The sequence below is a fragment of the Nelumbo nucifera genome, chromosome 1 (assembly GCF_055504915.1).
Source record: "Nelumbo nucifera cultivar China Antique chromosome 1, China Antique-T2T, whole genome shotgun sequence".
In the NCBI taxonomy this organism is placed as follows: domain Eukaryota; kingdom Viridiplantae; phylum Streptophyta; class Magnoliopsida; order Proteales; family Nelumbonaceae; genus Nelumbo; species Nelumbo nucifera.
Window position 1 is genome coordinate 185245929 of NC_142649.1, and position 72089 is coordinate 185318017.

General features: G+C 39.0%; 1 protein-coding gene across 11 annotated transcripts; it reads right to left on the reverse strand.

Annotated features, from left to right (window-relative positions):
• Nucleotides 1-10453: 10453 nt before the first annotated feature.
• Nucleotides 10454-53058, reverse strand: LOC104596066 (signal peptide peptidase-like 1). Of its 11 annotated transcripts, none has more exons than XR_016080774.1 (5): nt 52472-52948; nt 51441-52393; nt 43408-43608; nt 12514-12591; nt 10454-10855 (listed from the first exon to the last, which is right to left on the reverse strand). XR_016080774.1 is itself a non-coding variant. In XM_010257081.2 (5 exons), the coding sequence occupies exons 3-5, from the start codon at nt 52236-52238 to the stop codon at nt 10739-10741; spliced, it is 1116 nt and encodes a 371-aa protein (XP_010255383.1). In that variant the 5' UTR covers nt 52239-52393; nt 52472-52552; nt 52955-53045; the 3' UTR covers nt 10454-10738. The 11 variants fall into 11 exon arrangements, 10 of the variants coding, with proteins under 10 accessions (XP_010255383.1, XP_010255381.1, XP_010255384.1 ...); XM_010257081.2 differs by lacking the exon at nt 12514-12591 and adding an exon at nt 52955-53045 and having other exon boundaries at nt 52472-52552; XM_010257079.3 differs by lacking the exon at nt 12514-12591 and adding an exon at nt 52955-53039 and having other exon boundaries at nt 52472-52564.
• Nucleotides 53059-72089: the final 19031 nt, after the last annotated feature.

Below are 72089 nucleotides of genomic sequence, written 5' to 3' on the forward strand. Positions count from 1 at the left end.
ATTATTTAAATGTAATTTTCTGATAATTTTAAAACAATCATATGTTGATTTTTAGTTAATTATAGAAATAATTATTGTTAATTAATAAATACTGTAATTATTTGAATGTAATTAAATGTAATTTTCTGATAATTACGGTTAAGCATACAAAATAATTACTCTGCTCAATACTGTTAATTAATAGATACTGTATTTATAAATAAAGCTAATTATTAAAAATTATGAAAAATACTGTTAATTATAAAAAAATAATTACTGTACTCAATACTGTTAATTAATAATTACATTTATTAATTTTATGGTAATTACTATTAATTTCCAGTAATTATTAAAAAACTAATTTTTAAATATTTACTATTCATTCTTTCAGAATTAAAAATTAATTTTTGTACTATTAATTAAATTCCAACAACAAATTTAAAATAGCAAAAGAAAATTGAAATACACATCAATTACAAAAATAACATAAATAATCCAAACATCAACAAAAATTCCAACGACAAATTACAAACACATCAATCACGTAAATGTCATAGATAAACCAAAAACTTTGAAATGAATTAACTAAATACTGTATTTATTGAAAATACTGTTAAATAATAACAGTATTTTTTAATTAATATTATTAAAAATACTGTTAATTAGGAAAATGTTGTTTTTTAATAAATGCTGTTGATTTTATTTTTTTTATTATTTTCAGTATTTAAGTTAACTTTTTGGTTTTTCATAATTTTCCGTATTTTTATATAAGTTTTGGTATTTTTTCAATATAATTCAGTAACTTTTCTTTATTATTAATTAATTCTTAGTTATTTACTATTCAATCTTCCAGAATTAAAAATAAATAAAAATTAAATTTTTACTATTAATTATTCAGTATTTTCAGTAATTTTTTTCATATGAGTATTTAATAATATTTAAAAAAAAAACTGTATTTATTAAAAAAATTAATAAATACTGTAATTATTAATTAATAAATACTGTATTTTTTACATATTGTATTTTTTAAAAAAAACTGTAATTGTTAAAAATATACTGTAATTAATACTGTTAATTAATAAATACAGTATTTTGTAAAATACTCTTAATTATTAAAAATTATGTAAATTACTGCAATTTAAATACTTCTAATTTATAATGTTAATTAATTAATGATTACTATGTTTTTTAATAAATACAGTATTTTTTAATACTATTAATTAATAAATCGTGTAATTAATACTGTTAATTACAGTACTTTTTTCAATATAATTCAGTAATTTTTCTATATTATTCAGTATTTTTGAACTTTTTTTTGCATATTAGTATTTTTTCATTAATTTTCAGTATTAATTATTCATTAAAAATTAATATTATTTAATATTAATAATTAAAGATTAATAATTTTTAGAATTAAAAATTAATTTACTCTTTAATCTTTCAGAATTAAAAAATTATTTTTTACTATTAATTATTCAGTATTTTCAGTAATTTTTTTCATATTAGTATTTAATAATATTTTTTAAAAACTGTATTTATTAAAAATGCTGTAATTAGAACTACTGTATTTTTTAAAATACTGTTTATTAATAAATACTGTATTTTTAATACATATATTGTTTTAATAAATACTGTTACTGTTTTTAAGAAATACAATATTTGAATAATACTATAATTATGAAAATACTGTATTTTAATAAGATACTCTTTCATAAATATGAATATTGGATATTGGTACTTTATTAATTACGCTATTTATAATTAATAAAGTAATTATTAATACTCTTTCGTAAATATTAATACTCTTTCATAATTAATAATTTCGCTATTAATTACATTATTAATAATTACTCTATTAATTAATAAAATACATTAGTTAATAATTAATAGTAGTTAATTACGCTATTAATTAATAAAAAACAGTATTTTTTATTAATTATAATTATGGCTAACCCATAATTAATTACAATATTTAAATACGGATTCTACACGGTTAATCCGTGATCTACATGGTTCGGGTTCATATGATCCCAACTATGTTTTTGTAAATGGGTAGAATAGACCCGCTTACTTCATCTTCTCCGCCTGTGTGGTTAAACGGGTACTGCGACGACCCGGATCATTTTTTATGACTTTCTTTCGTTTTTTTCGGTTTTCTTTCACTTGTAATGGGTTGGTGTGGATTATATTTTGTAATTTTGATATATTTTTTACCACAAAACGTTAATGGTTGAAGAAATCGCACCTGTTTTTTTGTTGTTGTAACTTTAACTCTAGAGCCAACTGGAAACCTTCAATTTTTCACCAGAGAACCAACTTGAACCAACCTCTATTCTTCACCAGAAAACACACTTGAAGCAATATATGAGAACCATTAACAAAAACGAAAAATGAATCTGAAAAAAAAAAAAAACCCAGTAAAGAAAACGTACCTGTAAATGAAAAACGAACTCCAAATTAACCCAAGGAAGAAACCCTGCAAATGACCAACTATGCAACCAATAAACGAACTCCAAACTTCTTAGAAAAGGCACGTTGAAAAAAGTAGAAAATACGAACCTGAAATGTTTCTACAATATTCTCAGTTACTTGCCAACACTAAAACGTCTATGCAATTTTAAAGAGAAATTTGGAGGAAAACACTAAAACGTCTCTGCTACTTGCCAATACTTTGAAGGAGGGAAAACATTTGGGATACCTAGGTTTCAGACATCTCATTCGAGAGATACTTGGGAAGTCTAAATGTCCAGATATCTCTTGATATTACGTGGAATAAAAAAATTAAGAAAAATAAAAAAACAGAAAAATAGAATGGGGGGTTTCGTTGCGAGAGGCATGCTGAATTGAAACCAGATTTGAATATATATATATATATATATCAACAGACCAGATTTGAATTGAAACCAATCTAAATTAAAACGAATTTGAATAGATGGTCCAGACATTGAATTGGACTGGTCCAAAATGATCCAATATTCATTGAATTGAATTGGATCTAGTCCATTTATAATGGATTCATATTGGACTCTGAATCAGATTGGACCAAATTCAGTCCAATTGACACCCTTACCTACAATTCCGGATACACCATAGTTTTTTCCTGCATCTTAATTTGTCCCAAGTCTTCCTGGAAGATTCTAGAAAACTGGCCAGAGAATTGACCTTTCTAGTAGTTGTTAAAACTTAAAACAGCTTGTTCTTCTCAGGCTAGTATTTTTAATATTACCATCATCTTGCCTCAGATCAAGAAGAAGATTAATTTAATAGGGACATCCTACTCTGTTGTATTATTTTATTTCAAATTAACAAAATTTTACTTTACCTTCTTCAAATAAAAAAAAGTTTTTGCCCCCCCCCCCCCACCTATCAGCTTCCTTGAATCTAATACCTTTAAAACCATATATACCTTGGCTTAACCCATGTATACTTAGGGTGTGAAATTATCAGTGAGGGCTCCAACTTCATGGTGTTGATAAAGAAATCCATAGCTCTATTGAGCTTCATCTCTAAACATGCCAAACAAAATGTATTTTTCTTAAAAGCCAAAAGGATCTTTTCTTCAAACCACCCAAAGCTCTTAAAAACCTCCAGTTTGCCACGATGAAAAGCAACATAGCATATGGAAAAGTTGTCATTTTCATCTTGGACATGCACAAGAAGTAAACTTGCCTTATCAGGATTTAAATGGTCATCCTTAAGATATCAATAACTGGACAAACGCATCTCATATAATGAAAGTGAAACCTTTAATTTTCAACTCCTAGCATGCAGATAATGAGAATCACATAATGAAATCATATTCCAAAATATACAGTAATAAGACATCAATTATTGCTAGACAATTGGTTAGAGATCTAGGCTGATCCAAGTAGAATTTAGTCCTAAATATGAGTGCATTAGTTTCCAAGTACCAAATTCCCTCATGCAGGAAAAACTTCTCCATATAATGTGAGTTGCCATTCTCTGTCACTTCTGGTTTGTTTAGTTTTAGGTTAGGTTAGAAAAAGGATTCTCATTTTATAGAGTTTTAGGTTTAGTTAAGTTGTATTTCTGTACCTTTATCATACACTGTTCTAAGATTTTGTGAATTTGTTTCTTGATTTGCAATTGGAGAGTATGTTGATCTAACTTTCAGGTTGCTACTTGTGGGGAAAAGTGTGTAATTGCTATAATTTTAGTTCCTTAAACTTTACCCTAGATGCATTTCTTTGTATTCTTCAATTCTGTCTACTAATTCCATTTTCCCGCAAGTGATGATAAAGGAAACTCCTTTATTAAGAATCGTTATACCAGTCCACTTACTAAAGTATTATTTATCTAAGGCTATGTTTGATTTGAAGGAAAATGTAAGAAAAGGAAAAGAAAGATAGGAAAATCTTTACAAACCTTGTATTGGTTTCTCTATCTCTCTTTCTTTCCCCACCTTTTCCTTCAAACCAAATATAGACTAAGAGAATACAATCTGAACTCCTTTCCAATACCCTTGTGGATTCCAAGAGAGCTGGATGCCGTTTGGTAACTTAGATAAAGCAGTTATAGCAAGCCTGTCTGATGTGAGGTAGCTGTGACTTAACACTGATCTGACCATCCAATTCTTTTTACATGTTATAGCACATTTTTGTCAAATAGTATATTCATGCAAGTATGTAATATCAAAAGGAACATAATTATAATAACTCAATGGCCGCACAAAAATGAAACAAATATAATGGCTGGAAGCATGATATATATTATAAATTTTGTGTAGCTAGTAGTGCTGGCATATGTGTTATTTTGTAAGGTTCAAAGTATCGATCTGTATTGGCCAATAAGTATTATATTGGTAGAAGTGATTACAATTTGGTTAAAATCGAAAAACCAAACCGAAATTTTAGTTTCGGTTGATCGATTCAGTCCATTCAATTTTTCGGTCGGGTTCGGTTTTGCTATTCGATTTTTGTATATTTTGGGTTTTAGCTTCGGTTACCATATTTGTTAAATTGGTTAACCGAAAAAATCGATTTAGTTTTATAATTATATATTTTTAATATTATTTATATTATAATTTAATTAATAAATATCGTATTACTATTACACACGTAAAGTCGAAATTCGAAAACAGCAAAAGTGGAAATTGGAAAACTCTTCGTCTTCCACAATCCACAGTCCGCTAGACCGCTAATCCGCTTCGGCCGTTCGCCGCTTCCAGTTCCAGTTTCCAGACTCCAGAACGGAAACAGAAACCAAACTCCAGAGTCGAGACTCGAGAGTCCTCCCAAGTCCCAGCCCCGGGCACTCTGCAGTCTGCACTCAGGCAGACTTCCGACTGCCGTAGACTCAGACTCAGTTCCGCTGCGCTCTAAGCTCTTCGCCTCTTCCAGTCTTCCTTCCTGGCTTACTCAATGGCTCAATCTCTTCTCTGACTCTGAGTTCTCTCGACTGCACTCAGGCAGACTTCCGACTGCCGTAGACTCAGACCTAGCTCACAGCCCACTTAATTTTCTTTTGGTTTTTGACATTGTTGCCAAATTTCACAGTGGTTCTGTACCTTCACAATGGACTGCCATGAGCTTGCTCGACCTGTAAGCACCCATGAAGCTTCCAGCTTTCATTACTTCATTGTTTTTGACTGATTGAAAAATGGTTGATTAATCGGAACAGTGCTAATCCTCGGTAACAATGCAGCTCTCTTATGGGAAACCGCCTGTCAGGTTCATTCCCAATAGCACTAACAAACATCACAACCCTCCGAAACCTGGATGATGTGATTTCTCATTGGAGTTTCTTTTTTATAGATTGATTTTGATTTTTTTTTCGGTTTTAACCGAAATAATCGGAAAAATTTTTTGGTTCGATTTATTCCGTTTTTAAATATTTCGGTTTTGGTTCGATTTATAATAATGCTAAATTGGTTTTTTTGGTTTGGTTTTGAACCGAAAAACCAAATGCTCACCCCTATACATTGGAGCCTTCCCGATACATCCCTACAGGGGGTGTTTCAGGTCGGCAAGTGGTTCAGGGGTAGATCGGCCTTAAATCGGCTTCTCTGAACCAGATTAAAAAAAAAAAACAAAAAAAAAGGATCGATACAGGCCAATACGCCCTACCGGTATCGATACTTTGAACCTTTGTTACTCAAAAATGTATTTCATCAAAACAATAAAAAAAGAAAGAAAGAAAATAAAAAGAAGACATGAATATAACATGCAGTCCCACATGTGCTTGTTACAAACTTGTGTTGTACAGAAAAATATTTTTCTAATATACCCTAGTTTATGTACCTGTTCAATGTTCAAAACTATAAAGAACCTGAAGGTCCCTCTGCTGAGCATGAAGCTTTATCTCAATTAATTTTGTATTGCTGATATTTGTAAAAGATCGGTACAAATTAGGCAACAATTAAGGATCTCGGCTCTCTAATGACCAGACTAAGCATGCAAGGCCCCTGAAATGAGCCATTTACCCAACAAAAAGCATACAAGGTATGATTTGAATCCGCCCCCACCCATTAGGTCGGGGAAGTTGAGTATCCATCCAGATGGGAAAATTGCTATCCCCAGGCCTCACTACCTAACCTAATCCAGGGGTCATTTATATTGAGGGGTAAATTGCTAAAATCTCCCTTGAAATTTATGATCATTACTGAAACCTCCTCTTTGAGTTTAGTAATTGCAATCACCTCCCTGAACTTTCTAAAACAGTTGCAAGTAGATCCCCTCTATTAGAATCATCTTAAAATTGTCCAAAATACCTATACAGACACTTTTCACCAAAATGTTTATTTTTCAAATTTTCTCTTCATATCAATCTTCTTCCCCAAAGTCCAAGCCCTTTCTATCTCTATTTTGAAATTGTTTTATTTCCTAAATTTGCCTTTTATATCAATCACTTTTTTTGTTATTCATAAAGTTTGTATTGTTTTTTCTATAAGAACCAGCCTCATATTAACTGTATGGGTATTTTGGACATTTTCTGTACCTCTTGTTAGAGGGAATCTGCTCTCAACTATAACAAAAAGTTCGAGAGAGGTGATTGCAATTACCAAACTTTAAGGGAGGTTTCAACAACTATTAGAAACTTCAAGGGAAGTGATTGCAATTACCAAACTTAGGGGGAGGTGTAAACAATGAGCAGAACCTTCGGAGGAGGTTTCAGAAATTTAGTGGAAAAGCTAGTCGAACTATTGGAGTCCTGTGTCGAAAATGAATTCAAAATGGAAAATGAAATTCAGTTCACTTACACACAGAATAGGAAACTTCCTAACGAGAAACTCTTAGTTTTCCTTATTTTACTTGAACAGGGAAGTCTCTAAAATGGAAACTTCGTAGGATTATTTCACTTCTCAGTTTTGCTCCTGTCCGCCTATTGTTTACTCATTCGGTGATTTTCTAATAATAGAAAGACATGTTCACTCATATATGAAATTAACTGTCGTACGTTTCTATTTCTGGGCGTGTTTGATTGCAGTACAATTTTATTTGTACTAGTACAAACGTATAAGAATGCAAATTTTGGTTTAATTTTGTTTTAGATTTTATACTGCAACTAAACAATGTAAGTTAAAATTTGAAACAAAAATAAATCAAAATTTACACCTAAAACGTTTTCACCGCCATAGTTTTACATCAGTGCAAATAAAATTGCACTGCAACCAAAAACATCATTACGTCAATATCGGATTCTACTTCCAACAATATCTCACTCCTACTTCTACTTAGTTTAGAAGTTTCTATATATTTCCAACTCCTTTAATTAATCTGTATAAATAAGACTCTCATCTACTCTGCTCTTCATTACTCCACAACAACAATTCCGATCCCTTCCTTCTTCTTGGCCTAACATTTCACCTACTCCCTTTCTTTCTTCTGTAATGGAGAATGTGCTTGATCTCCAACTCAAACTGGGTAAGAGACCACTTAAACCAGAGGGCGATTTCAATTTCTTGGATGCTCCCCAACTAATCAAACCCATACCAGTTAAGAAACCCCATCTTTCTCTCCTCGGTGGTGCAAACCAATGCAAAGGAAAACAACCCATGATAGGGGAATCTAGCTCTTCTGCTTCTCATTCTATCAGTAGACCCATGGAGACCCTTGCTGAAACGAATAAAAACACAGTGGAGCTGGAGCCAGTCTTTTACAACGTACCTGGTTTGGAGAGAATTAATGATCGACCAGTGGACATGAACCGAAACAACCTCCTCCATTTACAAGAGAACGAACCTCCTGGTATATCCACAGCACTTACGTTGCATGAGGATCGCTACGTCATAAGGAAGAAGCTAAAAGTAAGTGACGTCAACGGACTCTCTCGATTGCTTCTGGGGACAAACCTAGTTCAGAGGTTCATTCTACCATTCTTGGGAGCAGGGGAAGTAGAAAGGGCGGAGAACGGAGAAGGTACACGAGTGGTGATAAAGGATGTGGAGACGAATACGAACCATGAACTGACCTTCAAGAAATGGTCTACCAGCAATAGCTACGTTCTCGTCGACAACTGGAATGCTCAGTTTGTGAAGAGAAGGGATTTGCAGGCACGAGACGAGATTGGGATGTATTGGGATCCTTACTACGACTGCTTTCTTTTTGCTGTCATCAAAAGAGCCCCTCATGGCGGATAGATATGTTTGGCATCTTCTGTGTTTATTCTATTATTTCACATTTTGTAGTCAGACAAACTGTGGATAGTCGTGTAAGCGTTCTTCTTTATTCTTGGGATTTTTGGACTGCAATTCCCGTCAGAAATCTGATTTTCAAATCTTGTGTTTTTTTTGGATTCTTTGATTTCTTTAATCACGTAGGGAAATGTGTACATCTCTGAGATAATGTGTTTAATCAAAGAAAAAAAAGGGAAATGTGTTTTAGTTGTTATCAGAATCCCTTGAAATATATTATTAAATTTGATTCTCTGACATAGAGGAAGTCTGGGTGGTGTAGTTGGCTATCATGCTAATCTCACACACTAAAGTCCATGGTTCAAATCCTGTCTCATAAAACATATTTTGTTTTCATTCATCAATCAAAATTTATATCGTGTGTGTAACCCTTATACCTCAATGTTCGGCATTTTTAAAGAAAGTTCCCTAATTCAGATAACCTGTTTTTTTGGTACTAAAATAGCCAGCAATCATCTAATTACGCTGAATTCAAGTACAGCCATTAGTTTAGCAGGAATGATTTGATTCGACCGAGTTTCCTGATTATTCAAACACGAGACAGGTGGCAAGTCGCGGAGACCCAAACCGGCATATGTTTCCTCTCTTCTAAGATCGGCGATGTATGTGTTTGGTATAACCTTCATTTATTCATTAAATATTTATATTTGATTTGTTTGCAAAAGTATAAAAAATAATAATAAAATCTTTTATTGATAATTAGGCACCATTAGGCACCACATCAGCATAACAATAAATAAACGCCTAACTATCGGGGGAAGCTTCATTCCCGTGTGCACATAAAAGTCCACGATTCAAATCCTGTCTCACAAAACATATTTTGTTTTCATTCATCAATCAAAATTTATATCGTGTGTGTAACACTTATACCTCAATGTTCGATATTTTTAAAGAAAGTTCCCTAATTCAGATAACCTGTTTTTCTGGTACTAAAATAGCCAGCAATCATCTAATTACGCTGAATTCAAGTACAGCCATTAGTTTAGCAGGGATTTTTTTCACTGAAAACCATTTGATTCGACCGAGTTTCCTGATTACTCAAACATGAGACAGGTGGCAAGTCGTGGGGACCCAGACCGGCATATGGGTCATCTCTTCTAAGATCGGCGATGTATGTGTTTGGTATAGCTTCCATTTATTCACTAAATGTTTATACTTGATTTGTTTGCAAAACCACAAAAAGTAATAATAAAACCCTTTATTGACAACTAGGAACCATTAGGCACCACAACAGCATAACAGTAAATAGACGCCTACCTATGGGGGAAGCATTAAAATGAAGCTTCCCCCAACAGTAAGCGTGCACATAAATCAAGGCCACCTTTTGCGAGTCTATGCATACAGATCAACATGATGGGCTAAATGTTGAAGTGGCACCTATATGGCAGCATTTATTGAAAAAACACCCATAGTTCCAAACACACTATATTATACTCAGACAGCGCTGTCGGCTCTTGACCAAATCAGCTGTTTTTGGCCCAGGAGCGGTTTTAGGGTGAAAGGGAATCACTTATCTGACTGGTTCCCAAGTCAACCGGTCCAACCATCTGGTCTAGTTCGGTTTTCAAAACCATGATGCAAACCGCTAATTCATATTCGATATTCCCCTATCCCCCCAACACATACACACAAGGGCCATGGCAGCCTCCAATACAAATTTGGCTCAGTTTGGAAGGAGTACAAATACAAATATGTAGAGTGAAAATACTTGTATTTCGTATTATTTTGTATGTATTTGCACCGCACATATTTGTATTTGTACTGTTTCTAAACTAAGCCTTTGTTTCATTTCAACTTTTTACCACCTCTAACAAACAAATATGCAGCAAATTCTAAATAGGCCTTGCTCTTGCTGTAGACAGCTTGAAAGCAAAATTTACAAGTTCCTTAGATCATATATGCCGTGTATTTGGGAGATAAACAAGGAGAATGTGTGAATACGTCAAATATCAGGTGAGGCTTAAATACCATATAAGAAAGTAATAGACATTGAATTGTTACTGCTATATTAATATTCTTCCGATAAGAGCAAAACCATCTGGCTGGGATTTACAGTATGAGTTGCCTCTGTGAGTGCTATGGTTGCTGGAGGATGGATATCACAGTTCAGACCTCCAGTAAACGAGACTTGTCATTCAGGTTTGACTTCGTTCCTTCCCATAGCTCTGGGAGCTCCTTTCTGAACCATGAGATGACAATTATTGGTCCTAGAGTTGCTGGTACCTGCATTTAACATCATCACAAAAAAAGAAGCATTTATTAGAAGTAAAATGCAGGTAACTTGCTCCTCCTTGTGAAGTTTCTAGTTCTACTGGCAGTTTCTAGGTAACCATAAACAGAACCAAAATTGATCTTATTACATGACAACTTCATTAGAATTTTGGAATGTAAAAATTGAATGTTACCAAACACTGCTTTCATTTCTTTCTCCTCTTCCTTGGTCCCTGTAATTTGAAGTTGAATTCCCAAGTGTCAAATGAGCAGGGCACAAAGGATAGGTTTCCCTAGTGGGCCTAGCCTAGATGTAATTTTTATAATGAAGTTCGTCCCATAAGCAATTTTGAATATCAACTTAACACATTTCTACATTTCTCTTTCTTCCTTGGCACTGTAATCTGAAGTGAGTTTTCAAAGTGAACTATAGGTGTAATTGAGTGAATGGTGTTGTTGACAGAATAGATTTTTCCCCTTTTCAAATCCAGACATGATCTTTAATAATTTTTTTTTGAAGGATAAAAGAAAATTTTATTAAAAAAAGAGATTACATGAGAAGCATGATCTTTAATAATGTAGTTTGTCCAAAAGAAAATAACTGCTACAAAATTTAACTTTAATTTTTTCTCTTTTTTTCCTTGGGAGGGGAGGGATGTTCTGAAATCATACTCATACCATAAATTGTAGAGAAGGTTGAATTAAATTGAATTGAATCATATCAAAGATCATAAGAATACTTTCGTTTTTAAAAATTTGTCACAAAATTAGAAACATAAATAAAAAAGACTAAAATATGTATAGCAAAGTAAAGCTACCCAAGTTTAATCCATATCCACCATATATGTATATAATAAACAGGTTTGACTGCTTGTGCACTAGAGAACAGAGAATGATATAATTAATTTTACACTTAAAAGTCAGCCCACAGTCAATGGATATTTAACCTACAATATAATAGAAAAACTCATTATGATTTTTGAATAGGTCCTAAATAACCTAAATAAATCTTTATAAAGATTTGAAAACAATTGCCCATTGAATTTTTTTTGCTTGATCTAAAACAATTTTTAAAGATTTTAAAATTTTCTGAATAGGTCCAAAAGTCAGCCCATCAAGTACTTTTTGCTTGATCTTAAATTGTCACTAGAATTAAGACACCGGTCTGACTGGGGGACTATGGCTCGTCAAACAGATATCCCAACCAATTAAAAATTTAGAACAAACAGCATGTTACCCATGTAATTGCAAATAGCTTAGTATGAAACTAAGCTATTCAAATACCATCAGGTTAGTTGCAAAATACCATCTTCTAAACTTGGACATGGTTATGAGGTGCCAAGAATGATTACCATAAAAAACTAGGCATCCAAAACACATCCATGCAGCTATCACAAGGCAGACAAAGATTCCAAAGATAGAAAATAAAAAAGGAAAAAAAATCATAAATCAAAGAAGTTTTTTAATAGAAGACATGCTAACATCATTTTGTTTCCCCTAATACAAGGAAATAATATTTTCTTTTCTCTTTTTATTTTCTGATAAAATAACAATGAAGCTCACAAGGAAAGAGATTTAGTGCACATAATAATACTAAATTAATGGAATAATGTGTGCCTCCATATCAGGAATAATTCAAACTGCTGCCAATCTTAACCATGTAGGTTTACCTCTAATACCAGGCATGCACTAGCATACAGGTAGAAAAGCTCATTTTAACATTATTTCCAGGAATATGCCTTGAAAGCCTAGAAAATAATAATTTGACACATGATCATCTGATGCGCTGAAGAATTTAAAGAATAATACACAACATTAAAGATAAACAAGTGGACAATCAAGACAAAGGTGATAAATTTCAAATATCCATGTCATGAAACCATAACTCTGTACAGGAAGAATTAAACCATTTTGGCAATGAACTCTTAGAAATGCAGTGGAGATTAATAATTTCAAATCACAGTTGTTAATTATAACATACCATTACATTTATCAAAAAAAAATTTATAGCATACCATTACATATAAATTATAACCTTTTGATGTAGGACTGATATGATCCAAGGCTATTGGTAACAAAGTTGGGGCAAAACTGAAAACTGAATGATAATGGTGAGGAGTTAGATCCAAAATTTGGGATTGAGGGACTAGAGGTGGGCTTATAAGGGGGAATGAGGGTTTGTCTAGGGCTATAGTGCTGTATGAGGTGATTAAGAAGCTAGCCTATTGGAAGCTGCTGGTGGAGGGTGATTCTAAACTGGCTATTAACTGGCTGCAGAAGGAAGAGGCTAGTTTATGGAAGTTCTCGAATTAAAAAAAGAAAATTTACCAGCTCACTCAAGACATGCAAATTCAGTTTCAATGGTCCAAGAGGAGTGCCAATTCTTTTGCAGATTATCTAGCTAAACAAAGGGTGGGAAGAACTAGTTTCTTTTGGGCTGTATTGTAATGTGATTTTTTTTAGGGTGGGGTAAGAGATTTACCCCCTTTCTTGTTGTATCTTTTCCATCTCCTTTTATTAATAAAAGTTTCTGTTATTGATAAAAAAAAGCAGCTAGCCTATTGTTAAAATTCCTGCAATATGTAGGAATTTCTGTAGAGAGAGAATAAAGAAATATCTCAAGATTGGAATGGAATTTCTTTAAAACTGAATAAAAGGAAGGGTTAAGTAAACCAAATCAAGGGATTGTATTGGGAGAGGCTTTAAGAAGGTTTGACATAAAAAGACGAGAGTTCCCAAACTAGGGTTTTTAGTGGAAATTCTTGAAAATTGTTTTAATAGGATGAAAATGAACCTTAGATATGGGGGATGGAGATTTGGTTTTCACCAAGTTATCTTGGGTAAGATTTAGATTTTAGAGAGACAAGCTTCTCTCTCTAGAAAATGCATACGGATGTGAGACTTGATCAGATGGAGGGAAGACTTACCCAGGATCAAACTCAGTCATTTTGTTGATGATGAGTGTTTGCTTTTGATTGTATTTTCCCAGGTCTTTAATGCTGTAGGCGGCTGAGATCAAAACCTTAAGAGAGAGAGAGAGAGAGAGAGACTACAAATCACTGTCCTAGCCTTCTAGGGTTCCTAGAATCACTTTAGGGCATTGGTAATCACTCACCACAAGTTGCACAACCAGAAAATAAGCTCCAGATTTCATTCCCATGTTTTGCAACTTTACACATATATTGTCGAAGGTCAGCTAAACAACTTTGTAAACCAGGAAAACTCAAATTTACAATTCTGTTACTTATAAGACAACTTAAAGAAAACTAAATAGCCCATAAATTACTTAACCAATGACTAAAAATTTACACTAGTACACTATGATTAGACAAATCAAAGTAATAGGCAGGATCCCAGACTCATGTTAAAATCCGTGTTTTCAACCCGGCAGATTGAACCATTAGAACCATCACCTGGCCTTGATTCTGGGTCCATTTTTGCTAAAACCCGCCATTTGCTTAAAAACCGTTGACTTGGTCAAAAACTGCCTGACCAAGGCAGTTGAACCGTTTACCCGTTCAACCTGGTCACTGAGTCAGGGGTTGCACACTCAATGTATATGCAAACTTCCAAAGGCCATAACTTTGCGCTTAGATATCCGATTAGGGTTATCTTTTTTTTTCAATTTGGGTAACTTTTAGAGATCTATGGACCCCAAGGTGCCTACGACACCTTGCCCCACTAATTTTGCAAAAAAAAAAAAAAAACCCATTTTGGCCTCAAATCGTAATTTTTAATTTTTTTTACAAACAAAAAATTAAAAACTGAGTTACAAACCATAAATTAAATATAAAATAATACATATATTACATGTAGAACATAATTAAAAAATACATACATACATAATTAAAATAATACATACATAAGGCGAGGCTAGGCGACAGGGAAGCACTTTGTCGCCTAGGTGATGGATTTTTTTAAGTAAAAATCACATATCCTAGGGTAGTTCCCTGGGTTCTATAACCATCTTTCCTTAATAACTATCCATAATTTTCATAAGAAAATTATAAACGTCATGGTTAAGTCTAGAAAATCAATATATTTATGAGAAGAAAAAGAAGAAAGAAAAGAAAATTCAAAAAATATAGGGGCTGAACCCCTATTTTTGTTACAGGAAAAGAAGAAAAGAAAGGTGGAAAAAGAATATGTTGAAGAAGAAATTGTTGATTAGACAAAATTTTAAGTTCTTCCCTTACTTGTTGGTTCAGATTTTGAAGTCTTTAAGGGTTCAATACAGCAGTTAACAATGTTTGTGTTTATTAAACCCTAACAAAGAAGAAAATGAATATTTTTGTTTAATAATATCAATTTTATAATTATAATCTCAAAAAAATAACAACATAAAAGTATTTTATAACACAGTATACAAAACTGATTGGTGATTGGGCAAGGCAAGCCTCCAAGGGTGCCTTGTTGCCTAGGCGTCACCTTGACAACTGTTGAGTTGGGCCGATTTCTAGTTATTGGGTCCAATTATTTATCTTTTATTTTTAAGTTGTTAAGTTAGGAAGTTGTTAGGCTTTAGGCCCATTAGTTTATGTTTTTAAGTTGTGACTGTTCAGCTACTTAAGTAGCCGCCCTACTAAGGGCATACTTGTAATCTCTCATTTTTTTAATTCAAGTATATAATGCAAAGAGAGGTTGGCGGCCAGAACTAATTCAATTCTGGCCGACACCCCACTCACCTTTTCTTCTCCTCTCTTCTTCTCTACTACTGAAACTTTTCATCTTCTTCTTCTCTTATTCACAAGGAATTCATCTAAAACTACTATTAGCAATTTCTACTTGGTGAAATCAAGAAGATAAGAAGGATCTGATTTGTGATTACTGTAAGAAGCCTAAACACACAAGAGATACCTGTTGGAAGCTTCATCCTCATCTTGTGCCGAATAGACTCAAAAACAAGAAAGGAAATGCTCACATGGCAGTCACTGGTGACATACCTGGCCCTCCTACTACAACCACTCTGGAGTCTGTTGCAGCTGTTGCAGTGAGGGCCGAACTTGAGAGATATGGGCAGTTCCTGAATCAACGGGATACAGTTAGTCCTAATTCAGTAACAGGTGGACAGCTTGGTACAGGTGGTTCTGGTGGAGCACACTCTACTTCCTTTGCTCACTCAGGTAGTTCACATGCCATTGCAAACTATGTTTCTGTGAATAAACCCTAGTTGATTCTAGGTCAAAGTAGAGAAGAAGGAAGAAGAAAGAAAAGAGAAAGAAGAAGAAGAGTGTTCGGCCAGACTAGAAGAGAGAATGTGAAAAATCACTCTCCTAGCCGACCCACTTGAATTTTATTCATAAAACTTAGAGTTACAAGAAAGACAGTTTTGTCCCTCATATAAGATGGGCACATAACTTAAACTCAGATACAATAGACCTTTTACTTTCAAGAAGATAAACCAGAATGACCAAAATACCCCTGACTCGAGCATTCTAACACTCCCCCTCAAGCTAGAGAGTATATATCATATAGTCCCAGCTTGTTACAAATGTAATATATTCTTCCCCGAGACAATCCCTTTGTGAAGAGATCTGCCCACTGATTTCCTGAGCTCACATGAGATGTAGTTATTACCCCACTTATCACTCTCTCTCACAAAGTGACAATCCACCTCAATATGTTTAGTTCTTTCATGGAAGACGGGATTGGATGAGATGTGAACAGCAACTTGGTTATCACAGTATAGTTTCATGGGTTTGTCAATTGAGAACCCCATCTCCTGTAGTAAGTTCTTCAGCCATACTAGTTCACATGTGGTATGGGCCATAGCCCTGTACTCTGCTTCTGCACTACTTCTTGCCACCACTGTTTGCTTCTTGCTCTTCCAAGTTACAAGATTGCCACCCAAGAAGGTACAATACCCTGTGGTTGACCTCCTGTCTAATATAGAGCCAGCCCAATCAGCATCTGTGTACCCTACTATCTCAAGAGTTCCCCCCTTTTGGTATAACAAACCACGACTTGGAGCACCCTTTAGGTACCTAACAATTCTCAGAACAGCTTCCCAGTGAGGAACCCGAGGATGTTGCATAAACTGACTCACCACACTCACAGCAAATGATATATCTGGTCGGGTAATGGTCAGATAGTTCAACTTTCCCACCAACCTTCTGTATCTTCCAGGATCATCAAACTCTTTCACCTGCATCCACACTTAACTTGGCATTGAGTTCCATAGGAGTCTCTGCTGGTTTAGCACCTATAAACCCGGTTTCTTCAAGTAGATCAAGAACATATTTTCTCTGACATAGGTTGATCCCCTGTGTTTTGACCTCGCAACCTCAATTCCTAGGAAATACTTTAGCTTCCCCAGATCTTTCGTATTGAAGTGGTCCTGTAAGAATTTTTTCAGCCTGTCAATGCCATTGCTGTCACTTCCAGTTATGACAATATCATCCACATACACGACTAGCAAGATTGTCCCATCCTTTGAGTTATAGCTGAACACAGAATGATCAACCTGACACTGTTTCATCCCAAAGGACTTCACCACTTCACTGAACCTGCCAAACCATACACGTGGAGATTGTTTCAGTCCATAGATTGCCTTTTTGAGCCTACACACCTTACCAGCCTCCCCCTGAGCAACAAACCCTGGTGGTTGCTCCATATACACCTCAACAAGATCACCATGTAGGAAGGAATTTTTTATGTCAAGTTGCACGAGAGGCCAATCATACATAGCAGCTAATGAGATCAACACCTGAACTGAACCAATTTTATCCATAGGAGAGAATGTCTCCATATAGTCCACACCATATAACTGAGAATAGCCCTTGGCCACTAACCGTGCCTTCAATCGTTCCACACTGCCATCAGGAAGATGCTTCACTGTATAGACCCATTTACACCCAACAGTGTGCTTACCAGGAGGAAGGGTGGTGAGTTCCCACGTGTGATTATGTTGTAGAGCAGAGAGTTCTTCTTCCATGGCTTGCCGCCACCCTAGGGAGGTAAGGGCTTCCTGTACAGTCTTGGGAATGGGAACCGAGGAGAGTAATGATATAAACTTGCAATGAGAAGCAGAAATGTGAGCAGTGGAAACATAGTCTGAAATGGGATGAGAAGTACAAGTACGTTTACCTTTCCGCAAAGCAATAGGAAGATTAAGATCTGAGGAAGAATGAGCAGTAGCAAGATCTGTCGACAAGTGCTGAAGTGGAGGAGGGGCCGAAGCACTTTTGCGGGTATACACTTGAGTAATTGGCGGCCTCTCTGTAGTAACAGGTATATGATGTGCATCTGCAGTAGGAATGAGAGCTACGGGGAGAGGGTCCATAACCGGTACAGGAAGAGGAACCATAGAGGGAGAAGAAGAGACCCCGACATCTAAGAAAAATGGAACTGATTCAAAGAATGTGACATTAGAGCACACAAACGATTTATGAAATTTTGGATTATAACACTTATACCCTTTCTGAGTCCTCGGGTAGCCAAGAAAAATAAATTTTGTAACTCGAGCATCTAACTTGTCTACTCCAGGCCTCAAGTGTTGAACAAAACAAACACAGGATGTAAGAACACGGAGAAAGGAGATTGGCTTCCAAGGATTGACATGGGCATCCGATTTATCAAAAAACAGGATGTAAGAACAACATCACTCCAAAAATGCTTTGGGACATGCATATTGATCATCAAGGACCGAGCAGTTTCAAGAAGATGTCTATTTTTCCGTTCAGCTACACTGTTTTGTTGCGGGGTGTAGGCACAAGAAGTTTGATAAATTATTCCATGATGTTCTAGGTATTGCTGAAATGGTGAAGAGATGTATTCTTTGGCATTATCAGAGCGAAGTATTTTCATATGAATACCAAATTGAGTGCGTATTTCAGCATGAAATTTCTGAAAAATAGAGAACAATTCACTACGGTCTTTCATAAGATAGATCCATGTCATCCTTGAAAAGTCATCAACAAAGATTACAAAGTACTTAAACCCATTGTATGACACAACTTTAACTGGACCCCATACATCAGAATGAACTAAAGCAAAAGGACTTGAGACACGACTATCAATTCTTGGACTAAATGAGACTCGATGATGTTTTCCCAACTAACATGACTCACAATCTAATGATGAAAGATGACTAAAAGAAGGAACTAGCAGCTTCAAAGCCTTGAGAGAGGGATGACCGAGTTTGCAGTGCCATTGGAGAGGAGTAAGAGACGACTGAAAAGCCACGGGGGGGCCACCACCATCAAGGTAATACAAACCACCTGCTTCATGCCCTCCACCAATCTTCTTCCCCGTCTTGAGATCCTGAAACACACAAGAAGAAGAATAGAACGTTACAAAACAATTAAGAGACTCGGTTAATCTGCTAACAGACATAAGGTTAAACGGGAACTTAGGAACATATAAAACAGATGCTAAAGACAAGGAGGAGAAATCAACATCACCAACACCACAAATAGGAGATGTAGAGCCATTAGCAAGAGTAACTGACTGAGATGTGGAAGAGCAAGAAAGGGAAGAAAATACATCAAGAGTCCCAGACATATGGTCCAAGGCTCCAGAATCAATGATCCAGGGTGAGGCTTTGGAAGCTAAGAAAGTCATACCTGAATGAGCAAATGTAGCTGTGTTCTGCTGAGATGTTTGAAGGAACTGCTCATATACTGCCCGTGGTACACTCACCATTTCCTGCCCGGAAGCACAAGCGGGTGTGGAGGGGGTTGAGGCAGTTTGTTGGCTTTCAGTAATTGTGCTACTACTCTTAGATGTAGCATGGTTAGCCCAAGTGCTGGGTGGACCACACAAATCATAGCAGAAATTAATTGTGTGCCCCTCTAAGCCACAATGTGTACATTTTCTCTGAGCATTACTCCTTCCTCTTCCACGGCCTCCCCTTGACTCCCGACCTCCAGTCCGGCCACTAGCCCAGTTAAACATGTGTCCACCACGGTTGCTTGGAGGGCCACTGCTGCCACCACCACTTCTACTTCCACGGCCACTCCCTTTAGTCACTACCAAACCAGATCTATCAGAGAAGGAAGATGTTCCACCGGCTCAATGGATGTCCTTTTAAGACGGGCAAAAACTTCTTCAAGTGAAGGGAGAGCTGATCCCCCCAATATCTGTGCTCTGACAGGCTCATACTTAGCCTTCAAGCCCACAAGAAACCTAGTCACATCAAGCTGTTCATGTTGCTTTTGTTGGATCTGGACATCTGATATTAGAGGGTGATACACATTTAGCTCATTGTAGATGTTCCTCAAACTTGCATAATACTCCTCTAAGCTTTGACTTCCTTGCTTCAAATTGAAGTACTCTTGGTATAACTGATATACCCTAGTTGTGTTTTCTTGTCCAGAGTACAACTTTTTAGCATGATCCCATATCTCTTTGGCTGTATCTAGGAACATGAAGTTCACACTAATCTTTGGTTCCATGCTATTCCAAAGCCATGTCATTATCTGTGCCTCATCTTGTTCCCAATCACTGAACCCAGGGGAATTAGAGGAAGGTTTCTCCTCCCTCACATGTTTTACTTTCCTCTTGGCCTTCAAGAACACCTCCACAGATTTTGCCCATGGTACATAGTTCTCACCATTCAACTTGATGGATGTCATTTGAACACTTATATAATCTGAAGAAAGCATGATGCTGGTTTTGTTGTCATTCCCATCTACGGAAGAAGCCATCTCAATTATTTCACCTTCAAATATACAACACAACCTCACACTCTTTCACAAGGCTTATCTCACTTATAACACCACCAACCCCAGCTTCTTTAAATACACATTACACACCACACACTAAGGCTGAAATCACTTAGTCTTCACATCAAACACCTGGGCTGCACACTGTAGAACCATTCACCATCAACACACTAAGACTGAAATCACTCAGTCTTCACATCAAACACTTCGGCTGCACAATGCAGAACTGATTACACACAAGGTCTAGGACGCAACCACCACCACCACCAATCACCACGACACAACCTCCACCAATCTACTGTTGTTGTGAACTTCAGCAGTCGACAACTCTTCTTTCAGCATACATATGAAGAGAAATGCAGAGAAACACGACTGAAATGCATATCAGTCACACCGAGCATCACCACAACCAACTTTTGAAGCAAAAAGAAAAATTCACAGTCCCTTATTTGGACAAACAACAATAGTGTTCATACCTGTCCACATCCAGCCCTCTTCGATACTGAATAGAGGGTTTAGTATATCACTTCAACGACCACCACAGCAACGACCGGAGGCATTCTCACCTCTAGGCCCACAAAACGACAGCTCCTTTTCAGCCCCTTATCGAACCTCCACTCAGGTCAGTCGAAAAAGAAGAAGATGACTGTGAAAGTTGGCAGCGAACCCAGAAAGAGAACAGCAACAAGAAAGAAATAAGGATATGACCTTACAGCTCTAATACCATGTGAATAAACCCTAGTTGATTCTAGGTCAAAGTAGAGAAGAAGGAAGAAGAAAGAAAAGAGAAAGAAGAAGAAGAGTGTTCGGCCAGACTAGAAGAGAGAATGTGAAAAATCACTCTCCTAGCCGACCCACTTGAATTTTATTCATAAAACTTAGAGTTACAAGAAAGACAGTTTTGTCCCTCATATAAGATGGGACACATAACTTAAACTCAGATACAATAGACCTTTCACTTTCAAGAAGATAAACCAAAATGACCAAAATACCCCTGACTCGAGCATTCTAACAGTTTCTACTACAGGTAAGGAGAAACCTCCTTGGATTATAGAATTTGAAGTCTCAGAGCACATGACCCATAGTTCCACTATCTTTTCTTCTTATCGACTCTGTTCTTGTAGAGACAGAGTCTCCACAACTGATGGATCTCATGTTCCCATTGCTGGGAAGGGGTCTGTCAAGATTAATGATTCCATTTCCCTACCCTTTGTCCTTCATGTTCCCAGATTGAGTACTAACTTGTTATCTGTTAGTAGTTTAACTAAGAACCTGAATTGCTCAGTAATTTTTTCTCCTGCTCATTGTGTTTTGCAGGATCTGGATTCAAAGAGGACGATTGGGAGTGGTCGTGAAGTGAATGAGATCTACCTCCTGGATGTGCTTCCCAATCATCAGGGTCATCATGTCAACAAGGATAGTGAGTCGGGGTCTGTGAGTCATATTATGCTTTGGCATAATCGGTTGGGTCATTTGTCTTTTTCTTCTTTGAGTTTCTTATTTCCAAAGCTTTTTGAGTCTGTTAATTTGTCCAGTCTTGAGTGTGAAGGTTGTCAGCTTGGAAAACATTGTAGACATTCCTTTAAAGCTAGTAATAAAAGATGTTCATTTGCTTTTGATGTTATTCATTCTGATGTGTGGGGACCATACTATGTTCCTTCTATGGGTGGCTATCGATATTTTCTTTTACCTGTGGATGATTTTTCTCGATATTCGTGGATTTACTTAATGAGATCTCGAGATGAGGTACCATCATTGGTTCGACAATTTCATCAGATGGTACTAACACAGTTTGGGATACGAATAAAGGTGTTCAGATCAGACAATGCCAGGGAATATTTTGAAAAGAACTTTGCTTCGTATCTGTTAGAGTATGGAGTTGTCCATCAAAGCAGTTGTTCTTACAGTCCACAGTAGAATGGTGTTGCAGAGAGGAAGAACAAACACATTGTTGAGATTGCAAGAAGCATGATGATCACATCTACTGTTTCAGTTCGGTTTTGGGGTGATGCAGTCTCCTTTTTCTTGAGGGGGAGATGTTCCACATTCCTCTCAGGTATTTGGGTGTTTTTGCTTTGCACATATTCTTGGTCCTCACCGCTCGAAGCTTGATCCAAAGGCAAAGACGTGTCTTCCTTCGATATGCAGAAAATCAGAAAGGATATTGCTGCTATGATCCAGTCTCTGGCATAGTTTTCAAGGCGCCAAGGCGAGGCTAGGCGACTGGGGGGCGCCTAGTCGCCTAGGCGGGTGCCTAGGCAGTGGATTTTTTTATGTTAAAAAATAGATCCTAGGGTAGTTACCTAGGTACCATAACCATATTTATTTAATAATTATTCATGGTTTTCATAAGAAAAGTATAAATTTCATATTAAAGGGTGTTAGTGAGTGGAAGGAGATTGTTAGATGCAGATGGATCTACACAGTTAAATATAAGGTAGATTGAAGTATAGAAAGGTATAAGGCCAGAATGGTTGCAAAAGGGTACACACAAACCTATGGCATTGATTACTTAGAGACCTTTGCACCAGTTGCAAAAATGACTTCTGTTCGGAGATGGCTATGTAGGAAGAGATGAAAGCCTTAATTAAGAATTAGACATGGGAAATTGTGGATATACCAGAGGGCAAGGAGATTGTTGGATGCAGATGGGTCTACACAGTTAAATATAAGGCAGATGGAAGTATAGAAAGGTATAAGGCCAGATTGGTTGCAAAAGGGTACACACAGACCTATGGCATTGATTACTTAGAGACCTTTGCACCAGTTGCAAAGATGACTTTTGTTTGGAGACTTCTCTCTCTTGCTGCCACATACTCTTGGCCCCCATTTCAACTTAATGTGAAAAACGCTGTCCTAAATAGAGATTTGCAAGAAGTGTATATGGATCTCCCTGTTGGTTTCTACAGTGATACTGAAAAAGGGAAGGTATGCAGACTTAAGAAGTCGCTTTATGGTTTAGTCTCCCAGAGCATGGTTTGACAGGTTCAGAAAGGCATTGATTGCTTTTGGCTACACTCAGACTCAATCAGATCATACCTTGTTTGTGAAGCGGCGGGGATCCTTGGTGTCAGTCTGTTATGGACGCATTCCTCGGGAAGACGTACCGTCGCCACCGGCAGCAACAGGCACCTGACCCACCGCCAGCAGCAGCAGTGATTCAATGATTCTCATCCTACCCAGTTCGGCAACAGCAACCTTATCTAGATTAGATTAGATCATCTTGCTTGTTCTTATCTTATTCTATTGCTCTTATCTTATCTTGTTAGTAGCTTATCAGATTAGGATTAGCTTATCTTATCCTTAGCAAGATAGAACTGGAAGTATCCCTATTCAGCAAGGAGACTCCCTTTGATTAGGACTCTTGTAATCTCCTATTTAAGGAGACCCCATTATTGAATGAGGATATCAAAATTTCCAGTCAAGAAAGAGAGTAAAAGGAGAGTTCGGTGATCTCTTGGACAAATCACCCTCTAGGACACTAAGATAGGTTCAGCTAGGAAGGGGAGAAACAAGGGAAAACAAGAGCTTTTCCCCGTGGACCGACCCGTGACGCGATCCTATTCCCGGGCCCATAACACAGTCCTAATTGTTTATGTGGATGATATTGTTGTACAGGAAATGACCTAAGTGAGATTGGCAGTTTGAAGAAGAATCTACATAGAGAATTTGAAATTAAAGATCTTGGGGAGCTTAAGTACTTTTTGGGCATTGAAGTTGCAAGATCAAAACATGGAATCTTTATTTCTCAGAGGAAGTATGTTCTGGATCTTCTACAAGAAACAAGGAAGCTTGGAACAAAGGCTGCCAGTACTCCTATTAATCAGAATCACAGGATTAATGCATCAGAAGGTGAGTTGGTAAAAATCATTGAGAGATATCAGAGACTTGTGGGGCGTTGCTATATTTGTGTATGACAAGACCAGATATTTCCTATGCAATGACTGTAATGATTCAATACATGCATGCCCCATAAGTCCAGCATTGGGAGGTTGTTGACAGAATTCTTGTTTATCTAAAGGGACACCCAAGCAGAGGCATACTATTTGTTGACCATGGACAGTTGATGCTAGAGGCTTATACAAATGCTGATTGGGCAAGATGCCTTGATAATAGGAGATCTATTTCAGGAGTCAGCACCCTTGTTGGGGGTAATCTTGTCTCATGGAAAAGTAAGAAACAGACAGTGGTGGCAAGATCAAGTGCAAAAGCTGAATACAGGGCCATGGCACATGGAGTTTCAGAACTTCTTTGGATTTGCTCCTTGTTAAGAGAGATTGGTGTAGAGGCAGAAGAACCTATGATGTTGTACATTGATAATTAGGCAGCAATTAACATTGCCCATAACCCAGTTCAGCATGACAGGACAAAGCACATTAAAGTGGATAGACATTTCATAAGAGAAAGGGGTGACTTCAGGGGAAGTTTGTCTTCCATACATTGCTTCTTATTTGCAACTTGTTGATGTTCTCACAAAAGGTGTTGCAAGAAACAAGCTGGAACATGATCTATGCAAGTTGGGAATGTGTGACATTTACTCCCAACTTGAGGGGGAGTGTTGAGTTGGGTCGATTTCTAGTTATTGGACCCAGTTATTTATCTTTTATTTTTAAGTTGTTAAGTTAGGAAGTTATTGGGCTTTGGCCCATTAGTTTATGTTTTTAAGTTGTGACTGTTCAGCTACTTAAGTAGCCACCCTACTAAGGGCATACTTATAATATCTCATTTTTTTAATTCAAGTATATAATGTTGAGTGGGCTGATTTATGTTGGGCCGATTTATGTTTAGTTTGTTTTCTTTTAAATTAAGAAGTTGTTGGGCCTTGGGCCCATTAGTCTTTTATTTTTAAAAGAATTGTAAGTACTTAGTTGAGTTGCCGCCCTACTAGGGGCATCTTTGTAATATCCCATATTTAAGTTAATTATAAATAGAATGAGGGGTTGGCAGCTAGGGTTATGCATCACTATCCTAGTCGACCTTCTCCTTTTCTTCCCTTTCCTCTGTCTATTGCTGAAACCCCCAACTTTTTCCTCTTCCTTTCACAAGAAGCTTGGCCGAATCAGCACATAAGGCTTTCTACTTGGTATCAGAGCAGATTGAAGGTTCTTGAAGAGATTCACTCCTGCAGCCCTAGATCGGCCGACCGCATGGAGATTTAAGAGGCTGATCGAAGCTCTCAGGTAAGCCCAGTTTTTGGATTTTCTTGATGGATCTGTATGCCCTATAGCAGGTCTAGGGTTTCTCATCTGAATCAGGAAAAACTGGAGAAAGGGGAAGAGTCCTGATTTTGTTGGACTCTTCAATTTTGACCTAGGTAGTGGCGCCCTAATTTTTTAGGGTTCCTCTGGGTTTTTTGTAAGGGGCGATTTAAGTTCCATGTGGTTTGGAGGCTTCTAGAGAGGGCGGTTGCTTTTTCTCTCTCTTCTCTCATCCCACCAAAAAGGAATCTTTCGTGGGAAGAAAGTCCAGGACACCAAAGGAGTGTCGTTGGTTCCAAAAGGTATTCTGTTTGTTCTTGCTGCATTTTTTGGTTGTTTTCTGTACCTCTTTTGAGACACATGGAGGGATACAGAGTTGAATATAAGCCCGGGAATGAAATGAGACCAATGGGAGGAGGTGTTGGAGACCCCTTCGGAGCTGGGACTATTACTACAGTTAGGTTGGATGATACAAACTACTTGGAACGGTCCCAATCTGCAAAGATGGCCATTGGGGCTCGTGGAAAATTGGGGTATATTACTGGTGAAGAGGTGAAACCCGAAACTAGCAACTCCTGGTGGGTGCAGGAAAATTATATGGTAATGACATGGTTGTGTAATTTTATGTTGCCACATATAAGTAAAAATTTTTTTATGGACACACTGCTAAGAAGATATGGGATGGGGTTGCAGAAACCTATTCACAAAGGGAGAATGTTGCATCTCTTACAACTGATCCAAGTAATCTTCTTCTCACCGGCCTTTTGGCCCCAAAAGAAGGAAGCACACTTGTTTTGTATCTTCAAACAAGGCTTTTAGGGAGTCTAAAGTGTTGCATAGAGTCAGAGGCAATAGGAGACTGGAAAGTATGGGAGAGGAGAGGAAGTTCAAGCTGGCGGGGAAATGGAGACTGGATTTGTCCATTGAAGCAAAATCTTTCCTCTTTGAGCAGGGAAGGACAAAGGGGAAGGCTCTCTTGAAAATCAGAGAAGGGAGCAGGGCGTCGATTCTCCTACCAGAGGAGGCCTGTGTGTGGCTGAAAGGTTTTGTAGATGGAGCTGTAAATTCCTTTCGGGAAGAAGGTTGGAGAAACTCGTTGACCTGTGAGAACAAGAGGTTCGAAGCTGTGCTAAAAAGGAATGGAAAAGGGTGGTTCATTATGGTCACCGAACTCTTTGGTAATAACAAAAAGCAGGTGATGTGTATTCCAGAAGGTCTGAAGCGGAGAGGGTGGGCTCTTTCGCTTCTAATCTTCAGGCTTTTCTCTTGGAGGTCGAAGGTAGAGTAGAAGAAGCCCCTGGCTCGAAAGTTTGTTTTGTGCTCCGCCCAAAGCTTTACCCTGAAGTTTTGGTGTCCAGCTCGTCTGTCCTCCGACGAGTAGCAGTGGAAGAAGAGAGTGGGAGCTGGGAGAAGAGGGTGGTCTTAGTGGCAGAAAGGGTGATAGAAGATTGGACGAAAGTTATAGAAGTTTTAGCAGAGAGGTTGGGTTTAGAGGAAGGTGTATTGTTGTTGCCTTTTGCTGAAAAGAAAGCCTTACTAGATATTGGAGATAAGACCTTGTTCTTCAGTTCTTTCCTTGTAGAAGGAAGTTTGATTAAGGTCCAGAATTGGGCTCCAGATTGCAACGAAGTTGAACCTAAAGCCGGCAGTTTTTGGATTAAACTTCTCGGTCTTCCCTTCAACCTGTGGAATGATCTTATTCTGGGGAAAATTGCTTGAGTGTTGGGTGGAGTTCTGTTGGAGGCTAACTCAAGTAACTTGAAAGCGGTGGAACTTAAGGTTGCTGGGATCAATCCGGAGAACTTGTCGTGGATCTTAGAAGTTCTCTCAGAAGGTGCTTGGTGCAAGGTCTAGTTAGCTTTAGAAGTTGAAGCTTTGCTTTGGGGAAGACGACCAGAGGTTGAAGAAACTGACGAGCTCGCAGGGGTGTGTACACGTGGCCTTCAAGGGCTGGCGGGAAAGTCTGTTGTGTGTGGGCGTTCTACAAAGGAAGGGGAACAGTGGCAGGGGTGCCCCAAGTCTCAAAGCCTTCCTATTTTGGCTTCTTTTTCAAATTTTTTTGAAGAGGGGTTGTGTAAAGAGGGTGGCCCGTCCTATGCTGATGTGGCTAAGTTGGGAAAGAGCCGTTTGCGCTCTAAGTCTCTCTCCGAACCGGCTTTAAGATTGGTCGAGCCGGTCAGGCCAGCGGGTGAGCTTTCTTTCGGTTTTAAAAGCCCACGTGACAACTTAAGTCATCACGTGGGGCGGGGCAGGCATGGGATGATGATAGATGACAACTTTCATCTATCATCGTCTAAGTCTCGCCCTCTCGACTGTGGAGGGGCGAAGTCAGCGAACAAGGTTGGAGAACGCCGGCCTCTGTGCTGGGTCCGATGGGCAGCCAGCGACGAGCAAAATCTCAGCTTTTCTGATCGCCCGAACCCACGCTATTTGAGAGGCAGACCAAAAGAGAAAGAAGAGGCTGATCAAGGTTGGTTGAGCTGCGGTTCAGATTCTGATCATGATGAAAGTTCAGATGCCTGTGGGAGTTTAGGCAGTGCGGCAAGTGAAGCTCTATTTAAAAGTCAGAACAGCGATTCATTTAGCCTGGACTGTTTGTTCTTAGGAGATTCGGTGGGGGAAGAAAAGGTGGAGGGGGAGGAGCGGGTGTTTGATTTTAACCCATTACTGGCTGAGCCCCCCTCAGTTCTAGTGCTTTGCAAGAGGCCGAAAAGGAGGTTGCTCGGGTCTTCTCAGAGCAGAACAAGGGTACTTCACAGAGAGGTACATACTTGGGTACAAAAAGGGGTCTTTGTGTTGATACAGCGACAGGGATTTCCCTCCCCCATCTCTGAGAGACAGAGTGCTCTATTTTCTCAAAAAAGAAAGTAACTACCTCTCCGTCGCCTTTGCTCTCTCCTCACTTCTCTACCTCAGGTAAATCCCTCAACTCTGTCAATTCAGTTTTGGTTACTGATGAGCGCTCTGTATCTCTTGTACCAGATCCTCTACCCAACCAAGAGTCGGAAGCCCTTGGTCTGAAAGCCACAGTGAGTCTACAAGGAGGGGAAGTGGGTGAAGAAACTTGCAGAGAGACAATAATTTGGGAAATCTTAGAAAGCCTCTTGGGAGAAGTGGAAAGGAAGGATTTGCAGAGAGGGAGCCTGGAGGGGACAGACAGGGCTATGGTTGGAGGTAATGTGAGAAGGAACAAGAAGCTTCATAGGAGTGAGGAGAGTGCTTCTTTAGGGAAAGAGGAATCTTTTGGGGAAGAGTCAGTTGCAGAGTTTGTGAAAAAGTTGGGGTGCGAGCAGAAGAACCCGAATGATCTAAAAGCCTACATGCGAAATAAAGATGACAGCAAGATGAAGTTTAGAAGGCTGAGTGAAGTGGAGAGATTAAAAAAAGATATTGAGGGGGACAAGAAGTTCGAAGTGAAAGGGATTAGAAGAAAAGGGTCTAAATAGTTCTTGGAGGAGTTAGGGTTAAGGCTTATAGTTTTCAATGAGAATCCTAAGTTGGAATGTGAGGGGGTTGGGCAGCATTAGGAAGAGAGCAACAATCAAAGAGGTAATTAAGAAGTTTAATCCGGATGTGGTTATGCTTCAGGAGTCCAAAAGAATGGATTTTGATTGCAGCTGGGCAAGGAGTGTGTGGAGTTCTAAAGGCATTAAGTGGGTGGCTGCTCCTTCGTGGGGTTTCTCGAGAGGGATTGTGACCCTGTGGAAAGAAGAGATACTCTTAGGTGTGGAGGAGCTAATTGGAGATCACACTGTCTCCCTGAAGTTCAAACAGGTGGCCGATGGGTATGAATGGGTACTAACAAATGTGTATGGCCCCAATGACTATAGGCAAAGGGAGAAATTATGGGAAGAATTGAGTGACATTAGAGGCCTTTGGGATGGACCCTGGTGTGTGGGAGGGGACTTTAATGTAGTGAGATTTATAGAGGAAACCAACAACCCCAGACAAAGAGTGACAACAAGTATGAGGAAGTTCAACCAATTTGTGGACTCTTTTAATCTCAAAGAACTTCCTTTCCTAAATAATAACTTCACTTGGCCCAACCTTCAATCTCAGTCAATTTGCTCTAAGTTGGACAGATTTTTGTTCTCAACAGATTGGGAGGATCATTGGGGCAACATTACTTCTAGGGCTCTCCCTAGACTTACTTCAGACCACTAGCCAATAGTTTTGGTCAAGGAGGAATTAAGAGGAGTAGGGCCTACCCCTTTCAAGTTTGAAAATATGTGGTTGTCTCATCCGGGTTTCACTGAGAAAATCAGAGAGTGGTGGGAGCAAGCTAATCCGGTAGTTGATTGGGAAGGAATGAGGTTCCACAAGAAACTCCAATACCTAAAATCTCAATTAAAGGAGTGGAATAAGTTGGAGTTTGGAAGATTAGAAGAGAGAAAGCAAGTTCTGGTGGAGCAAATTGAGGATTTGGACTTGAAGAAAGAGAGAGGCCCCTTTGGAGAAGAAGAAAGGAAGTTGAGATGGGTTTTAAAGAGGCAGTTGGAGGACATCCTGATCAAGGAGGAAATCAGTTGGAGGCAAAAATCTAGGTGTAAGTGGCTAAAGGAGGGAGACATAAACACAAGGTTTTTCCATTCAGTGGCAAATGGAAGGAGAAAGAAGAATTACATCTCTAACTTGGAAGTTGATGGAGTAGTTTTGTCTCACCCGGCTGAAATTGCAGAGGCCCTAGTAAACCACTTCAAATCTATTTTTAGAAGGCCTATGAATGAGAGAGTGTGGTTGGAGGGTTTGGATTGCCGACTCTAAGTGCAAAGAAGAGAGAGTGGCTAGAAAAAAGATTCGATATGGAGGAGGTAAAGGAAGCAGTTTTCTCTATGGATAGGACAAAAGCTCCGGGTCCAGATGGGTTCACAATGGCCTTTTACCAGGATTGCTGGGATATTTTGGAGAATGATCTTGCTTCGGTCTTTGAGGAGTTCCACAGGAGGGGTGTAATAAACTCGGGATTGAACTCAACTTTCATTGCCTTAGTCCCAAAGAAGAAAGATGCCTCTCAACCAAAAGATTTTAGACCTATTAGTCTGGTGACTAGCTTGTACAAAATCATTGCAAAGGTGCTGTCTCTCAAGATAAAGAAGGTGCTCCCCTCCATTATTGCACCCAACCAAAGTGCTTTTGTGGAGGGAAGACAGATCACCGATCAGATCCTCATTGCAAATGAGAGCTTGGAGAGCTTTAGAAAGTCAAAGAAGAAGGGAGTGGTCTGCAAATTGGATTTGGAGAAGGCTTTCGACTTGGTTGATTGGTCTTTCTTGATGGAGGTGTTGAGGAGTTTTGGTTTTGGTGACAGGTGGTGCAAGTGGATCTGGGGCTATGTTAGGACTTGCCATTATTCTATCCTGGTGAACGGGACTGTGGTTGACTTCTTTCCGGCGTTAAGAGGTCTAAGACAAGGAGATCCTCTTTCCCCTTTTCTTTTCACCCTTATTGTTGATGTGTTTGGGCGATTGATCCATAGAGCAGACTCGAGGAATTTGATAAGAGGGTGGAGAGTAGGAAGGGAGGAGGTTCCCTTAACTCTTCTACAATTTGCAGATGATACTATCCTTTTCTGTGAAGGAAGGAACCTCAGTTGGATCCGGAATCTAAAGATGACAATACAACTTTTTGAGCAGATATCTAACCTAAAGGTAAACTTTGACAAGAGTTGTGTGGCGGGAGTGAATGTGAATGAAAGAGATCTAAGGGAATTTGCAGATGACCTAGGTTGTGCTATTACGGATTGGCCCCTAACTTATTCGGGCCTCCCTTTAGGAGATAATCCTAAGAGTGTTAGCTTTTGGGCTCCGGTAGTGGAGAGGTTTGAGAAGAGGCTAGCGGCCTGGAAGAGGAGTTATCTTTCTTTAGGTGGAAGAGTCTCTCTCATTAAATCTACCCTAGCTAACCTTCCTGTTTACTTTCTGTCAGTCTTTAAGATCCCCTCAAAGGTCTCAAATCTTTTGGAAAAATTAATAAGGAACTTTCTCTGGGAGCCTGGAGAGGAGAAGAGAGATCATAGGGTGAGTTGGGAGGTGGTCTCTAGGTGTAAAACACAAGGAGGTCTTGGGATTGGTAATTTCAAGAAAAGGAACATGGCTCTTCTGGGGAAGTGGTTGTGGAGGTTCTCTTTAGAAAGGGATAAATTGTGGACTAAGATTGTGGCTAGCATTTATGGGCTGGAAGACAATGGTTGGGATTCTAGAATCTTGGCAAGGGCTTCAGCTGCTTCTCCTTGGAAATCCATCCACAATCTACTTCCAGTTTTCTCCCCTTGGATCAGGTATGGTCTAAACTCTGGTAACCGAATAAATTTTCGGGAACATCTTTGGGTTGGGGATTTTCCTCTGAAAGACAAGTTTCCTTCCTTGTATGCTCTTTCAGACTTGAAAAATGAACCCATTTCTTCCTTCTTAGTCCCTTCAGCTTCCACTTCGAGCTTTGGTTGGAACCTTGGCCTGCGTAGGGCAATTAGGGATACGAAATTGGATAGCCCGGTAGCTCTGCTAGCCTCCCTTGAGGGTGTCTTCCTAAACCCTGCTAAGGAAGACACCAGATTTTGGACCCTTTCTAGCTCTGGTACCTTTTCTTGTGCTTTTTTCTTTGAAACCTTAACTCAGCCTCCTACCCCCCTGGGGTTGTCCTTTCCAGTTAAGGAAATTTGGAGCAGACCTATTCCTCCTCGGGTGGGGTTTTTTTGTTGGGAAATTTTCCTGGAAAGAATCAACACTTTATACTTACTCCAAAAAAAGAGACCCAACTATTGTCTACTTCCTAATAGATGTGCTCTTTGTAAAGCTGATGGGGAATCTGGCTACCACCTCATGGTCTCTTGTAAGATTGCTAATTCTGTTTGGGAGTGGGTTTTCTCCCGTTTTGGGCGTTCTTGGTATCCTCCGGAGACTGTCCAAGGTTTGTTTTCTCCTTTTTTCAGTTGGCCTAAGAAGCGAGGGAGGACTATGTGGAGGTGTATTAGGGCAGCGGTTTGCTAGTCCTTGTGGGAAGAAAGAAACTCACGCATTTTTTCTGACAAGGAAAAAACTTTGGAAGATTTGTTAAATCGAATCCTCATAAGAGCGGTCCACTGGCTAAAATCTTTGGAGTTGTTCTCAGATTGTCCTATGGATGACTTACTAAGAAACTGGAAAGAGATTGCTTTCACTACTAGATGCAAGAGAACTCTTTGTCCGTTCTGGTCCCCTCCCCCCTCGGGCTTTATAAAGCTGAATTTTGATGGCAGCAGTGTAAGGAATCCAGGGCCCTCTGGGATTGGAGGAGTCTTCAGGAATGAGGAAGGGATTGTTACTGCTTTATTCTCTGGCCCTATTGGAGAAGGTGACTCTCTTAGGGCTGAGATCCTTGCAGCGCTTGAAGGAATTCAAAGAGCAAAAGATCTAAATATTAGCCGTTTGATTCTGGAAGGTGACTCGAAGGTGGTGGTTAATTGGTTGAAGACAGAGGACGGTGGTTTGTGGAACTTTAACAATGAGAAAAAACAGTTCTTATGGCTGGGAAGGGACATAAAGATTTAGTACAGCTGGGTGAAGAGGAGTGCCAACTCATTTGCGGATGGGTTGGCCAAGCATGGAGTGAATAGGGAGGCTGTTTTTTGGGCTAGTTTTTAATTTTCTTTGCTTTCCCTGTGCTTTCTGTTTTGGGGGAGCTAAGTTATTTTATCTCCCTTTGTATTATTTCCCTCTATTCTCTTAATTTAATGAAATTGATGTTATTGATCAAAAAAAAAAGGGAGAATGTTGCTAGGGCTTATCAACTGAGAAATCAAATTATTGCCACAAGGCAGGGAGATAGATCTGTTGCAGCCTATTTTTCAGTCCTTAAGACCCTGTGGCAGGAGATCGACCATCTAGAGACCTTTGCTTGGGAAACCACCAAGGATGCAGCTACCTATCAAAGACATTTAGAGAAGTATAGGGTGTTCGAATTCCTTGCTGGCCTTAACCCTGAGTATGACATTGCACGACAGCATCTTCTTTCTAGGGACAGTGTCATTCTCTCCCAAGCATATGCCTTTGTGTCAGGAGAGGAGTGCAGGAGGGATGTAATGATGAAAAATCTCAGTTCTGATCAGTCTGCTATGGTAAGTGCTGTGAAATCTAAACAGAATGGCAATGAAAACAAAAAGGAAGACAAAAGGGACTTGGTCTGTGACTACTGTAAGAAGCCTAAGCATACAAGAGACACTTGTTGGAAGCTTCACCCACATCTTGTGCCGACCAGATTGAAGAATAAGAAAGGAAATGCGCACATGGCAGTTACCGGTAATACTCCGCCCCCCCCCCCTACTACAGCTGCTTTGGAGTCCGTTGCAGCTGCTGCAGTAAGGGCCGAGCTTGAGAGGTTTGGGTTACTTCTGAATCAGAGGGATACAGCTAGTTCCAATTCAGCCGTAAGCGAACAACAAGGTACAAGTAGCACAGGTGGAGCTCACTCTACCTCCTTTGCCCACACAGGTAGTTCACATGTCACTGCAAACTATGTTTCTGCTTCAGGTAAGGAGAGATCTCCTTGGATTATAAACTCTGGAGCCTCAAAGCATATGACCCATTGCTCCACTATTTTCTCTTCTTATCATCTCTGTTCTGGCAGAGATAGGGTCTCCACAGCTGATGGATCCCATGTTCCTATTGCTGGGAAGGGATCTGTCAAGATCAATGATTCTATTTGCTTACCCTTTGTCCTCCATGTTCCTAGATTGAGCACTAATTTGTTATCTGTTAGTAGTTTGACTAAGAATTTAAACTGCTCAGTAATTTTTTCTCCTGGACGTTGTATTTTGTAGGATCTAGATTCAAAGAGGACGATTGAGAGTGGTCGTGAAGTGAATGGAACCGTCTGGGTCATTTATCCTTTTCTTCTTTGAGTTGTTTGTTTCCAAAACTGTTTGAGTCTGTGAGTCTGTCAAGTTTGAAGTGTGAGGGTTGTGAACTTGGAAAGCATTGTAGACACTCTTTTAAACCTAATAATAAAAGATGTTCTTCTCCCTTTGATGTTATTCATTCGGATGTGTGGGGCCCTTATCATGTTCCCTCTATGGGCGGCTATCGCTATTTTCTCCTTTTTGTGGATGATTTCTCTCGATATTCATGGATTTACCTGATGAAATCACGCGATGAAGTACCATCCTTGGTGAAGCAATTCCACCAGATGGTACTAACACAGTTTGGGACAAGAATAAAGATGTTCAGATCTGACAATGCTAGGGAATATTTTGAGAGACATCTTGCCTCATATCTGTTGGAGTATGGTGTTGTCCATCAGAGCAGTTGCTCCTATAGTCCACAGTAGAATGGTGTTGCAGAGAGGAAGAACAGACACATTGTTGAGACGGCAAGAAGCATGATGATCACAGCCACAGTTCCGGTTCGTTTTTGGGGTGATGCAGTTCTCACGGCAGTATACCTGATTAACAGAGTGTCCTCTCGTGTACTCGGATTCAAGACCCCATTCAGCCTTCTTTTTCCTCAGGGGGAGATGTTTCATATTCCTCTAAGGGTGTTTGGATGTGTTTGCTTTGCACATATTCTTGGCCCTTACCGTACGAAGCTTGATCCCAAGGCAAAGAAATGTGTTTTACTTGGATATGCAGAGAATCAGAAAGGGTACCACTGCTATGATCCAGTCTCTGGGAACAGGTATGTTACTATGGATGTTACCTTTTTTGAATCTACGTACTTCTTCTCAAAGGATCCTTCTCAGGGGGAGTGTTTTGGGGAAGTAAGTCAGCAGTCTATCCCTCTCCTAGTTCCAGTTCCTATGTCTACTCCTATGCTTGACCACCACCCGATGTCACCCACCTTGCCACCTCCTTTGTGTTCCATTTCACAACATTACTCACGGCAGAGACTCCATAAGGCGATTGATTCCACTACAGCAGAACTCACACCACTTCCTGTCGATCCCTTGGAGACTCCAGATTCGACTGATACGGATTCAGGTATTCCTCTTGATCCCACTACTTCAATTCCCATTGATCCTACTGACACTGTTACAGATAACCTTGATCTCCCTATTGCTCTTAGAAAAGGGAAGAGAAAGTGCATTGCTCATTGTATCTCAGTACTTATCTTACAGTGGACTTTCTCCTTCCTACCGTGCTTTTCTCTCTTCTCTTGATTCAGTGTCTATACCCAAGGGTGTTAGTGAGGGTCTCTCCAAACCTGAGTGGAAGACAGCTATGTAAGAAGAGATGGAGGCTTTGATTAAGAATCAGACATGGGAGATTGTGGACCTACCAGAAGGCAAGGAGACAGTTGGATGCAGATGGGTTTACACAGTAAAGTATAAGGCAGATGGAAGTATAGAGAGGTACAAGGCAAGACTTGTTGCAAAAGGGTACACACAGACCTATGGCATTAATTATCTAGAGACATTTGCGCCAGTTGCAAAGATGACCTCTGTTCGGATACTCCTTTCTCTTGCTGCCTCATACTCTTGGCCCTTGTTTCAACTGGATGTAAAGAATGCTTTCCTAAATGGGGATCTGCAAAAAGAGGTGTATATGGATCTTCCAGCTAGTTTTTATGATAATGCTGAAAAGGGAAAGGTATGCAAGCTGAAGAAGTCACTATATGGCTTGAAACAATCTCCCAGAGCATGGTTTGACAAATTCAGAAAGGCCCTGATTGTTTTTGGCTACACTCAAACTCAATCTGATCACACCTTGTTTGTGAAGCGCAGGGGATCTTTGGTGTCAATCCTAATTGTTTATGTGGATGACATTGTTGTCACTGGGAATGATCTGAGTGAGATTGATAGTCTGAAGAGGAACCTGCATAAGGAATTTGAGATTAAGGATCTTAGAGAACTAAGATACTTCTTAGGCATCGAAGTTGCAAGATCGAAACATGGAATTTTTATCTTTCAAAGGAAGTATGTCTTGGACCTTCTCCAAGAGACAGGGAAGCTTGGAACAAAGGCAGCTAGCACCCCCATTGATCAGAACCATAGAATCAGTGCATCAGAAGGTGAACCAGTGAGGACCTTGGGAGATACCAAAGACTTGTGGGTCGGCTACTATACTTGTGTATGACAAGACCGGACATCTCCCATGCAATAAGTGTAGTGAGTCAATACATGCATGCTCCACGAGATCAGCACTGGAAGGCAGTTGACAGAATCCTTGCATATTTGAAGGGACATCCAGGCAGAGGCATATTGTTTACTGATCATGGACAACTGAAGCTAGAGACCTATACAGATGCGGATTGGGCAGGATGCCTTGATGACAGAAGATCAACTTCAGGAGTGTGCACCCTAGTTGGGGGTAACCTAGTCTCATGGAAGAGTAAAAAACAAACAGTTGTGGCAAGATCAAGTGCAGGAGCGGAATATAGGACCATGGCACATGGAGTTTCAGAACTTCTCTGGATCCGTTCTCTGTTAAAAGAAATCGGTGTACAAGCAGAAGAACCTATGATGCTATACTGCGATAACCAGGCAGCAATCAATATTGCCCATAATCCAGTCCAGCATGACCGAACTAAGCACATTGAAGTAGATAGACATTTTATCAGAGAAAGGGTAACTTCTGGAGAAGTTTGTCTTCCATACATTTCTTCTGATATGCAGCTTGCTGATGTTCTCACAAAAGGTGTTGCGAAGAATAAGCTGGAACATGATCTACGCAAGTTGGGAATGTGTGACATCTATTCCCAACTTGAGGGGGAGTGTTGAGTGGGCTAATTTATGTTGGGCCGATTTATGTTTAGTTTGTTTTCTTTTAAATTAAGAAGTTGTTGGGCCTTGGGCCCATTAGTCTTTTATTTTTAAAAGAACTGTAAGTACTTAGTTGAGTTGCCGCCGTACTAGGGGCATCTTTGTAATATCCCATATTTAAGTTAATTATAAATAGAATGAGGGGCAGGCGGCTAGGGTTATGCATCACTATCCTAGTCAACCTTCTTCTCCTTTTCTTCCCTTTCCTCTGTCTATTGCTGAAACCCCCAACTTTCTCCTCTTCCTTTCACAAGAAGCTTGGCCGAATCAGCACATAAGGCTTTCTACTTATAATACAAAGAGGGCTTGGCGGCCAGAACTAATTCAATTCTGGCCAACATCCCACTCACCTTTTCTTCTCCTCTCTTCTTCTCTACTGCTGAAACTTTTCATCTTCTTCTTCTCTTCTTCACAAGGAATTCATCTAAAACCACTATCGGCAATTTCTACCACAACTATGACACACACACACACATGTATATACACGATTGATGGCATGGCACGATGACCTGTGACACGGAGGAAAAAAATGGTTCGGCCTCCAAGTCAGATTTAAAACATTGGTTAAAATGACCAAAACATTCCTACTATTCAAAAATACAGAAATACATAAAAAAAAAACAGAAAATTCAAACATTGAATCTTTGGAACCAGCATCATCTTTACTTATATAACTTGTGCAAATTTACAAGAAATATAAAAATATTTTGGGCAAACTCCACATACCCCCATTCCATCACTTGACTCCCTAAATTACTTTTTGTGTTAGATCCCCCCAAACTTTAAACACCCCTGCCAGCATTAACAATGAGTGGGCAATTATGAAATTGCCAATTTGTTGTCTATATGTGTAGGTGACCAAGATTTCCACCAATCCCATTTATTCAAAAAAAAATTTAAAAATCCTATAAAATACAGTCATGTAAAATGAAGTACCAAATAACGTCTAAAATCTGGCCCATCAAAATAGCACCCTAAGATCAGTCAATTAATTACAACCACCCAAATAATTTACCAAGATTTCATCTAATCTGGTTCATCCAAATGATGTACCCAATCATTCCAAATATCTAGAGCATCAAAATGGTCCCCTAAGATTGATGAAAATAATCTCAACCATCCATGTAATGCACAGAGATTTCAATTAATAGCACCCATACAAGTAATGCATGAAAATCTCAGAAAAACCTAGGCCATGTAAAGTAACACCTCAAGTAAAAGCTAAGATCTAGACCATCAAAAAGGCCTTAAGAGTTCAGTTAATGAATCTCAACCATCCAAATGGTGTATCAAAATTTCATCTAATCTAGCCTATCTAAATGGCATACCAAGATTTCAACTAAGCTCAGCCAATACAAGTAATACATGACAATCTCTAAAAAAACTATGCCATGTAAAGTAGCATGTCAAGTAAAACATAAGACCTGGACCATCAAAAAAGCCTCCCGAAATCAGTTAATGAATCTCAACCGTCCAAATGGTGTATGAAAATTTTATCTAATCTTAACCCGTCTAAATGGTGTACCAAGATTTGACCTGATTTAGTCCATCCAAATGATGTACCATCAATCCAAAGATCCAGACCATCCAAGTAATATACCAAGATTTCAACAAATCAAGGTCATCCAAAAAATGTACCAAATCAAGATTGTTAAAGCAGTCTCCTAGAGTAGTGGGTTAATATCATCCATCCAAGTTATGTTTTTGCCATAAGCATCCACATAACCTGATATTTTTTCAAAATTCGTACATTAATTGAATGGCCAAGATCATTTGAAATATTGGTATGGTCATAATTAGTTCATAACTTTCAAGAGATCACTTTGGTAGCATAGATTATTGGGTTGATTTATTTGGCTGGCCCGGATTGATTGAAATCTTGTGCATTAGTTACCAACAAAAACAAATCTTGTACATATCTTGGATAGCTGAGATTAATTCACTGATCTTAAAAGACAACTTTGAAGGCCTAGAACTTTGGGTTGATTTGATACACCAGTTACATGACTTTGGTACAACACTTGAAGGAAAAATATCACTTGGCTGATATTAGGAAAGCACATTGATGGACCATATGTATAGTTTCATCTACCATTCCATTTCCATGGCCAACATTAGTTGAAACCTTTGCACATCATTTAGATTTTCAAGATCAGTTGACAGGTTTTGGGACTCCATTTTAACGGTGTAGATCTCTACTTAGAAGATTGTGATTGGAAATATTTTTTAATAATATTAATGAGAAGGGTATAATCATCCTACAAATGAAGAAAAAAAGGGGCTTTCTTTTTTGAAATAAGGTAAGGTAAATTAAATTAAAAGAGAGGAAAATAAAGTACAGGGGTTGGCTCAGCTAAACAAAACATCACAAAGAACCAAAGGACCAGCTGCATCCAGAAAACAGAAGGAAACATAAAAAACACCATTCATGAAAATACTGGGACAACCACCCATCCACACATTAAAAGAGACATGACAGGGCCTCATAAATACAAAAAATGAGTGAACACATTAAGAGCACAGTATCCAGTCGCACAACAGGACCAGCTTCCTGAAAACAATGGAGCTAATCTCGACGAAAGGCTGGATGAAGAGCTCTAGGTGTGATCACACTTTGCATTCAGGAGGCCCCGGCTCCAGAGACACAAGAATCGCAGCCATAAAAAAACATGTCAAAAAGAAGCCTAGCTACCAAAGACAGAGATCTGAACCACCACTCTTGACTCTTCATACCACAATGCTTTCCCCCTTCCTCTCCTGTGAATACTAGAAGTTCCCCTGAAGCACGCCTGCACAAACATGTCACCATAAAAATCTAATAGATTAGAATCAGGTCTTTCTGGGGAAGGGGTCCGGTTTCTAACTCTATTGTAGAAGAAGGAAGGGCATTTGGCAAATATCTGACAAGGCATATGGGCATATTCCATCCATTTTTTGGCAGAATGCTAACACAGTGGGCTATGTGATAATAGGGTTTGTTTCCTTTTGGGGGAGGGGGAGGGGGTATGTGGTTACCCAAATATTTTTTACATAAGGTCAATACTTTCTATTTGAAGTCATGGTTCTTAGATTTTTCTTCTCACCCAACACCACCTTTTTTTTATTGGAAACGGTAACTTTCATTAAAATAACATTAAATACAATAGTATCAACCACTCAGAGCATAAATGTTGACCCCATATGAATCTCAAATCTTACAATAATACAGCCCAAAATAAGCTTTCCCTGAGAGTCCCCTGCTTTGCCAGATTGTCAGACACAGGGTTGGCTGATCCCCTTACCCATTTAAAAATTACTCCCACTTCCCTTGCTAGGCAAAGTATTTCCCTCATCTGTTGTCTAAGAGTCCATACACCCAAGCTTTTTGTCTGCAGCCATCCTATTAGAAGTTTTAAAGTCTCCCTCTACCTCAAGGTTTTGATATCCCCATTGCTTGGCCAATCTCATACCTTGAAGTAGAGACATAACTTCAGCCCTTCAGGAATCTCCCACGCCTATTGGGCCAAAATAAAGTGCCTGCATCCTGCCCTCCCCATCCCTGAAAACTCCCCCAACTCCAGAGGGCCCCGGGTTTCCCAATGAGCTTCCATCAAAGTTCAATTTCACTCTTTGTTGTGCTGCAAGTGTCCAAAGAGGCTGAACCACACTTTGTGCAGCTGAAGAGTTAGACGCTACTGACCATCCCCTTAGAATATCCTCAGCTGAGAAATTTTTGAACATTTCAGTTGCTTTCAGGCATCAGCCAATGTATGACCCTAACAACTATGGATTCAATGACTTGCTCCTTAGTTCTTTCCACTCCTTGGAGTATCCTGTTATTCCTCTCTTCCCATAAAGACCAAAGGATAGCAGCACTAGTTGCCCTTCACATTATTCTGCCTCTTTTCTTTGGTAAAGTGAAAAAAACTCGGATCAAAAAGAGTGGCCACATCCTAAGGAGGAGTCCACCTGCAACCAAACAGAGAAGAAAACCAATTTCACACAAAAGAAGCAAGAGGACAGAATAGTAAAAGATGTGTAATTGTCTCTCCACCACCCAAGCAAAGGCAACAAACATGAGGGGAGAGGCAGCAATTTGGCCTTCTTCTTTGTAGCTTATCCAAAGTGTTGATTTCCTGAAGTACCATTTCCCAACAAAAGGTTCTTATTTTTAGGGGTATCAGGTTACACCAAACTTCCTTTATGGGGAATGATCCTTTCAGATGGGAGGATTGGAGGAGAGCAATGAAAAAGAAAGCACAAGTGAAATAGCCAGATGGGGATACTAGCCAAATTCTACTATCTAAATATTCCCAGCATCTCAAGTAACATTCCTTTTATCATTGGGGCAACCCTTTTATTAGTACAAAGACAAAAGAGATCATGAATAGCAAAAAAGAAGAGATGTCAAAGAGTCCATAAATCTTTCACCACTAGTTATGGTGACATGTACCTAGTAAAATCTTTTGGGCTTAAACTAGCCTTATCTCAGAATTACAAATACTTTAATGGAAAAGTGTGGGACCTTTAGCCTTTCCTATTGCAACGATATTAACAATCTCTACGCATTCATCAACTCTATGTCAACACACAATCTACTTCAAATCAATGATTTAAAAGGCACGCCTCGTGCGCATTTTAGGGCACGCGCCTCGCCTAGGTCCCAGGAGGAGTATTTTTAAAAGGCACACACCTAGTGCGCCTAGGGTTAAGAATTTGAGACCCTAATATGGATTCGTTTGGGCTTGCCTCCAAGGACTTGGTACAAAGGCGGCTCATAGAACCAAGAATGCATGATGTTTAACATCATATTAGCTATTTGAAGTAATGCAATTGGAAAAGAAAAAAAAAACAAAGACATTAAGAGCTTACATGCTTGAATATGTTTTATATGTTATGCTTGATTTTATTTTTAAATATGTTTTACATGTTATGTTTATGTATTTTAATTTGAGATAATAAGTTTTTTAAAGCATTTATTTAAATTTTAAATTTATATTTTTAATTAATAATTTGTTTAATATTTTAATAATTTGCATTTCTTTAATTTGTTGGATTTTTTTGAATTTTTTGCATTTTTGCGCCTTCTTCAAAAAGGTGTACTCCTCAAGCGCAAAATTGTCCTTACACCTTTCGCTTTTAAAACACAACTTCAAACCATACAACATATCTTTTCTACTTAAAAAACACAACTAAATAATTTTTTCCCATTAATATAGGCCCCAGGCCCATAGTAACATTGTGGTAAAAGGTGACCTCCATATTCTTGTTGGTTGGACAAGGTTCCGGTGTGGGGTAGTGGTAGATGATATATCACCAAGGAAGCTAGATCTTTGGCATTCAAGTTGAACCATTCATTCATATGGATTACAAGGTTTGCCAACTCTATATTTGGCAGTCTTATCAATGATTGGCCATTGGGGTAGAACCAGATAAAGGAGACAGTTGCACCAGGGGACTACTTCAATTGGGGGCATATTGAACTTCTGTTTCCCTTGTTAGATATTTTTATAGTCTTTTCACCCTCTTCATTGGTAAGCTTCTTAATAAGGCCTCCCTTTTCTTCATTCTGGGACTAACCTTTTGACTACTCCATTAACATGTACACCTCATGCACCAATAACAAATGCCCATAAATGTTTTCAGGTAGAAGTATTATAATCAAACTTTTGGCTGCCCTTGTTTCTGTACTCTCTTCTTATTCTAAGTAATAAAATTTGATGTTGATTACTGGTAAAAAAAAAGTATAACCAAACCTTTTTTTTTTTAATTTCCAGAAAGTTGATTGAAAAGGAAGGACCAGTTAGCCAAGCAAGGGGCGCTTAAGGAATCTATGTTTTGGGCGAATTTTTAGCTTTCTTCTTTGGTCCTTTGTTGTGGGGGAGTTAAGATAGTTTACCTCCCCTTTCTTATACTTAAAGTTTCACAAATCTTATTATTTAATAAAGCATTTTGTTACTGATCAAAAAAAAAAGGACTAGTGAAAACATACCAGATAAAGAAGGGCTGGTTGTGGTGAATGAGTCAAGATCCCAGCTGCTAAAGCAGCCACCAATCCAATGGCATATCCAGAAAGAGCATACCAAAAGTATTTGTGACCTTTAGAAGAAAATAAATCAAATGTCCCTGTTGAATCTCTGCTCTTCTGATAATCAAAAGAGAGCACTAAAGCAAGAAGCATGGATGGAATAGCCTGCAGAACCAAACAGTCATAAAAACATAACAACTTATTAGAATTCTTACCAAAGGGGAAAGAAAAATAACTTTGATTCTGCAATGGATAATAATGAAATAAACATGTCTGCAGGTGCAAAGACAGCTACATCATTTATAACTAATTCATGATGGCTTCTCCTAGCATACATTACCAGGCATCATATGTCATCTTCAAAAAATTTCAACTGATCATCCCAAATTCAAAGCATATTTTCTTCTGGGTGTGACCAAATCCTTATACATTTTGGACACAATTCATCGGACAAAATAAAGTTAAACCAGAAAAATTAGGTCATAAGCATTGTCAATCAACAACTCATTACCTTTATAATCCAATTAGCTGGTCATATCTTGCATTTAGATAGTACCTAAGTCATACCACATTTTACAATTATAGCAATCACAAGCACCTTTTTATATTCATTGATTACCATCATAACCACTTCATAGTTCATACCCTCAAATTTTCCCTTCAGCATCTTCTCTTTGGTAGCTCACCAGGAATTTGACTAATTTAGCTGCAGGTTGGTTAAAGTTTCCGATCAATGTTACTTTTCCCTATTAACCAACAAACAGGTCTCGTTGAATGAAAGAGTTGGATATATGTTCATGGACCAAATACCATGTATGCTGCCTCAGAATTCTTGCAAGGTTTGAACAAGAAGGGCAAAGCTGCATGAAACATAGTACCTACATCTGTTTTTGGGTTACATGGCAGGAAAGGAGCAGAAGAAATTTCCAAAAGAACATTGCAAGGTCAAAGCTCATTTGTTGTACATAATACTCTTTTTGTAAACAGTCATGGATCAATATGTCTAGAGAAAATGGGAAAGATGTTTTTCATATTTCCCATTGTACAACCTCTAGTTGTACAGGGGTTTCTTTTATTAATGAAACTCCACTACAACCTGCCTTTTTCTCAAAAAAAAAAAATGTAACTTGTGTTATCTACTTGTCTCCGTCTTAACCAAGATATGTTGCTCTTACCATAGTTTTAAATGTTGGTGAAATGTTACAAGATTTTGGTTTCAAACATAATTTCAGCCACCATCTGATGGTAGCTCAGTTGGTAGGATCTCAGACTCATTGTAGCAGAGACCTGGGATCAAATCCTGCTACCACCAGGGTTCGGGGGTTAAGGAGATGGGGGGCGGGCTACCCCTCATTGTGAAGCCCCATGAAGCAAAAAGAAAAACAAAAAAAAAAACAAAAATTCAGCCATTCATATTGCCCAAAAAGTTGGTTACAAAAATTATATAAATTTAAAATATTATTATTAAAATAATTAAAATTAACAAAAAAATGTTCAAATTAAAAAAAAAAAGAATAATTGTGGATCAGGGATCTGAAATGACTGAAATTTCCAAAATTTAAAACCTTGCCCATTAAATTACTCATCATTATATAATATCATTTCCATTTAATTTCTAATGTATTTATTCTTAATTAGTATAATCTTTCAGAGAATTTTGTTAAATTAAACAAAAATTGTACAAATCTAAACTATAGTCATCACGGTAGCAAGGTGAGACTAGGTTACAAGGCAATAACTTGTTGCCTAAGTACTTAGGTGGACACATAGACACTGGTTACATAGCGGGTTCTTTGATCCACATTAAAATCTGCCATGTAGATTTTTGGCCTCAATTAAATTGAAGAATATGAAGGATGGTTTTATTGGGTATTATCCTATGGATATGGACCTATAATATTGGAAGGAAAGAAGTGAGATGTGGGAAAAACTTTTTGCAATTAGGGGTTGGTGGGGTGGTCCTTAGTGTCAAGGTGGATATTTTAATATGATTAGATTTTCAAGTGATTCGAGTAATTCTTTTCTTTTTTTTTTGAAAGTTTATGGAAATTTTATTGATTGAAAACTTTATATACAAATTTACATCAATACACAACAGAGGCTTAAACCTCTCCCCATACATGTGTATTACAACACAGTCCAAAACATTTGATCCCTCATAGCCCCTTGTCTAGCTAGACTATCGGCCATATTGTTGGCTGATCTCTGAACCAACTGCACCTTGACTGACATACTTCATGACATCACTTTAATCTTTTTAAGTTCATTCTTCTACTTCCAAAGAGCCTCTTCCTGATTTTCTAGCCATCCTATTACCAGCTTCAAGTCCCCTTCAATTATCAAACTTTGTACATTCAGTTCTTTTGTCTCCTAACACCTCCTACTACAGCCATCACTTCTACTCTCAATGAATTTCCAACACTAATCAGCCCTGAAAACATTGCTACTACATGGCTTCCCACATCCCTAAACACCCCTCCACCGCATTGCCCCAGATTTCCAAGACAGCTTCCATCAGAGTTTAGTTTAATGAAATTCACCTGTGGAGGTGACCATTCTTCATAAATTAGGGTTTTTAACAAAGTGCTATCTGCTATTTACTTCCAATTCCTCATAAATAACTGAGAAAGAAGAAAACATCCTTGAACATTGTGCCCCATGCACCCTCACACTATAAATGCATACAAGTTCTTCAAGCTTCTCTCCTGCTCCTGAAAAATTATTCCATTCCTTTCTTCCCACACAGTCCATAAGAAAGCAGCACAAGTAAATCTCCACATTATTGTTGCTCTCTTTTTTGACCATTGATCTGAGCATGATGTTAAAAAGGTCAGCCACCTTAGCTGGGTCTGTCTACCTGCACCCAAAAAAGAGAAAAGAAACATTTCCAAATTCGAGTAATTCTTGTCTACAAATCTCAACTAGCATAAGAAAGTTCAATGATTTCATAACATTTGTAGTTGAAACAACTCCCCCAATGATTTAATAACATTTGGATTGGTAATTTTGCTCTTAGGGATCTCTTACCCACTTTATACTCTATTTCCCTTTATAAAAAAGAGGTTTTCTTGAATTTCCTCACTCCTGTTACTCCTTAGGGGCTGAATTGGAATTTTGGTTTCTGTAGAGGGATAAGGAAGGAGGATTGCAAGGACTTTGGCAAAGGTTAACCTCTAGTATGATTGTAAGGATTCTTTGGCAAAGGAGATCAGCTAGTGGATTAGCAGATTTTCTAGCTAAACAATGGATATATAGGGAATCTATGTTTTGGGCTCAATTGTAAACTGATTTGTTTTTGAGGCTGCATCTCGTGCCTCCTTTTGGGATGCCTCTTTATATACTATCTGGTTTAATTAATGAATGAATATGGCATCAAGGATACAATAGGTTAAAGATCGGAAAATGGGACAGCTCATACTTCAGCAAAGCAAGGGGTTAATAGGGAATCTTTGTATTGGGATCAATTGTAATCTGATGTCAAGTCTTTATGAGAGGGTGTACCTCGTTCCTCTCTAAGGAGTGCGTGTATATATATACTTTGATGTTTCTTTAATAAAATTTCAAAGTTATTTATCAAAAAAATATTTAAAAGTCGTGAACTTTTGTATAACAAGAATCCAAGAAAGTAATGTATGCCACGCACACACACACACATGCATGTATGTATGTACTATCTAATATGAAATTGTGGATATCTACCATGTATGCACACACATATAGATACGTGCATATATAGTATGAATTTATGTATCAAAGAGCAGACAAACTACAAATTATTATTTTTTTATGAATACCATTAGATTTTACTAAAAACAGAATAAGAGTTACACCAAGGGTAGCCTCGGTTACCCCTGAAAGTTTAAACATTAAAAACCACCCGACTTTTACGGTTACATCTGAGCCCAGAAACAGATTTCCCTGTGCACCCCCTTTATAGTTTTCTTCTTGGAAGAAGGTAGTGCTGCAATTGTTCTCCATCTCCTTATCAGATCATCATATGTAAAGTCAGAGAAAAGTTTCAGCGATTTAACCCAAAAGATTACTTTGGCTGTACCAATGCTCCTCTACTCCTTTTTCTTCCTTCAAATATCCGCAGATCTCTTTCCTCCCAAAGAGACCAAAGCACAGCTGCCCTTGTGCATCTCCACAGTATTCTGTCCCTTTTTCTTGGCCAACTGAAGGTAGAAAAATCAAACAATCTGTCCAAGCTCTCAGGGGTGTTCCACCTGCAACCAAAGAGAGAAAAAACACTACCAAACACATTTAGCATAAGGACAGGAAATAAGCAAGTGATAGGCAGTCTCACCATTTGACTCACATAAATAACACCAGTTCAGGGAAAGACACCAATCAGGTCTCTTTCTCTGTAACAAACCATGTGTTAATCGCACTATGAAAAACCTCCCAGCTGAAATCCCTCACTTTAGGAGGAATAGGGCGACACCTCACTTCTTTAACTGGGAATGAAGAGCCAACAGAATCAGCAGAAGACAACAATTTAAAGGAGGCACAACTGAAAACACCAGAAGGCTGAGAAATCCAGACTCTACTATCTTGTTTACTGACATCTAAAAAGACCCCATCCAGCATTTGCAAAAGGTTTGACACCAAATCTAACTGAAAATCCCTAACATTTCTGCAAAAGCCCAAATTCCACCCATACCCAGAGAGTGAGGGAGAAGGGGTTAAAAATTATGAGACTAGTACACTTGAAAAAAGAAAGAGCATACAAAGAAGGAAAATACACCCTCAATGGTGCTTCCTCTACCCACAAATCTTCCCAAAATCTGATTTTGTTCCCTGAATTGAGATCATACCTGATATGATTGAGGAATCTTGAAAGGTGCTTTTGGATTGCTTTCCATGGTGATGCACTTGAAGCCCTGCTAGAAGTTCCAGCATCCCAACCATTCCCTGAGAGCCCATGAATGCTGGCTATTACCCTGTGCCACAACCTATTTACCCCCAAAGAGTAACCTCTACAACCACTTTCCTAGAAGAGCCAAGTTTTTCTCTTACAACTCTAAACCCAATCCACCACATTCCTTCCTCCTACACACAACTTCCCATCTAATTAAATGATCTTTCTTGGCCTCTCTCGGTTCCCACAGAAAATTCCTCATTATCTTCTCTAATCTTTTAGCAATTACCACAAGCATGCTAAAGACTGAGAAATAATAAACAAGGAGGTTTGCTAATGTAGTTCCTTTTCCACCCTGCTAACTTGCTTTTAAATCTCTCCACTACTGGGGCCCAAAAATCATGGGATCTAGGGTTTGCACCTAGTGGAAGTCCTAAATATTTCAAAGGCAAATCACTTGTTAAACACCCCAATTCCCTTGCCCACATCTCAATCACTTCTTGCTCTAGGTTAACCCCAGCCACCACACTTTTGTTTAGATTAATCTTCATGTTTGTCACTCTCTCAAACAGATTAACTAACATTCTTAGGTTTCTAGCCCCTTCATCTCCCTCATTCTCACAAAAGATTATTATATCATTTGCAAAATGTAGATTTGTTACCACTACCCTATCCCCCCGTACTCTCCATCCTTTTATTAGGCCTAATTCATCTGCTTTCAAAATCAATCTACCAAACACCGCTATGATAGTAAAGAGAAAAGGAGATAACGGGTCACCTTGTCTAACTCCTCTTAAGGCTCCAAAAAAACCTTTGACCACCCCATTCACTAACACTAAGAAGTGGCTACTTTGTAGACACCCCTTCACCCACTTGCACCACCTTTCACCGAACCCACATCTCCTCAATACTTCAATCAAAAATCCCCAATCTACCATATCATAAGCTTTCTCCATATCCAACTTACATACAATTCCTTTTCTCCCCAAACTGCTAAGGTCTTCCACACACTCATTAGCTGGAAAACCTATTCAAGATATTTGTATTTAATCCAATCAGCAAAGGGAAATTTTTTTATGGAGAAATACTAGGGCAGCAGTGTTATGGATGATTTGTGAAAAAGGAAATGCAAGATTCTTCAATGATAAGAGACTCCCAAGTCCCAAAGGAGGTTGTTAATTGTTATAAAGAGAATCACAATGAAAGTAGTAAACGCTGGGTACAAACATCTACTCTATTTGGACCCCTCTCAAAAGATGATATTAGAGAATTGGCTGAACATGGAACAAGCTTCATCTTCATGGCTTGCCACCAAAGAGGATTGGCAACCACCAATTAATATCTATATTAGAAAGAGAAAGAAGGTAGGTGAGTGGTCATCTAGTCATAAAGTTCACACACTCCTACTCCTCTCATTTTTCACATATGTGATTATCTATTTTTAATTAAATTATAAAAAAAATGTAGGAAGTTACAATAAAAATCCTTTAGGTCCTATTTTTTCTAATAAAGTTCATCATTACTCTCTCTAATATCACTCTAACAAAATCATTCTTAGCCCCCCCCCCAATAGTTAATGTTTGTAACATCTTCCCTCCCCTATTAAATCCCTTTTTTTCCTCTTAAGCTATGTTTGGTTTGAAGCAAAAAGTAGGGAAATGAAAGGAAAGTTAGGGAAACCTTCACAAATCTTGTATAGGTTTCCCTACTTTTTCCTTTAAACCAAACATAGCCTTAAATCTATGTTGACCCAATTTGACTCTATTAGTAAAGAAGGGTATAAATTAGATGGGTTTAGGTCAGGTTAAGAGCCAACCCGACCTTAAATATGGAACCTAGCCTGAATCCAAACTAATGTTAAAACCCAAATTTGCCAACCCAAACCTAACCAAACTTCTATTCAAGCACATGCGTTTGCATGGGTTTGCTTGCTAGTACCAAATAATACCAAGCTGAACATTTATGGATGCAGTATGAGGAATATAGGTAACTCAGCCACAGGAGGTACTTTCAGAAACTACAATGAGTGTATAGAGCCATAGGAATTGCAGACTAGGTCAGAGCCAAATTACTTGCTATTTTACAAGGATTGAAGTTCGGTAGATTAATGCAACTCAGAAACATAGTGGTGGGAGGTGACTCTAAAGTAATAATAATAATAATAATAGGATGGCTACAGGATGAAGATTAAGCAGCATTCCTCTCATGTACATCCTTCCTTTTATCAAATGAAAGGTTATCATTTCTCAAAAAAAAAAAAAAAAATTAAGATCAAACAACCTAACGGCATAGGCACATTCTGTGAGAGATAAAGCAATTGGCAACAGGTATGGTGATTGATGTAGTTCAGCCTTCTACAGCAATATTCCTCTCATGTACATCCTTCCTTTTATCAAATGAAAATTTACCATTTCTTAAAAAAAAAGATCAAATAAACTAGCAGCATGGGCACATGCTGAGAGATATAGCAATTCGCAAAGGTAGGGTGATTGATGTAGTTCAGCCTTCTACAGCAATAGAAGATACAGAAAATTAATTTTTTGAGAGATTTGAGCATCTCAGAGTTGCCAAAACATATGAAAGGAGGAAGAATCAATACTTGCACCAAGATTAGGAAGCTGACACCTGACAGTTTTTTCCTTCTATGCCAACTAGAAGGTTAGTTGCTTAGTTTAGCAGCTTTCTATATCATTGAAATATTAGCTTCTATGTTAGAAGTTATTATTTTCTGGTTCTTATTTTTGGTGTCTTAGTGGTTTCTAAGTCCTAGGTTTCTAATTAGAAGTTAGCTGCAATTGCAGAATTTCCATTCCACTCAGGAAAAAGAGTTCTATAAATACATGTAATTCTGTTCAAATAAGGCACCCAATGCATCAATGAATTAAGTTTTCTTCTTTCTTAGACATGTCTACTTCTTTATTCTCTTTAAATTAGTTTTGGAGAAACACATGATTTCTTCTCTCTTTGTTATTTTCTGGCAGTTCTTTGCTACTAGAAGAAAACCAGCAAAATAACCTCCCATGCAGCATAGCATGTGGCTACAAATCATTGCATTGCTATAGATGTTGCTAAAACACCATCTTCCATGTATGCAAGAAGTCGCAGTTTAATCACTGAAGAAAATAAAATGTCATACCATGTCACCAAGCCCAAGCATCATGAAGTCTGACGTGTTGCCTCCGGGAACCATTCCACCCAACAAATCCCTGGGAAATACAATCTTCACCGGCAACTCCAGCTTCTTGGTTATCATCTGAAGCCCTGGAAGGCTCAAACTATTTGCAACAGTGTGAACAGGATTAGACGCTTGTTGTGTAGCAACGGACACCATAACATTTGCTCCAAAGAACCTCTCGGAGAAAAAAACCCAGAATATGTCATACACGAACAGGCAAACGAGCAGAATTACACATATTTTGATGTTTGGAAGGCGGACATGGCTAACAAATGCAATACAAATAGAGATGCCAAGCAAGTTGTTCAGCACCCAGTGCCCAGAGACAAGCCATGCTACGACGATTCCAATGCACACCAAAACCAGGATCCCTTGGCTTCGAGTGAACGATTTCGAACAGCATCGAGAAACATAAGGATCCACCAAGCCGAATATTGACCTGATATAAGTGACATAAGGGTAAAGGCAGAAGAAGAGGGAAGAGACCGAGGCCACGGCCGTGAACGCAGTGAGAAGCTGCGAGACTGATGAGAACAGGTAGAACATCAAAAGCAGGCTGCAAGAGCTCAATATAGGGATCATGAGCGCTTGGGACCCATCCAATGTGATGGACGCCTCCGACAAATCACGGTTTCGTTCCATGTCTTTCCCGTAATTCAGAGCTCGAAATGCCGATCCGAAGGTTACAGCTACTGCAGTCAAAATGAGAGTGACGGAGGCGGGCTCGAGCAAATAGGCGAGCTTCCATAGCGGTTCCATTATAGAATAAATAAACGTTTCTATTCAAATTTAAATAGTTGATTCGTTATTCCCCGCAGAAACTAAAATCCCGTGAAGAGGAAAACCCTAGAAATATCGTGTTCCTTGCTGCATAATTTCTCCGGTGTAATCTGAACAGGAGAAATTCATGCAACCTGCAAAACAAACAACAGAAAAGAAAGTGAACACACAAGTGACATGCAGGAAAAAAAAAAGAAAAAAGAGAAAATTACCTCAAAAAACAGTGCAATAACGAATGCAACATCCAAAAGCAACTAAGAGCAATAACTCGTACAATCTGTAAACACAAACACCTGAAAGAGAAACTAATGGTAGAGCATAGTTTCGTATCAAACATTCAGAAACAGGTAAAAGCTACTTCAACCAAAATACAAGGAATTTCCAAAAATAACTTGTCTTCAATCAAGAACTTTCAGTTTTGCTGTAAGAAGTGTTTTGTTGACACTTCAAATCCAACGATCTATTACTCCTACTGATCTTTTTCCCGAAAAAAAAAAAAAAAATCAATAACGAGTTTAAGCGATCAAGCACGAAACCAACGGGAAAAGAATGAATTGACAGATTCCTAAACACCCAAATATCTGGAATTACAGAACTTTGAAGCTGAAACCGCGATGAGATGATGAAAGAAGCGATCGAGAAAATAGCAGAGGAATTGAAATCTGTTCAAAGACGGGAGTTTTGGGAGGACTTACCTTTTGACCTGAAGAGTGTTGGGAGAAGGTTTCGTAAATTCAAGACCCTACCCTCTTTTTTTGGCCCGGCCCGTTATTACTCTCCGTATTAGACATGTTGATTTGTTGATGGGTAAGAATCCAAACTCTCCTTAGTAGACATGTTGATTGGCTGATGGGCGGGGTAGCCCGACGAGCTGGCCCGGCCCGTTATTTTTCGGACTTGCACAAAACTTCAGGTTCAGGTTTCAGGCCTGTGTGATCGGGTTCGGTTTCGAGCATGGGCTGTAATTAATAGGCCCGACTATGCTGGGCAGTCCAGTTCGAGCCTGAGCCCAGCATTATACTATTACATATAATTAAAAAAAGGTAAATTTCAAATTAATACCTTGTCCTTAGAGGTACAAATGAATCGGGTCATCGATTCGAAATCCGATCTTATTTGGTTGAATTTGGATCACCCCTATTTGAATTTTTGCATCGAATTTGGATCCCTTATCCGATTCGAGAAGATCCGATCCGATATTATATATTTATAAATATAAATATATATAATACATATATATACGTTATTTATTTATTTATTTATAAATATATTTTTATATTATATTTTTATAATTTTGTTAAAATATTTTTTTTTTTTTAAATATATATATATAATGAAAATTGATGAGGGGTGATTTGGCACGACCTAGAAAGTAAAGGTCACGTGGACGCGATTTGCCCAAAGGATGACAATTCAGCAAAAGGAGCCTAAGCAGTTTTTAGAGCTCAGGTGTTCAATCACCTCGGCACAAAGCCACCTCGGCATAAAGTCACCTCAACATAGAGGCACCTCGATACCTAATCCAATTCGAGGCCCAAGAACCGAAGTGGCACGTAATCGACTCTAGAAGCTTCCCAGCGAACTCTGAACCTCACGGGATTACGCCGCGTAACGGCTGGCCTTATCCTCTCCCCGCCTAGATCGGGTGGAGACGATAGACTTCATTAAGTGACACGTTACTCCCCAACTAAAGCAAAAACGGATCTCATCTACTCAGGCCGAATATCCCATAACCGTTTCGTAAGACCCTTGCCAGCTCAGCTATATAAGGGCAACAACCCCTCCAGGGCCCAGGTATGCGCGATTATTTGCTCACTAATACACTTATCATTCAACTTTCAGCTCGCAATACTAACTTAAGCATCAGAGTGACATCGTCGGGTTAGCTATCTCGGGTTCTTTGAGCTTCACTATTTTGTAGATTGAACCAGCTCGCTACGCAGCCAAGTTCCAGATCATCCTCCAGCTAGGAGCATCCAGACCGTGCTCCATCATTTGGTGTTGTTTGTGGAATCGATCGAAAGGTCATTCCAACCTTTATCTTACTATCAATGGACTCTTCCAGCAACACTGGGAAAGGTATAGACATGATCGCCACCGAGGGGCAAGATCAGCAATCAAATCTCCCTCAAGGTCCCACGGTGTGTATCGGTCAGTTTACCATTCCCCTCACAGTTTCGAGGGTTCCATCACTGTTTGTACCGCAGACCATCCCGCAAGTGAGCATCCCGCTCCCCCAGGTCGGCACCGCCTTCTTAGAGCCATCAGTGATTCCCCCCAAAGTCGGGCACTCTCAGTTCGATGACTTGGTTCAATGTGTCCGGACGATGCAAATCCAGATGCAACAAGTCCAATAGTTCCAGCAATACTTCCTCTACCAGCGGCAATTTCCACCCTTGCACCCGAGCCTGCATAGATCCGCATAGGATGTCCGCTGATTCACCCATCGGGGCGAGGGGACATCGCAGGTACCAATACTCCCCAGGAACTAGACTCCACCACAAGGCAGGACGGACGGGCAATGCACTTTCCTGGTCTCTCAGAGGGGGAACCCGGGAGACAGGCCTGAAGTCAACCAGCCCAACAGAGCCAACCAACTGCAGCACTCATGGCCTGAGAACAACAAGCCGCGGAGAGAAGATCACCAGCTTGGAGCCTAGGGCGCAGACTCAAGGCAAGCCCCCTCCACGCCTCACCATGACCAGCGCAAGCTTCATAACCAAGAGGAGTCAGCGAGAAGGAACCCCGATTCACCTCGCGACAGTGTTCGGGAGCATGAGAGAACTAGGGTCGAGGTACCAGACCAGACTGAAGTCAGTAGCACCAACGTCGAGCCGACGAAGAAGCAACAATGGCATCGTCACAAAACTCGTCGCTCTTCAGCCAGAAACAGTCCACCAGCAAAGCCTAGCCAGCCAGTGAAGCAAACCAAAGAAAGAGAAGAGGTGAGCTCGATGGCGACGAAGACTGCGCCTGCTCTACTGAGCCGGCCATCCCCCTGTCACCCGAGCTCCTAGCGGCCCCAATGCCAAAGGACTTCAAGGTCCCCCCGCTAGACAAGTGTGATGGGTTGTTCGACCCCAGTGACCACGTGGATGGATGCCTTCAAGTCTCAGATGCACCTCGTTGGGGCTGACAAAGCCTGCATGTGTATGGCCTTCTCCACCACATTCAGAGGAGTAGTTCGGACCTGGTATAGGAACCTCACATCGGGCTCCACCAAGAGCTGGGCTAAGTTTGCCGACCAGTTCATGGCACACATCATCACTAGTAAGAAGTGCCCGAAGTCACAGGAGAGCCTTCTGAACGTGGTGCAGAAGGAAGGAGATTCTACTAAAAGCTACATTAAGCGCTTCAATGAAACGTGCCTGTAGATACCAGACCTCGATCCAGTGGTGCACCTCACTGCAACGAAGAAGGGGATCACCCACAAAGAGTTCAAGTGGCATATGGTAGCAAACAAACTGAAGAACATCACCGAGTTCCTCAAGTTGGTTGATCAGTTCATCGGCATCAAAGAGGAAATCAACCAAAAGATTGACAATCTGCCGGGTGAAAAGAGGAAGAGAGAAGACAAAGGGACAAGCAAAAAAGAAAGAAAAGTAAGCCCCCGAGCAGAAAAAGAAGCAAAATCCCCACGTTCGAGAAGTAAGTCCCCCTCCGCGGCTACAAGTCAGGTCGGCGTTCCAAGACCCCTCCAGTAGAGTAAACTAACTACACCTCCTTAACGCAAAGAGAGGAGAGATCCTAATAGCTATCAAGGACTCCTCCATCGTTAGATGGCCACCTAGGCTAAGGGGAGATCCAGCAACAAGAAACCCAAACGTCTACCGCCACTTCCACTGGGATCACGGTCACAACACATAGAATTGTAGGAATCTTCACGATGAGATCAAGGAGCTCATCTGTCGCGGGTACCTGAAGAATTTCATCTTGCGGAAAGAGAGAGGGCAAGGATACTGACAGGGAGACCAGAGAAGGAATGCCCCCGAGACTAGCAGGCAGAACGAGCAACCACCTCGGCAATTACCAGAGGAGAGACTAGTCCGCGATGTGATCAATATGATCACCGGTGGGTCCATCATTGCGGGTGCACATCGGTAGCAGGGAGGACATCGGTCTGTGAGTTGCAAAGTGAAGGCGAAAACCTGCCAAAGCGACCTCGACTCAAAGAACCTATCTACTTCACTGAGGACGATGCGCGTGGGATTTAGTATCCACATGATGATGCCTTAGTCGTAAAACTCAAAATCAACGACTTCGAAGTGAAGCGGATTCTGGTGGACTCGGGCAGCTCGACGGATATCCTCTTCAAGGAGACATTTGATAAGCTATAGTTACAATGGAGCAACCTGAAGCCAACAGGCGCAACCTTGGTAGGGTTCAGCGGAGAAGAGGTCAGACCCCTTGGCTAGGTCACAGTACCAGTGGAGGCAGGCACGTGGCTGAACATCATACGATTCGAGCACACTTTTCTGGTGATCGCGACTCCATCCCCCTATAATGCGATCATAGGTCAATCTATCACACATGTTCTACATGTGACAGTGTCTACCTATTACTTAGAGATGAAGTTCCCAACTGATTACGGTGCGGGTGTCGTGCAAGGTGACCAATGCAAATCCCGTAAGTGCTACGTGGCCGCCCTGAAAGGAAAGGCAAACCTGGCGGAGGACGTCAAGCTCGAACAACCAACGGAGCATACAGAGGAGCGAGCTGCCCCGACAAAAGAAATGGTCCACATACCGATTTCTGAGACCAAGCCGACCAAAACTCTTTAGATCGGTGCCTTGATCAGCGAACCGCTTCAAACTCAACTTGTATGTTTCTTACTTAAAAATCTAGATATCTTTGCTTGGTCTACGGAGGAGATGCCCGGAATTGACCCTAAAGTAATAAATCATAAACTTAATGTAGACCCTCTAGTCTGACAAGTAAGACAAAGAAAACGCAACCTCGCCCCAAAGCAGTGGAGGGTAGTCAATGAGGAGGTCGGGAAGCTCCTCGCCACAGACTTCATTAGGGAAGTCCATTACCTGAGCTGGGTTTCCAATCTGATGCTGGTGAAGAAGGCCAATGACAAGTGGCGCATGTGCGCCGACTACACTGACCTGAACAGAGCCTGCCCGAAAGATTGCTTCCCACTGCCCAAAATTGACCACCTAGTAGATGCAACCTCGGGGCACGAGTTGCTGAGTTTTCTAGATGCCTACTCCAGCTACAACCAAATTAGGATGGACCCTACTGACCAAGACAAGACCGCATTTATAACCGAACTCGGGCTATACTATTATAAAGTTATGCCCTTTGGTTTGAAAAACGCTGGGGCAACGTTCCAACAACTTGTAAATAAAGTTTTTAAGTCATTGGTCGGCAATAAAGTGGAATGTTATGTTGATGACATGATCGTGAAGACCCAATATTCGAACTCTTTACTAAACGATTTAAATGATGTTTTTCAAATTTTAAGAAAGTATAATATGAAGTTAAACCTGAACAAGTTTGTCTTCGGGGTCACGTTGGTTAAATTCTTAGGTTACATAGTGAACCGACGTGGCATCGAAGCCAACCCGGAAAAAATTAAAGCTATTTTAGATATGAGACCACCCCAGAAAATAAAGGAAGTCCAAAGGCTGACTGGCTGGGTAGCCGCCCTAGGCCGGTTCATGTCTAAGTCGGTGGGTCGATGCCTTCCTTTTTTCAAGGCAATAAAAAAGAACGAGTACTTCGAATGGACCGAGAAGTGCCAACTCGCGTTTAACGAGCTGAAAAGGTACCTAAGTACTGCATTGGTTCTAACCTGACCTGAAGAAGGAAATGAGTTAAAGTTGTACCTCTCCGCGAGTGACGAGGTAGTCAGCTCGGTACTAATTAGAGAAGTAGACCGGGTCCAACGACCCGTCTACTATGTTAGTAAAGTTTTGTAGGATGTCGAAACCAGGTATCCCAAGATCGAGAAACTAGCATACGCACTGGTCATAGCAACCCGAAAACTACGCTCATACTTCCAAACCCACACTATCGTCGTCCTCACCAACAGACCCCTGAGACAGATTTTGCTCAAGCCTGAGGTGTCTAGAAAATTAACCAAGTGGTCCATCGAACTGAGCAAATACGACATCCAATTTGAGCCCCGCCTAGCGATTAAAGCCCAAGTCTTGGCGAATTTCGTAGCAAAGTGCGCGTTCAGCATGCCGACCCCAGAACTGACTAAGCTCGCCAATACGTCAGAGGCATTAACCAGTGTGGCACCGGTCCCTGTCAAGGTTAGACCAACGTGGGACGAGGAGCCCTGGATCCTCCACGTTGATGGCTCGTCGAATTTGCGAGGAAGCGGTGTTGGACTGATGTTGTACGGGCCAAGCGAGGTGAAGCTGGAGTACGCTCTCCGGTTCGGATTTGAAGCGTTGAAAAATGAGGCAGAGTACGAGGCTTTAATTACTGGGCTTAACCTAGCAAAGGAGATGGGGCCAAACACCTCATCGTATGTAGTGATTCACAGTTGGTGGTCAACCAGGTTAACGATGATTACAAGGCTTGTGACCAAACCATGGCAGCATACCTAGCCAAGGTTAAAGAGATTCTGTCAAACTTCCACTCTTACTTCATTAGGCAGATACCGAGGTCCGAGAACGCTGAGGCCGATGCATTCTCTCGATTGGCCAGTACTAGTGAGAACACGAAGCGGACAGTATATATCGAAGACCTGTCTCGCCCTAGCATTTTCAGGGGGGCAAAAGAGGTTGCTCCCGTGTCAGTAGTGGAATCGAGTTAGATAGACCCGTTCGTTGATTATCTGCTCCACGGGACCCTGCCAACAGAACACAATGCAGCTCGGAAGGTAGAGCGACAGTCAGCCCGATATGTTTTGATCGATGGGTGGTTGTATAGGAGATCCTTCATGCTTTCCTACCTACGTTGCTTGCGACCTTCAGAAGCGGATCAAGTATTGTGCGTCATCCATGAGAGACTCTGCGGAGGGAACCTAGGGGGTAGGGCACTTGCCCAGAAGGCGCTGAGGTAAGGATATTACTGGCCTACCATGAAGGCAGACACCCTTGAGTTCGTCAGGAAGTGTGATAATTGCCAAAGGCACGCCAACATCCCTTGGCTACCTGCTGCCGATCTGAAATACCTCACCAGCCCGTGGCCTTTTGCTCAATGGGGGATAGACATCACTTTACGAGGTGGGTGGAGGCCGAGCCCTTGGTAACCCTCATAGCAAGTTCGGAGACATCAAGTTCGAGAACTGGTGTGTCGAGATGGGAATCCAGCAAAATTTCACCTCGGTGGCACACTCGTAAGCGAATGGACAAGATGAAGTGACAAACAGAGCGATTATCCGTGGACTGAAAGATCGCCTGGCTTGAAATAAGGGATTGTGGGTAGATGAGTTGCCTACTATCCTTTGGGCCTACCGAACTACCATCAAGACCGCGACGGGTGAAATACCCTTCAACCTCACGTATGGTAAAGAAGCGGTGATCCCAGCAGAGATCGAAGCACCAACGTTGCGACTCGAGGCTTACGACGGGGAAGCAAACGATGACGAGCTCTGTAACAACTTGAACATGATAGAAGAGGTACGGGACTTGGCCTACATTTGAACAACGGCTTACCAGTAGAGAGTAACTCGGTAATATAATGCCCGGGTGAGGAAACGACAGTTTCGTGTCGGCGACCTGGTCCTCCGGAAGGTTATGGTACCAGAGACCGGCGTGGGTAAGCTCAGACCGAATTGGGAAGGTCCGTACCGCGTAAGCCATGTGTTCAGGGAAGGCACATATAAGCTCGACACCATGGAAGGGAAGTAGGTACCTCGAGCCTGGAATGTCGACAACCTAAGAAGGTACTACCTATGAGCTCACGACTCTAGAGCAGTTGAGAATTAACCAAGTCCCCAAGACTACTGAAATGGAAAGAGGACCTTAAGTCACTCCCACAAGCCTAAGGGCTATAATGCCGAGCTAACAAAAGACCTTGGCACGATATAAGACCCATTCGCCTCTTCGGCATGAGCAGAGAAGTCCTAGTCGCCCCTTTGACACGGGCTCGTCAAAACCTAGTCGCTTTGGCATGGGTAAGGCAAAGTAGCCCGGGTGTAGACAAGTTGGGTATGTACACCCTACAGTGTTTTCTCGCCCCGGCGTACAATAACGATTGTTCCTATTCGAGTTCAGGAATAATCTATACTTAGAAAAACTTCGCTCCTATATGGTCTAACTCGCGAGATTCGGAGTGATCTACACTTAGACAAATTTTGCACATGGAAAGTTTTGCAAAATGCTTGTATTCCATTTGATAAGATGCTTCGAGTACATAGTAAAAAAAAAAAAAAGAGAAAGAAGAAAGACTACAACTGTTTAGTTGAGCTCGGAGGCTCGAGACATCAAGTATTTACAAAGGGGGGGTCCAAGAAAAGAAGCATTAGTTAATTTGGGGCTCCTCATCCCCAACTGAGGCTTCAGCAGGCAGATCTGTCTCCATACAGTCCCTGGCGACATCAGCCTCCTCTCCCTCTCCCACTATCTCGTTGTCGAGAAGGTCATCGTTGCTCTACCCCTCAGAGTCCAGATCCTTGGCAGCTTCAACGGCCATCTCCTTGGTGATCTTAGAAGTGGTGATGGCGCTGTGGTCGAGGTGTGGAGATTCATGCCAAGTCAACCACCTACTGAGCTTAAACCCCTTGCGGTAGCCCGTTGTTCCAGCCTCGACCAACCTCTCTCGAAGCTCCGCCGAAAACTTGTACTCCTCGACCGCCTTGACCTTGGCATCCTCCATCGCCAAAAGCAGGATTTCAGTCCGCCCCTTCACAAGAGCCTCGAGGTTCTCGATCTCCCTCTTTATGACCACCACGTGCACCTTGAGCTGCTTCTCCGCCTCGAACTCTTTCTTCTCCGTCATAACCAGAGTCAATAGCTCCTTCTTAGCTCGTGCATCATTTTTTAGCTGGTTGATCACACTGCGAGCTAAGTTGAGCTCGAAGTAGGCACTTCGGGAGGACTCCTCGGCTTCGAGAGCTCGCTTTAAGTTTACCTCGGACTGGTAGGCCAAGGTGGATAGAGGAGTTTAGCTGCCAAGAGAAGAGAACAAGTATTAGTATGAAGAAAAATCTAAGTATAAAGCAACTTGAAGGCTAAGTACGTACCACCATACAGTGCGGTGGCCGCTTGGGCCCCGAGCTGAGCAACCGGCAAGTTAGCCCAACGAGTGACTTCATCGGCAAACACCGCATCCTTTCTCTTAAGAAGGGCAAACTTTGGGGTCAAAATGCTCCAGATTGAAGTATTGCTGCCCGAAGAAGTGGTGGTCGTTGGTACAGGCTGAGGCTCTGAAGATGTTTCCTCGGGCACGCGGGGTGGAGTGGCCTTGCATGGGTCCTCTTCAACCAAGTCGATCACAGGAGGCTATTCGGGGACGAGTGGGTGTTCGGGGGCAAAGGCGGCAACATCAAAGATAGTGGTCTCGGTATGGAGGCAAGCCTTCTTGGAGGCCCTCTTCTTCTTCTTTCCCTTCTACATGCTCCCGAAGAGCTCGTCGGCGGGGATGTCATCCATGGCAACTGCGACAAGTGATGAACTAAGCTAGATACGACACCGAAGTAAAACAAACAGGAAAAAGGTGCAACAGTTAGCGACCTACTAGGAGGGCTCAGACTGGCTTGCATGAGCTTCTCCTCGGTCATGAAGTTTACGAACTTTAGGTCGAGCTTCGCCCAAGATTGGACCTCCTCCCTTGTCTTCGGGTCCAGTCTGACGTCGGGGTCCTAGATGGCTACCCTTTAGTGAGTTGGGAAAGGCCACCCCTTGGTGTTACGGACCACGAAGTAGCGTCTCTTCCAGGCCAAGACCTTGTTAGGGAGCTCGTGCAACAGCTTGTACCCGGGGCGAGGAGACATAATAACTTCGCCTGTGCTCGGGTAGAACACAGGATGAGTTCTTCTTGATGGAAAGGGTCAAAGAGAAGATGTCGAGGTCTAGAGGTCGGTTGTAATCGTGGAAAATGGCAATGGTACCTACGATGTTACGTATGGAGTTCGAATGTAGCTGGTCTATGGCAATGTCAAAGAACTTAATAAATTCGATTATGAAAGGGTGGAGTGGAAGACGCAGCCCAGCTACGAGCTGCTCCTCGAAAATCACAATCCAGTCATAACCTTGATCCCTAGGAAAGTTGCCTAAGGGAATACTGTATACAGGGTCGTTGGGAAGTCTGTACCGAGCTACCAGAGATAGGAGCCTATCTGCTGTCATGGTAGAGGTACCGAAGCTGTCCAGAGGAGACCTCGGTATGATGTGGAGGTCGACCTTCCGAATGCCTCTCGCTCTCGCCGAGGTGAGTCCGCCCCGGACGGATTGGAGTCCACATCCTATGCCAAAGTTCCCACCTCGGCAGGATGAGGCTCCGTGGTCTGTGCTGAAGTTCCCACCTCGGCCATAGCAGATTCGCCGCTCCCATCTAAAAGGCTATCTAAACTAAGGCTAGACATACTAACAGAAAGGAAAACAAAATCGAAAGCAAAGGAAGGCGAACTCACCAAAGGAAGAACGAAAAGAGCAAGACAACCTCAGCCTAGGAATAGCTAACACCGAGCTGGGATACTTGAATGCGACCTCAAGGACTCTAGATTTGCGGTTTTGTGGCAAAGAAAATGGGCCCTTTGGCCCCTATTTATAACTAGTATATCTGGGAATCAACGGTCGAGATTTGTACGATCCAATGACTCCTAGGAAAATCGGTTGCACGCTTCCCGATGTTGAAATCAGTTTAGCACAAGTTCTAACACCTGCGGAGGCTATAATCGGCTTGACGTGGGTCACCTCCTAGTTGAGCCAAGCGGTTGAACAGGTCCGACCAATGGTCCGCCCTCCACTTCACCTAGACCTCGTGCCAAATCTACCTAGGCTCATCACGAACTCCCCGCACTGGGTCAGGACCCCTGGCATGAGAAGTGGGGGGCAATTGATGAGGGGTGATTTGGCACAACCTATTAAGTAAAGGTCATGTGGACGCGATCTGCCTGAAGGATGACAATTCAGCAAAAGGAGCCTAGTCAACAGTTTTTAGAGCTCGGGTGTTCGGTCACCTCGGTACAAATCCACCTCGGCATAAAGTCACCTCGGCATAGAGGCACCTCGATACCTAATCCAATTCGGGGCCCAAGAACCAAAGTGACATGTAATCGACTCCAGAAGCTTCCCAGCGAACTTTGAACCTCACGGGATCACGCTGCATAATGGCTAGCCTTATCCTCTCCCCGCCCGGATCGGGCAAAGACGATAGACTTCATTAACTGATACATTACTCCCCAACTAAAGTGAAAACAAATCTCATCCACTCAGGCCAAAGATCCTGAAACCGTTTCGTGAGACCCACGACAATTCAACTATATAAGGGTAAACAACCCCTCCAGGGCCCAGGTACGCGCGATTATTTGCTCATTAGTACACTTATATTCAACTTTCAGCTCGCAATACTAACTTAAGCATCGGAGCGACCTCGCCGGGTTAGCCACCACGGGTTCTTTGAGCTTACTGTTTTGCAGACCGAACCAGCTCGCCACGTAACCAAGTTCCAAATCATCCTCCAACTAGGAGCATCCAGATCGTGCTCCATCAAAAATAATTAAAAAATACTTGTATTTTTTGTCTTTAACTTTATTTAAATTAGTATATTTTTATAATTATTTTAATAATTTATTAATTTTTAAAGAAAACAAGTCGGATCAGATTAGATCCGAAAATCTGACCTACCGATATGATTCGAATTCAAATTGAGTCATATCAGATCTAATTGGATCTTCGGATCAGATTCAAATATACCCTGATTCAAATCCGATCTCATTCGTTTCGTTTGCACCCTACTTGTCCTTTAGGGTTAGGGCATGTTCATTTCCTCTTAACTCTTATCTCTTAATAGGAATCTTTTAACTTTAAGAGAAAAATAGTTATTCGTTTCTTCTCATCTCTTATCTCTTAAAGTGTAATCATACAATTTTTTGTTTTCCAATGATACCCCCAAAAAGACAAATAAAAACTCTCATATATGGGGTCAAAATGGATATTTGATAATTTTCAGAATTTAGAGTTCAAAATAACATTCTCTGCATTCAGAGTTCAGAGGAAAGAAAAGTTCACCAATACCAGTATACCTCTTAATGTAATTATTGCACTTTCAGATATCAGACTTCAGAGCAAACGAACAAGCCCTTAGTCTCACGTTAGATCCCAAACTTCAAAATATGCCACTACTGAAAACTATGAATTTGGTCCAAAATCATTAATAGATATTAAGCGGTGGCATGTGAAAGGACAAAAATGCCCTTTAGGTGCTATCTAACTTTCATTATCAACCAACTATATTGAACAATGTCTAAACATCTTTCCCTCCTCTAAAATCTGAACTCTAAACATCTTACCGTCCCCTGAAATTTGAAATAGGAAATGTTTGGAGCGTCCAAGATAAGAAAAAGATTAACAACAAATGTGGTATATATGGTTGAAACCAACTATTCCGAGGTTTCTATTGCTTCACATTTTAAATTCATGCATACTTTATATAATATAAGGGTTGAGCTTGGTGCAAGATACTAATCTAGAATTAATTCTAAGCCCCACCCAACCTGTGAACATGTCAACTCGTAGATTTTGCTTTGGATTGGCAATGGTTAGATCTTAACCCTAAATATTTAAGTTAGAGATTTAACCCACATGCCTGATGGGTTAATGGTTCAATCACCTAAGTCAATTAGTAATTGACTATGTCAACGGTTTTTACAAAAAATACAAATTTAATCATTGGGTTTAAACAATCCAATCATCCAAGTCTTCACAACATTGGTGTGAAAAGAGGTGACCAAACCCACGACTCAACCCAAAGTCTTCACAGGCCAAAGTCGAGTCATGTTGCTTTCTTGTCTAAGACACTAAATAGGGCACCATTTTTAGAAAGTTGGGTTGGGCTGGATCAGCTTTTAGCCAAGTATACTCCTAGCACATGAAAATGAAAAACCCTCCCCAAAAATTTTAATTATTTGATTAAAACACATAAGAAACATATGAATCATTAATCTTATTTCACATAAAATTTAAAATAAGCAAGTAATATAACATATGAGCAATAAACATCAAAATTTTATTGTTCCATGTGAGCAATTAAGGGTGTCAATGGACCGATTTTGGATTGGACCTGTCTAGTCCAAAACCAATTTGGACTGATTGGATGAACCAACATGACATATTGAATTGGACCAATCTGGTCCAAAATATTTATTAGATTGGATTGGACCTGTTTCGTCTACAATAAATCTATATTAGATTGGATTGGATTAAGACAATATCTGGTCCATTGATATAAGATAAGAATATAGGTGTCAATGGAACAGTTTGGGTTGAAATCAATCTAAATCAAAATGAATTTGAACATATTGGACGAATGGACGGTCCAAACATTGAATTGGACCGGTCCAAAATATTTATTAGATTGGATTGGACCAATTCAATCTAAATCAAAATGAATTTGAACATATTGAATGGTCCAGACATTGAATTGGACCGGTCCAAGATATTCATTGGATTGGATTGGACATGGTCCATTTATAACAGACTCACATTGGACTGGATCGAATTAGACCAAAATCTAGTCCAATTGGCACCCCTATGAGCAATAAACAAGTAAAATAACATGAACAAAAATAAAAAATTTCAATTATTTGATTAAAACACATAAAAACATATAAATCGCTAATCTTCATTTAAAATTTAGGGAAAATTCCTTACTAGTACCCTGAACTTTAGGGGTTGTGTCAATTCAGTCCCTGAACTTAAAAAACATGTCTATGCAATACCTTGAACTTTCAAAATGTGTCTAATAGGTCCCTACTGTTAACAACTTGTCAGGTCTTCGTATCATGTGATGACATGTGCCACTTAAAACTTTTAAAATATCAAACCCTTGAAAGAAGACATTGTTCAATGTCGTCTACCTTGAAGCTAAAGAGTTGTGCCATTGATACGACGATGCCGAGAATTGATGGCGGTGCAGAGAACTTACCAAGTTCTGATGACGACTGAAACTGTCATTGCAACAATTTCCTACATATTTCTTTATTTTTTTTTTATTTTATGTACTTGATGAAAATTTCCTGTATTTCTAAAATCCATCTTGGATAGTTGTTGCAACCTTCCTATCTCAACTTTGATGCAAGGGGAAATGATGTCAATCTTAGCATTTACAAGGGAAACATTATGTTGATTATGAATGTTGCATAACAATGGTATAACTTGAGCCCTGTTTGGTTCATAGGAACAGGGGTCTTGAATCGGAATCAAAATAGGCTATTCCGATTCCAGCTGTTTGGTTGGGTAGAATCAGAATCCCATCCCCATTCCTATTGGAATGGCATTCACCCATTTGAGGGAATGGCCATTCCCTGCCCCTCCTTTGGGAATGAAATCTCATTCTTGTTGATTTCAATTCCTATTTCCATTCTTGTTTGAACCAAACAGACTATGATAATAGGCCATTCCGATTCCGACTTCGATTTTGACTATGAACCAAATGGACCATTATGCCTTAAGTATCATTGAACTTTACCCGGATAAATAACTCACCGAAAAGCGAGTAGGGCCTTCAAGTATCCTTGAACTTTTTGAAATTCACTTTCCATTACACCTTGCTATTAAAGTAGATAAAGAGACTCTTTTGTCTTTAACTATTCTTTGAATTTTCAAAATATAACAGACCATAGGGGTGTAAATGGATCGGATTTTGATCCGGTCCTATTTTGTCAAATTCGGATCTCTCCTGTTCGGATCTTCATATGAGGCCAGATCAGCAAATAGGGTCTAATTAGATCAGACCGGATTTGAATCACCCCCTTATCCGATTCAATATCTATCTATCTATCTATCTATATATATGTGTGTGTATGTGTTATTTATTTATTTATATTTCATTTTTGTAAATTTGTTATATTAATTATTATTTTTTTTATAAACAACATCTATATATATGATGAAAATAGTTGAAAAGATACTTATATTTTTTTCTTTTTTTTTTAAATTATTACATTTTATTTTTCTTTTAATAATTTATTAATTTTAAAAAAATTAAATCAGATCAGGTTAGTACTTGTAAGATCCGATTAGATATTTAGATCGGCTCTTAACAATGTCAAATCGAATTCATATATATACCCTGATTTGAATCCGATCCAATCCGTATGCATCCCTACCAGACCAGAATCCAAATTCCAAACCGAACCAATTCGTTATATCTTGCCAGAGATCTATACAATAAATGTTATTTAGAGGATTGCTACTATGATCAACCACCACATGGAATTCTTGCAATCCAAGTTCAACAACCATTGGAGAAACAAGGGAAGCCTTCCACTTATTCTTGTTTTAAAAAAGGAGAGCACCTGGGCCAGTTAGAATTAGTCCAATACCATGGTCATTCAAACATCCCATAGAACAAGACCATGGTTTTGTGAATCACCCTAACTCCTTAAAGCGAGGTGCTCCTAGACTTTAAAACACCAGCGATTTACTTTATATACTTGGGTCCTAAGCATATGCGAACTCTTATTGCTAAGAAGAAGAAATCATATGTGGGTATTATGATTGCTAAAGTGGATATCTCCAAAGCTTATGAGATTTGCTAATTGGGTCCTTCTTACAACAAGGAGGATTGTATCTGGTTTATCGGAGTCTTTAGTGTCCCCTTCAAGATTTCCAGCGAACCTTTGATTTCTTATATTGGTCTATTATCCCCTTCTGTTTTCATTCATTAAAAAAATGGGTTTTCACCAAGTCCAAATCCATGAGAAGGAGAGAGAGGTGGTAATTTTGCATTCTGTTAACTTATATGTATATATATGTATCTCCTAAAATGAGCTAGATAAAACTTTAATTGGGCTAACAAATAAAAGGATCCAAGTTCCAAATAGACATTGTTTGATGGTAGATGCAAGAATTGTATGTTGACTTTTAAGATACAGAACAAGGAATGCTTTTATAGAACACTTCACATAGTACTTGATTCATATAAAAAATTATGTTAAAGGGCTCGACAGCACCCTCTTATTGCATTGAGTGTTTGGGTATAACATATTTCCCCCTCTCCAAGGGCGGAGTTCGGATTTTCATTAATAAATGCTACCAATTAAATCTATGTCAATATTTTTAACAATATAAAACCTATATCTATATTACTTTAAAAAGCACCAATGGATTAATAAATAATTCTATAATTAAATAATAAAAATGAAAATAGGGCAATTGGTTCTTAATATTAGATGAATTGAAAATAGGTAATACAAAGGTATTAAATGCATTTAATTCTCTCATTAAATCCAACATTTATGTTATTAATTTGCATTCATGTTCATTGAATCATATATTTAAATCATTTTTGTTTCTTCTCATCATTAAGTTCTATTAATTAAATACATACTTACTAAATTAATAATTCCAATAACATAAAAGCTTATACTTTTAAAATCTACCTAGCAAAAATAGTGTTTTCATCTATGTAGTGGTAAGAAATTAAATCATTTTGGGTCAAATGGGTTAATCCATGTTGCCACGATTAACTAATAAAATTAAAAAATTGAGAACATTTTTTAACATACATATTAAACAATAATAAGTATGATAAATAATAAATATTTTTATTAATGATGGAAATGGAATGTAAAATTTAAAACCATTTGGAAATAAAAATATTTTCCTATTATCTCTCATTAAATCCTATATTTAAGATATATTTTTCTCATCATTAAATTCTTATAATTAAATCCATAATATTAATTTTAATAGCATAAAAATAAATATTTTGAAAAGTAATTTGAAAACAAAACCATGTTCTTTCCTCCCGGTGGTGGGTAAGCAATTCGACCATTTGGGGTCAAATGGATTAATAAATATTCCATAATTAAATAATAAAAATGAAAATAAATAACTATGAATTGTAAGAAGTATTTTTATTAATGATGAAAATGGAATGTCAAATTCAAAATATACCTAGAAATGAAATGATGTCATAGTCAAATAATAAAATTTGTAATAATAGAAAATACTAAGAATCATAAAAAACAAAAAGATAGAGAAAATTTTGTTCACATATCTAATGTTATTTATTTATAAAAAATAAAATAGTGGGTACATCTCTAATGTTGTGCATTCATTATATTGAACAAAAATAAGTTTATACAAAAGAAATAATTTTATCAATGATGGAAATGTGATACAAAATTTAATGTCAACCTAGAAGTTATACAATTTTTATTTTTAGATGGTGGATTAGTGGTTTTAGTCAAATGATACCATAGACAAACAAAAATTAAGTGCGATAAGTAAAAAATACTTTATATAATGTAAACAAAATATATAATTTAAAGGGAAAATTATAGTGAAAGTTGGTTGTACATTTAAAATTAGGTTGTAGATTGGTCCAAAAACCAACAAAACTCTAACAATCAGTTATACATTTCAAATTATAAAAAATCCTGCCATGTCACCGAAAGCTTATGTGGTTGTTGTTGACATGGGACTCTTAGTCCATGTTGGACACATCAAAAAACCTATACCAAAAATAGGTTTTCGGTTTCTCTCTCAATCTCCCTCCATTCTCTCTCACTCTTACAATCCTCTCGGTCTCCTGCTGTCTTTGTTTCTCCCACTCTCTTAGCTTCGGTCTATAGCTAAATCAAAACCTTTCTCCCTATTGTTCTCCCTCAATCTTTCCCATTCTTCTCCCTCACTCTCCCTCTTAGTCAATATCTCATTCTCCCTCAATCTCTGTCACTCTCCAATTTGTGTAAATTTCATAGCCAAGAGCTTCTTGTGAATTTTTATCAAATTGGTGTAATAATTTTTGAACCATACCAAGTTGGTCTCATGTTTTTTATACAATCTGATTAAGACCATATAAGTGTGTAAGGAAAATAAACTAGAGAGGGAGCGGGGAGAAATTGAGGGAGAATGATAGAAATTAGGGGAGAATAAGAGATTGACCGAGAAAGAGAATGAGAGAGATTGAGGGAGAACGATAAGTAGAGAGAGAGAATGAGATAAATTGATATAAAGTACATAAATACAAAAATCAAAAACCATTTTTATTTAATTTCAAATCACATTTCACATAATCGTTGAGCAGATAAAGATGAGTGTGAGGGAGATTGAGAGAGAGAGAGAGAGACTAAAAAGCCTTTTTTTTTTTTAATTTTCCAACCACCCAACATTAAAGGGCAATTTCAGTATAAGCTTTTTGTTGTGCCCAACAAAGATTAAGTGTCCAATGTTGGCAACAACCACATAAGCCTCTGATGATGCCACATCATGGCCTGAGCTTTCTCCATTACCCCAACGGAAAACTCTTAACTCTTAACCCCTCTCATTTTAGCTTTCCTCGCTCTCTCATGAAACCACCTCATCACTCCCCTCTCCCTCTCTTACAATGAAACCTCATCATGCCTCACCCACCCCTCTTTCCTGAATGTATATCCTTTTGGATATCCCTTCCTAAAGCCATTCCTAAAATCTCTTTCTACTAAACTCTAATATAATCTAGCCAAGTGGCACCACTATCCCCCACTTTCTCCTAAATTATATATAATTCCTAATTATATCTCCTAAAATTATCTCTAATTTAGTAGAGAGTTTCTCTCCTAAAATTATCTCTAATTCCTATTTATCCTATCCCACACTTTTCATCTATATCTATCAAAAGAAAGTTTGAATTACAAAATTTAAGAATTATTTAAATATTATAATGAAATTATGTAATAACTTTAAAATATTTATTAGAAACACAAAAAAAATCATAGATTTAATAATATTCAGATTATTAATAATTTTATACTTTTATGAAATTCATAACAAAATAATGTACTCAAAATATAAATTATAATTTATGAAATATTAAATTTAAATATTATTTTAAAGATACTATTTAAAAAAATCAATAAATAAATATTATAAATTATAAAATATTAAAAATAGATAAGTATTACATAACAAAATATTTAATATTATGTAATATCTTTAAAATAAATAAAATTAAAAATTTTATATATTTTGCATTTTATTTAAATAATTAAATAACTGAATATTTTAAATAACGAAATATTTAATATAACTAAACTTTAAATAGTTAAAATAACGAAATTATGAAATAAACTTAAAAATTTTATTAAAAGTAGAAAATCATTATAATATATTTCGTAATATTTGAATTAATAATAAATTTATATTTTAAAAAATTAATAACAAAATTATGTAATAATAGTATAACTTATAATTTTATGCATTATGAAATTCAATAAATAAATAAATAATATTGAAATAACTAAATAATGATATTATTTAAATAAATGAATAGTATTGCAAGTAACTATTTTAAATATTTTAAATATTAAAAAACTAATAAATAAATCACATTTTAAATATTATTTAAAACAATTAAAATAGATAAAATATAGAATTTATGTAATAACCTTAAAAATTTTATCAAAAACACAAAAATAATTATAATACATTTAATAATATTTGATAATAAGAATATGAAATATAAATAATTAATATTTTTTTAAATATTATTTAAATAATGAAGAATAGATTAAATAATTTAGAGGTATTGAAGCTTCAAATATAAAAATAGGTAATAACTTTCAGAAAAATGTCTTTTTAATAGATATTAAAAAATATAATAATAATTGCAATTATTTATCTACTAATAATAAAAATATTATTTCACTTATATCAATTAATAATTCTAGAAATAACTTTCAGAAAATTGATATTTATTAATAATAATTTTAAAATC

Coding starts and splice junctions, on each gene's coding strand:
- LOC104596066 (XM_088895592.1), bottom strand. CDS start 52,238: ATGGAACCGCTATGGAAGCTCGCCTATTTGCTCGAGCCCGCCTCCGTC. Junction 43,609..51,440: donor TGCTTGGGCTTGGTGACATG/GTATGACATTTT, acceptor TTGGTTCTGCAG/GCTATTCCATCCATGCTTCT. Junction 19,106..43,407: donor AACCAGCCCTTCTTTATCTG/GTATGTTTTCAC, acceptor TGTGTGTTTCAG/GATCTCAAGACGGGGAAGAA.